The 72,089-nt window shown below is 39.6% G+C and overlaps 1 protein-coding gene and 1 non-coding gene across 2 annotated transcripts; one reads left to right on the forward strand and one right to left on the reverse strand.

Annotated features, from left to right (window-relative positions):
- Window positions 1-14,423: 14,423 nt before the first annotated feature.
- On the reverse strand, window positions 14,424-47,060 carry LOC124718662 (clotting factor C-like). Its single transcript, XM_047244289.1, has 6 exons — window positions 47,009-47,060; window positions 31,022-31,183; window positions 24,793-24,899; window positions 16,527-16,703; window positions 14,946-15,102; window positions 14,424-14,841 (listed from the first exon to the last, which is right to left on the reverse strand). Exons 1-6 carry the CDS (start codon window positions 47,058-47,060, stop codon window positions 14,639-14,641), a joined length of 858 nt encoding a protein of 285 aa, XP_047100245.1. The 3' UTR covers window positions 14,424-14,638.
- Trnat-ugu lies at window positions 45,351-45,425 on the forward strand. Its single transcript has one exon. It is a non-coding gene; the product is annotated as a tRNA-Thr (tRNA).
- Window positions 47,061-72,089: the final 25,029 nt, after the last annotated feature.

Here is a 72,089-nt window from a genome sequence, read left to right on the forward strand (position 1 = left end):
TCATGTAAGAATTTAAAGGTCGAACAGACCTAATTACTGGGCTACTGCACCCAAAATTTTTCTTAATCCAACATTGAGGTCGCAATCTGCTTTGTCGATATGAGCTCTCAAAAACAATTACGCTGTTATCCCTAAGGTAACTTAATCTTATGATCATAAATTATGGATCAAAACAACAAACATAAATAAATGATATAATAATGAAGAGTTTATTTATTCTTCATGTCACCCCAACAGAACATCATCATTACAAAAAACTATATAAAAATAAAATGTTAAGCTCTATAGGGTCTTCTCGTCCTAAAGAAAAATTTAAGCCTTTTGACTCAAAAGTTAAATTCAAAAATTTATTAAGAGACAGTTGATTTCTCGTCAAGTCATTCATTCCAGCCACTAATTAAGAGACTAATGATTATGCTACCTTTGCACGGTCAAAATACCGCGGCTCTTTAAAAATCTGCTCAGTGAGCAGGCCAGACCTCAAAGTATTTTCTAGAGGACATGTTTTTGATAAACAGGCGGAAATCAATTTTGCCTAGTTCCTTATAATAAATTAACAAGGTAAAAATTATATACAAATAAATATACTAATTCTATCATTATTACAAAAATTTCAAAATTAAATTTATAATCTTAATAAAAATCCTAAAATAATTATAAAATCAGAAATAAAAATAATGAACTAAAACGTAATCTTAGAGATAGCTGGTGTAAAGCTTACTATTATATTTTATAAAACAAATTATAGGTTATTAACTTCAAAGCTTATCCCTTAAAGAATAAATAAGTTAATATTTATATCTAAAAAATTAAATAAAAACAATTAACTTCAAAAAATTAAATTTTTTCTTAAGAAACTAGATATCTTGGGAAACGATTAACATCTCATTTCTATAAATAATTTAATAATAATTATGATACATTAACTATAAATTATTTATAAATCAACCCAAATCGAGACAAGTAAAGTAAATACTAAAATTTTGATAAACCCTGATACAAAAGGTACATTAAATAAAATCTACTTTTAAAAATTTAAAATAATATTTCATAAAACAATTACATTACCAATAAACTATAATATAAAAAATTAGTTCTACAAAATATACTAAGACAAAATTCGACAAAATTATTTTTATTAAATAATTAAATAAACAAAAAAATAAATATAATAAAATAAATAATCAAGATATCCTGATTTGCACAGAAAAATTTTCAGTGTAAATGAAACACTTTACTAATAAGTTATATCTTGAAACTCTTCCTAGATACACTTTCCAGTACATCTACTATGTTACGACTTATCTCATCTAAATTGAAGCTAAATTAAAATAATAAAATAGAATAATCAATAATGGGAGCGACGGGCGATGTGTACACACCTCAGAGCCAATATCAGTTAAATTAAATAAATTAAATTACTATCAAATCCACCTTCATTAATAGTATTTCACCATCAAATCCGTTATAAACAAAAATCTATTGTAACCCACCTCCTCTTAATTATAAGCTGCACCTTGACCTGAAATATTTTATAATTATAAATCTTGAGAATTATAACTCTAAAAAGATTCTCTGATAACGGAGATACACAAACAAATAAATTAAGTAGAGTAAATAGTGTATTATCAATCACGGGGTAGGTTCCTCTGAATGGAATGAGATACCGCCAAATTCTTTGGGTATAAAGACCTTAACTAATAGTACCCTGGTAAATATAATTAAAATTTAAAATAATAGGGTATCTAATCCTAGTTTATTATTCAAATTTCACAGATTCATAAAAAGAGCTATAAATAAATTTTAACATTTCACCTTACAAATTTATATTTTAACCCTAAAAATATAAATAACTGTTTTAACCAATAATATTCACTTGTATCAATCGTATAACCACAGCTGATGGCACGAATTATGCCGATACTAAATCAATTGCTAAATCCAAAATCACTTGATAATTAAATCAAATTACTGCAAAATAGAACATTTAGTTTAACAAAACTTACATATAGTACAAAGAAAAAGTGAATAAACAAGCAAGAATAAAACTTTTGGAAACAAAATAAGAAATTTAAAAATTTATAAAAATAAGAAAAAATAAAAGATTCAAATATTTAAAGAAAAAAAAGAAAAGAAACGCAAAAATGACAAAAAAAAAGAAATGCACCCTAGAATGACCACAACAACTTCTCTATTATATATAAATAAATATTAATATGGAACATGTATACCAATAAATGTATTATATTCTTTCTTATTTAATCTTTCTTTTCACTAATAATAAAGAAAGATTAAATAATATAATAAATATATTTAATATAATTATGTAAATTAATATAATATGGTATTAATATAAAATTAACTTTATATTAAGTTAACTTAAATATTAATTAATAAATAATCTAATTATAGATAATATATGTAATTATATTATTACAATTAATATAATTATTTATATTAATATAAAATTTTTATTTAATAATATTAATTATATTTATTATATCCAATTATAATAATATTTAATATTAATTTACATATTATTATATAATTTATAATATAATAAGCTATTTTAAGCTAAAAACATAAGTAGCTATAATCCTAGGTAAATAAATGTATTAAAATAATCATTTAATAATTACAAAATAACATTATAGGTATTTAAATTTAATTAAATGTAATATATTAATATAAATTATTTATTATATATAATATATATTCAGATTATCCTAACCGAGATAAATTAATTAGAAATAACCAAAATAATACATAAACAAATTTCAAAAAAAAATTTTAATTTATATATTAAATAAAAATGAAGTGCCTGATTAAAGGGTTACCTTGATAGGGTAAATCAAGTAAATAAAATTACCTTCATTAAAAATTACATAAGACAGAATTAAACTACCTCCTTTAGTATCAAAAACTAACGTGCATCATACACCTTAATGTAAAAAGGTAAGCTAAACAAGCTAATGGGTTCATACCCCATTTATAGAGGTATCAATCCTCTCCTTTTTAATGACCAACAACTCTACAAAACTTCTCTTCCTATCAACATTAATGATAGGAACGATCCTGTGCATTTCATCAAACTCCTGATTTGGAGTTTGAATAGGACTTGAGACCAACTTACTTTCATTTATTCCGCTCCTAACAAGAAATAAAAATATAATAATAAATGAATCATCAATTAAATATTTTATTGTCCAAGCAATAGCATCGAAAATACTATTATTTTCAATTTTGCTGATTCAAATAAAGTATCCAATAGGATGAGAAACAGAATTTATTCCATCAATAATAATTAGATCTAGATTATTATTAAAGATCGGGGCTGCACCCTTTCATTTCTGATTTCCAGAAGTAATAGGAGCTTCAAGATGAAATAACTGTTTAACACTAATAACATGGCAAAAAATTGCCCCAATAATAGTATTATCTTATTGTATTCAACTAAGAACTTTCATTTGAACAATTATTATTCTAAGAATTATTATTGGAGCAATAGGTGGTTTAAATCAAACATCGCTACGACAACTTCTAGCATATTCCTCAATTAGACATTTAGGGTGAATAATTAGATCCCTAACAGTTAGAGAAAACATTTGGGAACTATACTTTATTATTTATTCACTATTAAGATTAATTATGGTCCTATTATTTAAGCAAATAAATCTATTTTTTATAAACCAGATTTATTCAGCCAGAAATATAAAAGCTGAAATTAAATTCATAATATTTTTATCACTTTTATCCTTAGGTGGTTTACCACCATTTCTTGGATTTCTACCAAAATGAATTGTAATACAATCATTGATGGAAAATAACATAACAACTATTATAACAATTATGGTTGTATTAACTACAATTACACTTTATTATTATATACGTATTAGATTCTCAGCCCTAATTATATCATACACAGAAAATTCGTGATCTATAAAAATAAAGTCTCAAAAATCAAGAATTATTCTTCCTATAACAGTAATAATTTCAACAATAGGATTAATCTCAACATCAACCTTAATCTCATTATACTAAGGACTTAAGTTAAACAAACTAATAACCTTCAAAGTTATAATTAAAAGAATAATCTTTTAGGCCTTAGTAAAATTTTACACCTCTAGAATTGCAGTCTAGAATCATAATTGAATATAAGACCTAAAGCATGGTAAGAGAGAAACATCTCATAAGTAGATTTACAGTCTACCACCTTAAATTCAGCCATCTTACCGCAAAAATGATTATTCTCAACAAACCATAAGGATATTGGTACTTTATACTTCTTATTTGGAGCGTGAGCAGGAATAGTAGGAACATCAATAAGAATACTTATTCGTGCTGAACTTGGTCAACCAGGATCTCTAATTGGAGATGACCAAATTTATAATGTCATTATTACAGCCCACGCATTTGTAATAATTTTTTTTATAGTAATACCTATTATAATTGGTGGATTTGGTAATTGACTAGTACCATTAATAATTGGCGCACCAGATATAGCGTTCCCACGAATAAATAATATAAGTTTTTGATTACTACCGCCTTCACTTACCCTTCTTCTTACATCTTCTATAGTAGATAACGGTGCTGGTACAGGATGAACAGTTTACCCTCCTCTTGCAGGAGCTATCGCACATGGGGGGGCATCTGTAGACCTAGTTATTTTTTCACTTCACTTAGCAGGTGTATCATCTATTCTTGGTGCAGTAAACTTCATTACAACAGCAATTAATATATGATCAGAAAGTATTACTCTAGATCAAACACCTTTATTTGTATGATCTGTAGCTATTACAGCCCTTCTCCTCCTTTTATCGCTTCCAGTATTAGCAGGGGCTATTACTATACTATTAACAGATCGAAATTTAAATACATCATTCTCTGACCTGCGGGAGGAGGTGACCCAATTTTATATCAACACCTATTCTGATTCTTTGGGCACCCAGAAGTTTACATTTTAATTCTACCGGGATTTGGAATTATTTCTCACATTGTATGTCAATAAAGAGGGAAAATTGAATCATTTGGAACATTAGGTATAATTTATGCTATATTATCAATTGGACTAATAGGATTTATTGTATGAGCACATCATATATTCACAGTAGGAATAGATGTTGACACACGAGCATACTTTACATCAGCAACAATAATTATTGCTGTACCTACAGGAATCAAGGTATTCAGATGATTAGCTACACTATATGGAACTAAATTCAAATTCAATCCACCGTTATTATGAGCTTTAGGATTTATTTTTCTATTCACAATTGGTGGATTAACAGGATTAGTATTAGCAAATTCATCACTTGACATCGTATTACATGATACATATTATGTAGTAGCCCTCTTCCATTATGTATTATCCATAGGAGCAGTATTTGCAATCATAGGAGGTGTTATTCAATGATACCCATTATTTACAGGATTAACTATAAATAATACATGATTAAAAATCCAATTTACAATTATATTTATTGGAGTAAACTTAACATTTTTCCCTCAACACTTCCTAGGACTAGCAGGAATACCACGACGATATTCAGACTATCCAGACGCATATACATCATGAAATGTAGTATCAAGAATCGGGTCCACAATTTCTATTGTAGGAATCATTATATTCATTGTAATTATATGAGAAAGAATGGTTACAAACCGGGCAATCATATTTAGAGCTAATATAAGAAGATCAACAGAATGACTACAAAATAACCCACCTGCGGAACACAGTTACTCAGAGCTACCATTAATTTCTAGATTCTAATATGGCAGATTAGTGCAGTAGAATTAAGCTTTACAAATAAAGGTTTGACCTTTTATTAGAAAAATTAATTAATGGCAACATGATCAAATTTATCCCTTCAAGATGGAGCTTCACCATTAATGGAGCAACTATCATTCTTCCATGATCATACTATGGTCGTATTATTATTAATTACAGTAATTGTAGGTTATGCCCTAAGTTACATATTATTCATTGCCTATACAAACCGAAACATACTTCACGGACATTTAATTGAAACAATCTGAACAGCACTACCAGCAATTACACTAATTTTTATTGCACTACCATCATTACGACTACTATATTTACTTGATGATTCAGTAGACACAATAATTACAATTAAAACAATTGGACGACAATGATATTGAAGATATGAATATTCAGACTTTATAGATGTAGAATTTGACACTAATATAACACCAGAACAGGACTTAGAAAACGACGGATTTCGACTTCTAGATGTAGATAACCGAACAATTTTACCAATAAATACAGAAGTACGAGTATTAACAAGAGCATCAGACGTTCTACACTCATGAGCAGTGCCTGCATTAGGGGTTAAAATTGACGCAACGCCAGGTCGACTAAACCAAGGAACATTTACAAAAAACCGGCCTGGATTATTCTTTGGACAATGCTCAGAAATCTGTGGAGCAAACCATAGATTTATACCAATTGTAATTGAAAGAACTTCAGTAAATCTATTTATCAAGTGATTATCTAAGATAATCTAAGGAGTTAGTTAAAATATATAACATTAGAGTGTCAATCTAAAATAACTAAATAATTAGTACACCTTGAAATACATCAGATGACTGAAAGTAAGTAATGGTCTCTTAAACCAAAAAATAGTAAATTAACGACTACTTCCCATGGGGAATTTAATCCAAATCCCTCAAATATCTCCTCTCATATGATTATCCCTATTTATCATATTTTCGGCTACATTAATTTTATTTAATCAAATAAACTTTTTCTCATTTAAACCAAACCTTATTAAAAGAGCAGAAAAAAGAACAATTGATATAAAGAACTTCAATTGAAAATGATAACAAACTTATTTTCAACATTTGATCCACCAACTAATATCTTCAATTTATCATTAAATTGAACTAGAACATTCTTAGGATTATTATTAATCCCATCAATATTTTGACTTACACCATCACGAATTAACATTATTTGAAATAAACTAAACTTAACCTTACACAATGAATTTAAAACATTGCTAGGACCAAAATCATTTAATGGAACAACATTCATCTTCATTTCAATCTTTATTATAATACTATTTAATAATTTCATAGGATTATTTCCTTACATCTTTACTAGAACAAGACATTTAGCATTAACATTTGCAATCGCTCTACCTATATGATTAAGATTTATATTATTTGGATGAATTAATCATACAAATCACATATTTACACACTTTGTTCCCCAAGGAACACCACCTGCATTAATATCATTTATAGTATTAATTGAAACAATTAGAAATGTCATTCGACCAGGTACACTAGCAGTACGACTAGCAGCAAATATAATTGCAGGACACTTACTATTAACGTTACTAGGGAATACAGGACCATCTATAGCAATAAACTTAATTTCACTATTAATTATTGGACAAATACTTCTATTAATTCTAGAATCAGCAGTAGCAATAATTCAGGCCTATGTTTTCTCAGTTTTAAGAACTTTATATTCTAGAGAAGTATACTAAACTTATGTTAACAACTCACTCAAACCACCCATTCCACTTAGTAGATTACAGACCTTGACCATTAACAGGAGCAATTGGAGCAATAGTTCTAGTATCAGAATTAGCAAAATGATTTCACCTATTTAACATTAACTTATTTATAATCGGATTTGGAATTACACTTCTAACTATAATTCAATGATGACGAGATGTAGTTCGAGAAGGAACATACCAAGGACTACATATGGGATTTGTATCAATTGGATTACGATGAGGAATAATTTTATTTATTGCATCAGAAGTACTACTCTTTGTTTCATTTTTCTGAGCATTTTTTAGAAGAAGACTAGCGCCTACTATTGAACTAGGAATATTATGACCCCCAATAGGAATTCAACCTTTCAATCCTATACAAATTCCATTACTTAATACAGCTATTCGTTTAGCGTCAGGAGTAACAGTAACATGAGCACATCATAGTCTAATAGAATCTAATCATACTCAAGCATTACAAGGATTATTCTTCACAGTACTACTAGGACTATACTTCACTATACTTCAAGCATATGAATATTGAGAAGCACCCTTCACCATTGCAGACGCAGTTTATGGATCAACATTCTTTGTTGCAACAGGATTTCATGGTCTACATGTAATTATCGGAACAATTTTCTTATCAATATGCCTACTTCGACATTCAATAAACCAATTATCACCAAGACACCACTTTGGATTTGAAGCAGCAGCATGATACTGACACTTTGTAGACGTAGTATGATTATTCTTATATATTTCTATTTATTGATGAGGTAGATAATTGTTTTTCTAGTATAAATAGTACATTTGACTTCCAATCAAAAAGCTTGATATAAATCAAGAAAAACAATCCTAATTTTATCTACAAGAATTTTTATTAGATTTATTATTCCAATAATTGTTATAATCCTTGCAACAACATTATCAAAAAAATTAATTAATGACCGAGAAAAAAGATCACCATTTGAGTGTGGATTTGACCCAAAAAGATCAGCACGAATACCATTCTCACTTCGATTCTTCTTAATTGCAGTAATTTTCTTAATTTTTGATGTAGAAATCGCATTAATCCTTCCAATTGTAATTATTTTTAAAACTTCAGACATTATACTCTGAACAGTATCAACAATATTTTTTATTATAGTATTATTAGGTGGACTATACCATGAATGAAATCAACGAGCCTTACAATGAGCAGAATAAAGGGTTGTAGTTAACTATAACATTTGGGTTGCATTCAAAAAGTATTGATATAATCAATCAACCTTAAATAGAATAAGAAGCGAAGTATTGCAGTTAGTTTCGACCTGGAAGGTTGGTAAATAAAATTCCCTTATTCTTATTAATTGAAGCCAAAAAGAGGCATTTGCTGTTAATAATATAATTGAACTATAAAGTTCCAATTAAGGAAATGTAAAGCCAATATGAAAGCTGCTAACTTTTTATATTAGCGGTTAAACTCCGTTAACATTTCTAAAATTTATATAGTTTAAATAAAACATTACATTTTCACTGTAAAAATAATATATGTATATTTATAAATACCTAAAAGTAAAAATACTTCCTTAACATCTTCAGTGTCACGCTCTAATTATAAGCTATTTAAGTAAACGAAAAATAATACCACCAAAATAAATATTCAAAAAATAAAAGTTAAAAGATAAATCTTAAAATTAGAATCATATCAACCTTGTATATAACTAATTAAATAAATAAATAGTCTATATAAACCTTGACCACCAAATAATTCACCTCAACCATAATCAAATGACTTTGATGAATAATAACCCAATTTTAAAGGAACATATCTAATAAACTTAGTCGAAATGAAAGGTATAAACCACATAGAACCAGCAAATCTAACAAAAGAAAGCATACTTAAAGAAAATAAATTTTGAGAAAAATCAAAATTAGAAATAAGATAACCCAAATAAGCACCCAAAACAACTACAGTAATAGTTAAAAACTTCAAATAATAAGGCAAGGCAATTACATGAGGAACAGGAAAAATTAACCAAGACAAAAGACTACCACCAAAATCAGCAACAAACAATAAACCATTTATACCAAAAGAAATATAATAACCCTTATCGTCAAAAGAAAATCTAGAATAAAAATTATTATCACCAGATATTGAATAATAAAAAAGACGAAAAGAATAAGAAGCAGTTAAACCAGTAGAAAAGAAATAAAGAAAAAAAATCAAACAATTAATTCATCTTTAACAAAACATCTCAAGAATTAAATCCTTTGAATAAAAACCTGCTAAAAATGGTATACCACACAAAGATAAACTAGAAACATTAAAACAAACTGAAGTTAAAGGCATAAAATTAACAATTGAACCTATAAAACGAATATCCTGAGAATCCTTTAAATTATGAATTATTGAACCTGCACACATAAACAATAAAGCCTTAAATAAAGCATGAGCTAATAAATGAAAAAATGCAAGTTTTGGGTAACCCATAGCCAAAATTCTTATTATTAAACCAAGTTGTCTTAAAGTAGAAAGAGCAATAATTTTCTTCAAATCAAATTCAAAATTCGCTCCCAAACCGGCTATAAACATAGTTATACAACCAATTAAAAGTAAGAATCAACCACAATTATAAGTATCTAATATTGGTGTAAAACGAATTAATAAATAAACACCAGCAGTAACAAGAGTAGAAGAATGAACCAAAGCAGAAACAGGAGTAGGAGCAGCCATAGCAGCAGGAAGTCAAGAAGAAAAGGGAATTTGAGCTCTTTTAGTTATAGCTGCTAAAACAATTAATATAGTAATAAGCTTTATTTCAAAAGAATTAGAAATAAAATCATAATAATAAATATAATTTCAACCACCAAAATTCGATATTCAAGCAATAGAAATTAAAATAGCAACATCACCAATACGATTAGAAAGTGCAGTTAACATACCCGCACTATAAGATTTCACATTTTGATAATAAATAACTAAACAATAAGAAACTAAACCTAAACCATCTCATCCCAATAAAATTCAAATCAAATTACGACTAATAATTAAAAAACCTATAGAAAGAATAAATATTAAAACAATAATAATAAAACGATTTATATTCTTTTCTCCCCATATATAATCCTCTCTATAATAAATAACCAAAGAAGAAATATACATAACAAAAGATATAAAAATAAGAGACATTCAATCAAAAATTAAAGTCATAACAACCATAGAACCATTTAAATTAAAAAGTTCTCATTCAACAAAAACTCTATAATCAATTATTAAATAATAAATACCCAAAATAAAAATTATAGTTCTAGAAAAAAATAAAGAAAAAAAACTCAAAGAACAAATAGAAAACAAATTCACGGCCTAAGATGAAAAAATTCATATCATTGATTCCACAAAACAACATTTTTAATTAAAATACTTAAGCAAACTAAACAAAAAAATACTCCCCCTTTAAACAAAGAATATTTAAAGGCAATCAATGTAAAAGTAAACGATGATATTCACGAAAATAACCAAGAGAACAAGTATAAACACCAGAATAATAATTACCATGCTGAGAATAAGAATATATATATAAAGTATAAACAACTCTAAAAAAAGACAAAAAAATTAAAGCAAAAAATCTAAAAGAAGATCAAGACATAATTCTATTTAATAATCTAAGTTCACCTACCAAATTTAAAGGAGGAGGAGCGGCTATATTAGAAGATCTCAAAAGAAATCATCATAAAGCCATTCTTGGTATCAAATTAATTATACCCTTGTTAATTAATAATCTTCGTCTACCTAAACGCTTATAAATAATATTAGATAAACAAAATAAACCAGAAGAACACAAACCATGACCAACCATTAAAGAAAGAGAACCTATACAACCTCATCAATTCATAGTTATCAATCCTCCAATAAGCATTCTTATTTGAGCAACAGAAGAATAAGCAATTAAAGACTTTAGATCAACCTGACGAAAACAAATAAATCTAACAATAACTCCACCAGATAAACCTAAAGACAATCAAATATAATTAAACTTTAAACCCAAATAAGAAATAACCTTTATAACACGAAAAATACCATAACCACCTAACTTTAATAAAACACCAGCAAGAATCATTCTACCTGAAATAGGGGCCTCAACATGGGCCTTAGGAAGCCACAAATGAACCAAAAATATTGGCATCTTAACTAAAAAAGCAAGAATTATAAAAACATAAAATATAAAATAATAAAAACCAAAATCAACTAATAAAGGAAAGTATAAAGTATTAGAAAAATCATAAACCCTAAATAACACTAATAATAAAGGCAATCTAGCAACCAGAGTATAAAAAATTAAATAAACACCAGCCTGCAACCATTCAGGTTGATAACCTCAACCCAAAATCAAAAGTAAAGTAGGAACCAATCTAGCCTCAAAATTAAATATAAAAAGAAAGAAGACTCAATCTAGCAAATGAACAATAAAGCATAATCATTAAAATTAAGACTATAAAAACAAAAAATTAGAATGATAAGAACTTAAATAAACTGAACCTCTAGCAGTAATTATTAAAGAACAAATTCAAAAACTAAGCAGAATCAAACTAAAAAAAAATAATCAATACCAAAATAATATCTAATCATATTTAAATCTGCATATGAATAAACACAAATCATAAAAACAAAACTAGACAGAAACATTAAAGAATGAACCAACCATCAACAATTATTAACTAAACAAAGAGGGATCAAAAAAATAGTTATAAATAAATACTTTAACATAAAGATCAACCAAAAGAATTAAAAAAATCATTACCATGAGAACGAATTATTGAAACTAAAATAGAAAGACTTAAAGCACCTTCACAAACAGAAAAAACCAAAAAAATAACAGGAAAAAAATAATCATAATCAAACTCAATAAGAAAAACAATAACCAACATAAATAAAGAAAGAACAATATATTCTAATCTCAAAAGAACCATTAATAAATGCTTACGTTTAGAAGAAAAAACATAAACACCAGCAAAATAAATCAATAAAGAAGTAAAGACAGAGAATATAAACATTAGTTTTAATAGTTTAAAAAAAACACCGGTCTTGTAAACCGGAAATAAGTCTGGCCCCCACTTTTAAAACTTCAGAGGTGAAAAGCTTTCCATCATCGGTCCCCAAAACCGATATTTTAAATAAACTAACCCCTGAAATAATCAAAATAATAATTATATCACTATCAAACGTAATAAATATTAGTTTTATTAAATTAAGACACCCAATATCAATAATGCTTTTCATTATCCTACAAACTTTTCTAGTTGGACTAATAACAGGAACAATAATGGAAAGATATTGGTTATCATATATTTTATTTTTAACATTTCTTGGTGGTATATTAGTCCTATTTATTTATATTACGAGAATTGCATCAAACGAAATATTTCAATCTAAATCAATTACAATAATTATTACCTTAACAATATGAATATTTATCATATCAACATTAATTATTTTAGATATAACAATATTTATAGACTTTTTCAAAAATACTGAAACTATAAATATTGATAATTCAATCAATTATCAAGAAATAACAATATCTTTAGAAAAACTATATAATAGACCAACATTCATTATTAGAATAATAATAATAATTTATTTATTTTTAGCACTATTAGCAGTTGTTAAAATCACCAACATTAACCAGGGGCCTATTCGTAAAATAAGATAATTTACTAATGAATAAACCCTTACGATTGAGACATCCTTTAATTAAAATCATTAATAACTCTTTAGTTGATTTACCCGCACCAACAAATATTTCATTTTGATGGAATTTTGGGTCCCTACTAGGGTTATGTTTGGTAATTCAAATTGTAACTGGACTATTTTTAGCTATACATTATACATCAAATATTGAAATAGCATTTAGTAGTGTAGTTCACATCTGCCGAGACGTAAATAATGGCTGAATTATTCGAACCTTACATGCAAATGGAGCTTCTATATTTTTTATTTGTATTTATTTACATGTCAGACGAGAAATTTACTACGGATCTTATATATACATACACACCTGAATATATATACTTTAAATACATTATAGTGTATTTAAAGAAAAACTTACATACAAAAAGACCACTCATCACTCAAAATTACACAATACACAGCTATGATAAAAGACAAAAATTGGATATACGTGTTCAAAGCGCCAACACAAAGTTATTTCAAAATGGCCTTATCCATCCTAGTATAAAACTATACAATGCCTTACCAGATACCATTAAACACATACAAAACGTTGGTCACTTCAAATCGAAACTGAAGTTGTACTTGGTTGATCACTGCTTCTACAACGTAAATGAATACCTACAAAACTAAATTTATCTGTGTTAACCCAATGTAGTCTCATTCAGAAGAACATTTGTACTTTATCTCTCTGTATATAGCGTAACAACATTTATTTAAGTATTCATCATTAATTGATATATTAATGTGTTATTATGTACAAAGGTATACTATATGTAAAACTGTCAATATTAGCATAAAACTCCAAATATCTCTTGCATATTGTGCAGCTGTAGATGAAAATGGATCAATAAATCAAATCAAAAATCACAAGTATGTTCATTCAGACATGTCATGTAAATTGTTACTTCAATTAATATGTTTCACAAAGGTTCAAACACTTGAAATGCATACTGCTTAGAATTATTTTGCAACGTAAATTACGTTTGAGAGCCATTTCGGTTCTACAAAGAAAGAAGAAGCTTCTCTTCCGTACATTACTTCTGCCACCTTTACATACCACCTCCTCGTTTTTCTTTAAATATGGCCGTTTTCAGCTTCAACAGCTTGACCTCTCATAAAATTACTTTCTATTGCATGGCTGCAATTTATTATTTCTATAATAAAAGTCTGTTTTTACATAGACACATTTTTAAGATATCTCTTTTTAATGGCAAATAAAGCCTACAAATTCCTTCTGGAAAAATGTATTGGATTTTTTAGGAAGACACTTTATTATAGCTTAAACCCCCGCCCCTCCTGATCAAACTCTCACAAGCTTATTTACATTAAGTGGAATCCAGAATAATAAAAGTTCTTCCATGTATAATTATAGCACATGTTTCATAATGTCACTGTCTTTTTAATATTTGTCATAGTATGTCTTGAGCCAATTCAGATGACTATTCACTCTCGTGAAAAGAACCGGGTAACCGGAACACGGTTTCCGTCCTCTTGGTGGGCCTAAACTTACTATTCCCTGAATGAACCACTGCTTTGTTGTGGCTGTTACCTTCTGCTCGAACAACAAGCCACCACCGCCATCACCTGCACAAAGTGCAGTACCTGTAAAGACCACCATTTTATTAAGAAAACAACAGAGAGTGGTAATTTCCTTGAACTGCAGATTCATATTCATTTTATTTATGAAACAGTGTTTAAATACTCACCATTTCTAAATCCTGCACAGAATTTGTCAGAGGCAAATAAAGGTCTTACAGACTGGGGAAGTAGCTCGTAACACTGGCTGAACTCGATAAATGGCAATTTGGTCATTAGCAGTACATCACTTGGTTCTGGGCTTTCATTGTATTCCCAGTGGGCAATCTTAAAATGACAGATGACAGAGATTTTATTATATTTGCATCATCCTTTCAAGAATGACTTATTTCTTGAATAACTAACAATAGATAAGAAAGCTTTCACATAAATTACGTGCAGTATCAGACAAGTCACCCAAACTTAAGACAAAAACTTAAAAATATGCATCAACAATTCAGACAATTAGTTTACCCAAACAAAACTGAAGTGAACACCTACAAAAATATTAGACTTGAATGCTCAGTGGAGTTCCAGTTTTACATGTCTCAACAGCAATGGCTTTGACTGTGGGGATGTTGTCCAGTCATTCTGTTAAGCAAGATACTGCACATCTAAGATTAAGAAGAAGAGAAGAAATATTAATGTTCCACATCCGATCAATTATGACATCTTTGGAAACTGAGCCAGATCTCGGATTGACATATGATGAGACAGAAAAGGGGTTCTGCGACTTTCATAGGAACCATCAGGGCATTTTTCATCAAAGTAGACCACAGAAAACCTAAATCGAAAAGGTGTGTGTGCGTGTGTGTGTGTGTGTGTGTGTGTGTGTGTGTGTGTGTGTGTGTGTGTGTGTGTGTGTGTGATGCGATGCATGTGTTTGTTTCTCTAGAACACTCAGAAGCAAGTTTATTGGTGCACGTGCTAAAATAGACAGACAAATGTGGTTAAGGCATTAAAAGCAAAAATGCCTCAAATAAAATGTCATTTTAAGATTAGAACCATTTTCTTCCATTTACATTCACCACCCAGTCACATCTAGTCATGAAGAATGTAAAATCTGTAACTTTTTCAGTGCTAAACACATTAAAACCTTCTCCATAATAGGTTAGGGACGCAAGTCCTACATCTTACAAAAAGATAATTCCCTATTTTCAGCTGAAACAGAGTTCAGATCAACTAGTAAACTGACCTCTGCGAACTGTGACCTGTCTCAAGTACCTCATTATGTCTCAGTGACCAGGATGTCATTTTCATTCTTATTTTATCTTTTTGTGTGTCATTCCAGTCCCTAGTGTTATTTCTTCAGCAATTTCAAATGGCACACTTCCCTTCTATGTTAAATGCTTAATGTACGAGCACCATTTTAAAGAAATTAAACAAGGAAAGTCAGGTATTGATGCAGTGATCAGTATACGAACATGAAGATGAAACATCACAGACGACAAAAATAATAATGTTCCAAAAGATGACTACATTATCAACAAAGATGAACAAATGTTCGAATTTCTAGAAAGAAGTGTGTTGCATATACATACTCATACACTGGTGAGTTTGGGTGCATGCCTGATGACACTTTTAGCTTAAAGTTTAGTAATTGTGCAGTTTTAAGTGTAGTACCATCAAAGAAACATTTCTATGCAAACTAATGGAAAGGAAATAAAGCATGTTGAAAACAAAGACTGAAATCAATAGAAACATATACTCACAGAGCCAAAACTCCCAGAAGACAGTTGTTCTCTCTCATATTTACTTTCAAGATCTAGACTAGCTGGTCTCACAAAATCTGAGATTCTTATTTCATTTTTCAGAACTATTATAGCTATATCATCTGCATAATTTCGTGAAGGTCCTCTATACATATCATGAATCACAATTGACTCCACCTGCAAATTGAACACATATTACAGAATAGTATCGAAGAAGAATGCAATTGAGGAAGCTAACAAATCATGAGACAGGTTTGATGTCAAGTACTTACTTTTAAGCAGTTAAAATGTATAGTACCACCGACAGACAAATATAAAAGTGATAGGGGCACACTTCCCAGCTTTCAGAACTAGCAGTTTCTCCCTTGAAGAGAAGCATAGGTTGTGCACAGTTAAAAAGGAGGGGAAAATCATTCACATGTATCGAGGACGAGGGCCAACAAAAGTGAAAGGGGAGGTGTCAGAGAGAGCAGGGCAGACATGCTACGTTGCTAAGCACTCTGTCAGTTTCAGTCCACATGTGATAAGGACAGATTGACAAGTAATGATAGATTTGGAGAAAGAGAGAGAATAGTGTGACTGAGAATTAAGTCAGAAAAAAATTCATCTTCCTCTTCCTCTTAATCTATCTTTACTTCTCACTCTTTCCTTATCAATCTGCTGACAGAGTGATTACATGTCTACTGTATTGAACCTACTCCCTCCAGCACCTCCCCCCTTCACCTTTATAGACTCTTGTCATCACCACACACGGCTCCTACTTATTGGGAGGCATGCCCTTCATTTTTCATACTGCGAAACAATCCACCTCTCGTAACTGATAAGGAACTATTAGTTCTAATGTTAAGTAGTGTGTCGCTTTTACTTTTACATCAGCGCTGTTCTGAATGAAAGTCTCATCATTATTTCTACATGAATACTTTGTACTAAAAACTTACACCATGGCATCGTGAACTATACATCTTGCACTATTTTTCAACATAGTTGTCACTGACATTGAGACATTTGTCTTATCTTGCAATCAGTTTGAAGAAACCGCTTTGGTAAAACTCGGTGCCCAGCGATGCAAGTAATTGTCGCAATGCTCCAACTCAGCATTGGTTTGGAAGGATATCCTGAAAGTGCGGCTTTCAATACAGGAAACAACTGAAAGTCCAATTGGGCAATATCAGGACTGCAGGCCGGCAACAAATCTGATTCTGTATGAGCCTTGCTGTGTGTGGTTTTGCATTGTCATTCAAGAGACCCAACACCTTCACTAAAGGGCTCATCTCTTTCGTTGAATGGTGGACCTGAGTTTGGTGAGGACTGGAGTAGCACCTTTTGTGCCCTAGAACACTGGAGCCATAACTTTTCCTGGGTAGGTTTTTTCCTCACTGGTGAACTGGAATGCTTCCACATCGTTGAAGCATCCTTGGATTCAGGGGTAAAGTGGTGCACCCATGTGTCTCCATGTCTGTGATGATTCTGAATATGAACTTATTTCCCTCTCACGTGTACTGTGCACCAGGTGATGGAGGCTGGCTCTGATTCTTGCACTCTTGGTGATCTAGGATCAGCTTTCTCAGTACACATCTTTCAGACACTTTTTGGTAACCCGACACATCGTGGAGCATATGGTGGGCTTGAGCACAGCCAACAGGCAGCGTGGATGCTTCGCCTGACACTGTAATGTGCATGTCCACTGAAACCATGTCCTTCTACATCTACATCTACATCTACATGATTATTCTGTAATTCACATTTAAGTGCTTGGAAGAGGGTTCATCGAACCACAATCATACTATCTCTCTACCATTCCACTCCCGAACAGCAGGCGGGAAAAACGAACACCTAAACCTTTCTGTTCGAGCTCTGATTTCTCTTATTTTATTTTGATGATCATTCCTACCTATGTAGGTTGAGCTCAACAAAATATTTTCCCATTCGGAAGAGAAAGTTGTTGACTGAAATTTCGTAAATAGATCTCGCCGTGACGAAAAATGTCTTTGCTTTAATGGCTTCCATCCAATCTCGCGTATCATATCTGCCACACTCTCTCCCCTGTTACGTGATAATACAAAACGAGCTGCCCTTTTTTGCACCCTTTTGATGTCCTCCGTCAATCCCACCTGGTAGGAATCCCACACCACGCAGCAATATTCTAACAGCGGACGAACGAGTGTAGTGTAAGCTGTCTCTTTAGTGGACTAGTTGCATCTTCTAAGTGTCCTGCCAATGAAACGCAACCTTTGGCTCGCCTTCCCCACAATATTATCAATGTGGTCTTTCGAACTGAAGTTTTTCGTAATTTTTACGCCCAGGTACTTAGTTGAATTAACAACCTTGAGAATTGTACTATTTATCGAGTAATCGAATTTCAACGGATTTCTTTTGGAACTCATGTGGATCACCTCACACTTTTCGTTATTTAGCGTCAACTGCCATCTGCCACACCATACAGCAATTTTTTCTAAATCGCTTTGCAACTGATACAGGTCTTCGGATGACCTTACTAGACGGTAAATTACAGCATCATCTGCGAACAACCTAAGAGAACTGCTCAGATTGTCACCCAGGTCATTTATATAGATCAGAAACAGCAGAGGTCCCAGGACGCTTCCCTGGGAAACACCTGATATCACTTCAGTTTTACTCGATGATTTGCCGTCTATTACTATGAACTGCGACCTTCCTGACAGGAAATCACGAATCCAGTCACACAACTGAGACGATACCCCATAGGCCCGCAGCTTGATTAGAAGTCGCTTGTGAGGAACGGTGTCAAAAGCTTTCTGGAAATCTAATAATACAGAATCAACTTGAGATCCCCTGTCGATAGCAGAGCTAGCTGCGTTGCACAAGAACGATGTTTTCTGAAACCATGCTGATTAGGTATCAATAGATCGTTCCCTTCGAGGTGATTCATAATGTTTGAATACAGTATATGCTCCAAAATCCTACGGCAAACCGACGTCAATGACGTAGGTCTGTAATTCGATGGATTACTCCTACTACCCTTCTTAAACACTGGTGTGAGCTGCGCAATTTTCCAATCTGTAGGTACAGATCTGTCGGTGAGCGAGCGGTTGTATATGATTGCTAAGTAGGGAGCTATTTTATCAGCGTAATCTTTTCATTTGTGGATGTGAAGGGATGTCCACTGCAACTTTCAACCTCCATGCTCTGCCTTCCGTCTCTGAACGTGCAACACCAGCAACCAGCACCAGCAACCAACTACTTCACCATATACAGACTATAGACATTCACAGATGATGGATACACTAGTCCGCCATTACGATTCATACCAGATAACATTCACACTTACATTGGCGATCAAATTGTCAGTACACTTGTGTCTGCCATCCTGATGGGGCATGCCAGTCTGCTACTACTCTCTCTTCTCCCATTTTCTGAGCATGCATCATTACTCCTCCTCCTCTGACCCCCCCCCCCCTTCTGTCTTTGAACCAGAAACAGCTGTGGGTTCACTATATGGCATGTATTTGTGTCACTTGATGTACCATCTCTTTAAAATATATTGATGAAACTTACTTTCAGGACATGTCTCATATTTGTCTTTCAACAGTGCTATACATTACAATGGTTTGAAAGTAAGCATTAGTGATCAATTCTTCCTTGTATTTTTTCACATATTGCTTACTTATAACATAATTAAAAATTGATTATTGTAAGATAACACATTGAATTAGCATTTACATACACTTTCCACTGTAACTGATAGAACATATGGACATAAGTTCCAAAATTAGAGATTTATGTGCTGTGCAGCATATTTTCTGGTGTTTCACAAAACTTGATTTTGATGTAACATTATTCCAAATTGACCTAATAATTTCCAAACATTTTATATCACATAATATTTGTTAAACAATATAAATGGAACACTAGCAAATACCTCATGTGTGTTGCAGTGATTCAAAGAAATAAACTGTGCATGTTTAAATTCTGTAGATTGAACTACTTTTGAAAATATAATATTTTTTTGTTTGATTATTGTAAATTTGAGTCTCATGGCCAAAGGTAACATCAGTTAACATGTTTAGCTTAGACATTTTGAGTATGAATAGAATGCAAAAGCCATTTAACCTAGCTATTCTTATGATCTTCCTTGATATCTCCTGGGAGTCTAAATACACTTGGACTAGATGAGGAAGAGTTCTAGTGATCCAGAAGTGTCAAACTAAGCAGTGTATCGTTAGCTCTGAAGTCCCAGGTATCTGACTACCATCCTCGAAGGGAACTGGTATGGGCCTAATGCAATGAACACTGACAGATTTGCTTTGTCCCTTTAAAACTTTTTCTTTTTCTTCTTCTTCTTCTTCTTCTTCTTCTTCTTCTGCACTTCAAGGCTTAGGTTCTTGTGTCTGTTCTGTCTTTACTTTTCACTGATATCTCATTCTGGGTCTTCCTGCATCCTTTCTTTCTTCCTTTTGAATGGTGCAAGGTGGCTAGATGTGGGATTCTCTCTGCATTCATTCCTTGTAGGTGATGTTCCCATAACATTTTATTTTCTTCATCTCTTTATTAATATTGATATTATAAATATCTAGTTCATTCCTACTATCTTCATTTCGTATACATTTTTCCCTGGTCACACCTCTCACTTTCCTAACACTGGTGCATTGGCACGTAAAAATTAAATTTTGTGGTCTTCATGCCAATGCATCACACTTCTAGTCTGTGAGGTACTTGCCAGTTCATTCTACTATTTTTAAGAAATATGCAATAAATTGTCTGTCGAGATATGAAGTTGGTAACATTAGTTACCAAAACTGGTTATAGAGAATAAAGGTTATTATTATCTATCTTGACAAAGAAGTTTATTTTCTCTAATATATTGTCATCGATCACCCCTTGCAGCTCAAAACGAGTAAACCAAAAAAGTGAAACCGGAGAGGTAACAAAACAGATCCTTGTGGCTACCCCATATAAATAGTTCAAGGTCCTATCATATGTCCTCCATATACATGTAGTAGCAACTGATCAGAAACAGAATGCCGGCCGAAGTGGCCGTGCGGTTAAAGGCGCTGCAGTCTGGAACCGCAAGACCGCTACGGTCGCAGGTTCGAATCCTGCCTCGGGCATGGATGTTTGTGATGTCCTTAGGTTAGTTAGGTTTAACTAGTTCTAAGTTCTAGGGGACTAATGACCTCAGCAGTTGAGTCCCATAGTGCTCAGAGCCATTTGAACCATTTTTTTTTTGAAACAGAACATAACATGTTCTCTAAATATGTGGAGTATGTCAACATAAAAGTTTTCTGTGTTTGGTATTGCATCATAATGCAAAAACTACTGCTGCTATAGAAAAGCCAACGTTTCGGCCATGATTGCAGCGGCCTTCTTCTGGGTTGAAACGTTAGCTTTTCTATAGCAGCAGTAGTTTTTACATTATGACGCAGTACCAAACCCAGAAAACTTTCATGTTGACTGACTCTGGCCGCGGAAGCCTACGCAATTATATGTGGAGTATGCATTATTCCTTCAGTTTTGTGGATAGCAGTGTTGCCGTTGTTGTCATTGTCATCTTCAATTGGAAGACTGATTTGATGCACCTCTCCATGCTAGTCTATTTTGCCTCTTCACCTCTGAATCATTACTGCAGCCGGCATCTATTTGAACCTCTAGTCTAGATAACAGGTTCTATTAGGTAAGAAGGAGAGTGCACAAATTTCTACATGTATGCCATAATCAGTTATAGCCATTCAATTGGATATTGTAGAGTTGACTAGTGGTGGTTAAGCTGATTGCTACATTTCATCCACTTTCCCAAGTAGTCCCAGACATCTTTTGTGGAATTGAAACCAGCCGATTTAGTGGTGTGTGTGTTTCCACAGCTTAGTGGTCAGCACAGCAGAATGATGTCACATGACAGGCCAGAGTTCAGTTTCCAGCAGGGCAAACTTGTCAGGAGATTGTCAAATAGGTGAATATATCACAGTAAACTGGAACTGCTAATATTTACAGAATTAATACAATGCCAGTAGGAAACATTGTTGTGCACTTTTAATAAATTTATCATACACAAAACATCTAATCATGACTGTTGTGAACAAGTGCTGTCAGAACTGAAATCTAACAGACATTTTTACAATCTAACAGACATTTTTACTTAAGCTGGTCTGACAGTCTCTGTCTATAGAGTCAAAGAGTTGCTTATCAAGCAATCTTCCAAACTCTGTTTAAACCGTGCTTTATCTGAAACCAAGTTTCTAATGGTCATTGGCAATTTATTGAAAATGTGTGTTCCTGAATATTGGACCCCATTTTGGACCAAGTTAAGTGATTTTATGTCTTTAAGTAGATTGTTCTTATTCCTAGTACTGATATTATGTATTGATCTATTGGTTGGAAATAGAGATATGTTACTTTCAACAAATTTCACTAAGGAATAAATATACTGAGAAGCAGTGGTTAGAGGTTAGTTCCTTGAGCAGGTTTCTACACGATGATCTCGAATTTATACCCCAAATAAATCTTACTACACACTTTTGCATGCTAAAACTTTTGCTCAATTTGACGAGTTACCCCAGAATATAATCCTGTATGACATAATACAATGAAAGTAATCAAACTATGCAAGTTTTTTTATATTTATATCTCCTGTATCTCACATAATTCTCACTGCAGATACAGACTTTTTTGGCGCTTCAGCAGTTCTGTGGTATGCGCTTCACAACTAAAGTAATTATCGGGTTGTAATCCCAGAAATTTAACACTGCTAACTTCATTCTGCATATCTTTGTGTGTTATAGGCATGCTGGAAGGAAATCTCGCACAGGTTCTGACCTGCATATAGTGGGTCTTTTGAAAGGTTAATGACAGTGAACTAGCTTCAAACCATTTATTAATTCGAGCAGGAACATGTGTGAGAGGCATTGTTAACAAGGCTGCTATCATCTTCGCCTCCGAGAATGTTAAAAAATGCAAAGACCGTACAAATCTGAGTAGGACTTCCGCTCTGAGTGTTCCATACAAATTTAATTATGTACATCCTGTAGATAGTTTTATCCATCCTGGGAATTGCGAAACATTGATACTAGCAAAATAACGGTCCCAGGAATCCTAAGACATTCAACAATGTTTAATTTAAAGCCTGGATTTTTTAATTTCACATTTTCTGTCGCTATTTTTCATTTATTTTATTTTGAAGTTATGTTAAGATGCTACACCAATTGGCAATTGCAGATTCTCTGACTTCATCTACTCTCATCCCTGTCCAGTTACCGGTAAGATTTGACAGAAGTCTCCAGAGAAGAAAATGGTACAGCCAGGTATGGGCCTATTATTGTTACGCAGATATCAAACTGCTGTGTGGAATGCTTCAGTGGATATTTTATGGGATGTTGGAAACTCGTTCCAAACAAAGGAATTGCAATCCTGCATCAGTTACCTGTATTACTTCACTTTGAAACATTACAGATGCTGTACGTGTCGTAGGCATAGACTGTCAGAGACAGTTTGCATCTACAATGAGCGCTGGTGTGGCATGGTAGTCAGACAGCCTTACACCTATCACCACTAGATGGCAAAGTCATAATTTTCACTGTGGCAGGGGACTTCACTCCATCATAGGCAGCCAATTAGCACGAAATATTTGTATATGTTATATATAAAAATGTTTCTCACGAATCACTGTACCCTTCAGTGAAAACCATATAAAAATCCTTACAGTAGTTCCTGACACTTTAGACAGATTATGAATGCAACGTAAGTTTGTAATGGCAAAAAAATATTTTTTTATGTTGTATAATTGCAGATAAAAAATTTTGGATTTTTTCCTGTACTTTTCCTGTGAAACCTTGCTTCTTGCCGAATTTCATGATTCTAGACTAACGGAAGTACCCCATAGGTTTTCATGAGAACGTTTGCGACTATCAAAATATCTGACATTAATTCCCATATCTTTTGATTGCATTGGCTTAGAAGCTCAATTTTGACACCACCAAGGGACTGTAGACCTTAATACACGATAAATTTCAACAGTATTTGTCTAGACATCCCTGAGAGAAATGGTTTTTAACAGTCAGGCAGACAGATAGACAGACAGACAGTGATCCTATAAGGGTTCTGTTATTACCGATTGAGGTATAGAACCTGAAAAACAACATCTCATTGTGTTCACAAAATTTTTTATATACATTCATCTCAGAAATTGCATCATCCAACATTTTTTAATTAAGCAGTATGTGACGCCTGTGATAACATTCCGCTTCAAAATATACTTTCTATACTCAAGACAAATGTATACTGAACTTCTACTCACTTCAAGTTGTTGTTCTTTTGGATCCTTTATATCCCAGCCTCTGTGGTGTTTGCCTGCTACAATCATGTAATCCTTAGGATTATTTGATTTTCCAAGACAGTGAGCAGCTGTAAAAACAATATTCTTTAGTTGCACGACTTTTGTGAGATAACCTAACATTGAAAACCTATAAGCTGCTACTATTTTATTATTATTATTATTATCAAAATTACTATCAGTGTTACAAGAAACTAGTGCTGATGCCGTTGTAATTGTGACAGACAGCAACGAACTTGGAAGAGAAGTTTAAAGAATGGACATTGTGTTGAAAAGAGATTATTAGAGGACATCAACAAAAACAAAACATGGGTAATGGAATGTAGTCAAATTAAATCTGGTAGTGCTCAGGGAATTACATTAGGAAATGAGATGCTGAAAGTTGAAGATGAGTTTTGCTATTTGGCAGAAAAAATTACTGATAATGGCAAAAACAGATAGAATATGCATTGTAGACTGTCAGCAGAAGGAAAAGCATTTCTGAAGAAGAGAAATTTGTTAAGATCAATCATAAGTTTAAATGTTAGAAGTTCTTTTCTAATACCCAGAGTGGAGCTAGCCTTGTATGGAATTGAAACATGGGTGATGGTCAGTTCAGAAAAGGAAAGAATAGAAGATTTTGAAAGTCAGTGCTAAAGAAAATAGATGAAAATTATGAGATATGTCTATAAAATAAGGCCTCCAACTTTTTTCACATAGAAACCAAGTTTATTGGCAATGAATGTCATGTTGATGATAAGACTGAGCTTTCAGATATTTTTTGATGTAGTTACTGTTGTGGTCATTGCAAGTTTGCATGTGGTGTGGTCCTTTGCATACACCCCTGTCACAGAACTCCCTTGCCATATTGTGCAGGTAACACTCAACTTCGTTTTCCAAATCATCATCTGTCTGCAAATGCATTCCACCGAGATGTAACTTCACCTCAGGAAACATAGGTACTAGGTACTATGTCTGGGCTGTAGGGGTGAGGATGCCCAATCAGAACTGGGCCAAGAGATTGGCTGTTGCATAGGCAATATGGCAATGAGAGTTGTTGTAATGAAAACACACTCCCTTTGTCAGCATTCCCCTCCTCCAATTAGGAATGACATGGGTTGTTTCAAAGTCTCACAGTAATGGGCAGCATTTATTGTTCTGCTGGTAGTTATAAACTGTCACAACAATACGCCTTATTCTTCCCAGAACATTATCGCCACCACTTTGCCAGCAGACAATATTTGTTTGAACTTTCACAGTTTTGGCAAATTCTAATGCCACCGCTGACAAGGCTTTTCATTAATTTCAGGTGCCGTGTAGTGTAGTATACCCAGGTTTCAGCACCCATGACAACTGAACCGAAAAACTCCTTGCCCTCTTCTGCATAGCACTCCAGGAATCTGCGGGCCACTTCATCACGTTGCCATTTATGGCGTTTGGTCACCATTTTGTGGATCGACCTCACACACATGTTGTGATAATGCAAATGTTTAACCAATATCTTGTCAATCGTAGTCTGATGGACTTCAAGCATCCTTTCACATAGTTCATGAATCGTTTTACACCAATAGTCATACATTTCTGTCTCCACTTTTGGATTTGTTTCAGCCAAAACCGAAACCCAACCAGAATTCTGTCCACTGTGGATGTCTGTATGTTTGTTCTTGAACTCTCTCACTTCCACATGTTTTCAATGTCCATTCACTTTGGCCCATAGACTTTGCATAACTGGCAACGCATGTTAATGGGGGTAGTGCCCTCGGCACTCAAAAAACTAGATCACTGCAAGTAAATGGCACCTACAAGAGAAACTAGGGGAGAGCCATCGCAAACAGCTGCCCAGTCAAGACTGTGTGTTGCAGCAGTCTAAGATTGGTGGGGATTTGAAGGGGGGGGGGGGGGAGCCAAAACCGTTTTTCATGGTTCCAGTTTCTTGGTGACCTTACTTTATGGACGCACCTCGCAGGTAGGTAGATTGCATAACTAATGAGGAGGTACTGAACAGAACTGGGGAGAAAAATTTACGGCATACCTGGACTAAGAGAAGGGATTCGTTATAGGATAGATTCTAAGACATCAACTAGTCATTGGTTTAGTATTGGAGGGAAGTTTTGGAAGTAAAAATTGTGGAGGGACACTATGAGATGAATACAGTAAGAGCAGATTCAGACCGATGTAGTTTGAAGTAGTCATTTGGTGACAAGGAGGTTTCTACATCACGGAGCAGCATGGAAAGAGCTGCTTAAAACCAGTCTTTGGACCAAGTACACAATAACTTCATGTAAGAGAAAGTAGTATGTTGTCAGACATGACTGTTCTTGAAATGTAAATTATATAAATTTCAACAATAAGTGTCGGCCGTTGTGGCCATGCGGTTCTAGGCGCTTCAGTCTGGAACCGCGTGACCGCTATGGTCACAGGTTCGAATCCTGCCTCGGGCGTTGATGTGTGTGATGTCTTTAGGTTAGTTAGGTTTAAGTAGTTCTAATTTCTAGGGGACTGAGGACCACAGATGTTAAGTCCCATAGTGCTCAGAGCCATTTTCAACAATACGTTTCTCTGTTGCAGCACAATGACACACTTGTGTGCTATTCACGCTGCCTGTCCTTCATCTTTGGGGCTCCAGTTACAATAATGTGTTCACTATCCAGGGGAACATCATGAATGTTTGTTGGTGGTGACGATTCCCAAACGTGGTGGATGAGAGTGCTCACCGCCCCAGTGAGCGTAAAGTGTGCTTCATCACTCCAGAAAATGTTCCAAGGCCAAATGTCCTTAACATAAGAGCAAAGTCTACTCAAATGTTTGCATCAAATGAAAAAAGTTGGTTAGTTCAAAATGGTTCAAATGGCTCTGAGCACTATGGGACTTAACATCTATGGTCATCAGTCCCCTAGAACTTAGAACTACTTAAACCTAACTAACCTAAGGACATCACACACGTCCATGCCCGAGGCAGGATTCGAACCTGCGACCGTAGCAGTCGCGCGGCTCCGGACTGAGCGCCTAGAACCGCTAGACCACCGCGGCCGGCAGATGGTTAGTAAAGAGATTAGATTAGATTAGATTAGAATAATACTAGTTCCATGGATCATGAATACGATATTTCGTAATGATGAGGAACGAGTCAAATTTTCCAATACATAACATAATTAAGTTAATTTAACAACATACTTAAGCTAATATAACAACTTTTTTATTTTCTTTGTGTGTTTTTTCTATTTTTTTAAATATTTTTTTCTTAATTTATATCTAAAAATTTCTCTATGGAGTAGAAGGAGTTGTCATTCAGAAATTCTTTTAATTTCTTCTTAAATACTTGTTGGTTATCTGTCAGACTTTTGATACTATTTGGTAAGTGACCAAAGGCTTTAGTGGCAGTATAATTCACCCCTTTCTGTGCCAAAGTTAGATTTAATCTTGAATAGTGAAGATCATCCTTTCTCCTAGTATTGTAGTTATGCACACTGCTATTACTTTTGAATTGGGTTTGGTTGTTAATAACAAATTTCATAAGAGAGTATATATACTGAGAAGCTACTGTGAATATCCCTAGATCCTTAAATAAATGTCTGCAGGATGATCTTGGGTGGACTCCAGCTATTATTCTGATTACACACTTTTGTGCAATAAATACTTTATTAGTCAGTGATGAATTACCCCAAAATATGATGCCATGTATGGATTCCTTTTCATGATTGCAACACTTTTTGAACGGTGGACCATTGGTAGTTCAGCTCATGCACTGCCAGGAGATGGCATTTTTTAGCTATGGCAACAATAACTTCTTCAACCATTTGTGGCACGATTCACTGTCGGCTTCTCGCCAGTTAATTCAAACTTCTGAATCATGTTCTCCAACTTGATGTGGGTAGAGGGCCTTTCGTTATTCCTTTCACACATTGATGCTCACAAAGAACATCAGTCCTGCTGCTGTTTTGATAAAAAAAAATCTTTATGGGTAAAGCTCCATGCTGAAAGTCTGCAATTGTTTCAACTCAGCGTTGCCATACCAGCACCAGCTTCTAGGTCAAGACATGACCCTGACACTACTAACAATGCAAATGCTCCAACACAAAGTCTGGACAGTATTCCTATAAAGTTGGCTACCTGTACAGTAAATAGCTTTCCATGTACATTGGCGGAAGTAGCGAAAGTTTAATTGTAATGAACACATACAGGGTGTCCAGAAAAGGACTACCTGATTTCAACATTAAATATCTCGAAAACAAAGATCGATAGAGGAATGCAGTAAACGGTATGTTTATTGTGAAAGCTGTAAGAAGTTAGCAGTTTGAAATAATAGTTACAAAAGCTGCTAACAGATGGCGCTGTAATCGCCTTACGTAATACCTAGTATAAATAGTGATCCGAAGCCCAGAGCGATGAGTTCCACTATTGAAACGTGAAAGGAGGTTAGCGTACCGAAGGAAGAGATTAAAACCTTGTACTCCACTGAACAACGCGTTTTTCTGGTGCTAGAGTTCCACAGGTTAGAAGAGAGTCCTACGGCAACAAGGCGAGGTTTTCAAGCACGATTTAATGTTCCAAAAGGACCCGATGCGAAAACCATTCGTACGCTCTTCGCAAAATTTCAATGAACAGGCAGCGTAACTGATGATCTAGTGAGGCATGTTGGCCGCAAGCAAACCGCAGTTACGCCTGAAAATATCGCCACAGTTTCTGGAATTATTCAGCAAAATCCAATGTCATCCGTTCGTAGAATTGCATCTGAGACTGGTTTGAAGCGTTCTAGCTCGCAGAAAATACTGAGAAAGAGCCTACACATGTATCCATTCAAAATTCAAACGCACCAGGCCATACCAGTACGAGCTGTGCAACAAAGGGTTGCCTTTGCTAATCAGATGCTCACAATGATTGATAGTGAAGGATTTGATGTTGGCTGCATCTGGTTTACAGATGAAGTACACTTCCACCTGAATGGATAAGTGAATAAGCAGAACTGGCGATTTTGGGGTTCCGAAAAGCCATATTGGTGTGAAGCGAAATCCCTGTATTCTCCTTAAGTTACTGTGTGGGCTGCAGTATGCAGCAGAGGCATTATTGACCCTTTTTTCATTCGAGAAACGGTCACTGGTGCACGTTACGTTGCGATTTTGGAACAATTTGTCGCCAGACAGCAAGCGTCAGAGGATCGACCAGGTACTGAATGGTTTATGCAAGATGGCGCCCATCCACATCGGACCGAACAAGTGTTTCGCTTTCTTGAGGAATACTTCTGGAATCGAGTCATTGCTTTGGAATATCCCAAATTTACTGGTGCTGGCATGGATTGGCCTCCATATTCGCCGGATTTGACTCCCTGTGACTTTTTTTGTGAGGCACAGTGAAAGACATGGTCTACCCGAAGCATCCCGCCACGCTGGACGAGCTTGAATCGGCGATCTCTGTGGCAGGTGAATCCATTTCGGTTGAGACACTACGAAATGTGATGACGAATTTCATTCTTCGTTTGCACCACCTCTGTGGTGCCAATGGTGAACATTTTGAAAACATTGTGATGTGATTGTTTGCAAAGATTGTTTTCATACGATTAATTCACTTATGTATGCTGATATGAGCTGTACAGCGTACAGCGCCATCTGTTAGCAGCTTTTCTAACTATTATTTCAAACTGCTGTATAAACTTCTTACAGCTTTCACAATAAACATACCGTTTACTGCATTCCTCTATCGATCTTTGTTTTCGAGATATTTAATTTTGAAATCAGGGAGCCCTTTTCTGGACACCCTGTATAACAGAGTGTCATGGATCACATAATCAGTATTTGGTATTTGTAGCTCAGCTGCAAGAAAGCTAAGCAATATGTTTTAGAGCTTGTGTATGTGCCTGTCTCCTGCTCCGCTCTTCTACTACATTGTGGGTGATTGTCTGTGCTCTTTATTGTTGCTTATACTCTTTGTAGATTTGTGCAGACTGGGAGTTTACGAAGGTATGTCAAGACAATCAGGTAAGTTTCTTGGAACAAGAGAGGGATACTACAACAAAATGAGAGGCAAATACACAACAAGATGCAATAAACAGTAAGATTTACAAATCTCAGGTATTCAGAGGGGTAAAGAGGGAGTGAACAAATTATAGACTTACTGCCTTTAGAGAAGCAGCTTGGGTGATACTATGTAATGCAATCCATAATACGTTACCCTGAAGTAACACACACTGTAGCAAATATTTAACTTGTAAATAACTCACCAGTTAGAACCAACTTTCTTTTTATAAGGGTTCCACTACATAGTTGTAAATATCCATCATTTTCATGTAAATATATTCCAACATGCCATGGAAATTCTGCAGCCAGTGAAGGCTTTCCATCAAGGAGATACGATTCGTCTGTTGGAATTGGTTTTACACACTCTGCAACATTTTTATAATCACACATTTGATTTTACTTTCTGCATTATTTTAGTATTTGCATGTATGATGATAAAGATCAAGCTGACAAATTTATATTGGTGGCATAAAGTTTACAATTGTTATTTGCCAGACAAGTTCAAGCAATGTAGGCAAAATAAAGTGAATCTTCAGGAAGCATAATTTTACATCTACCTCCACATTAATACTATGGAAATTACTTTGAAGTGCAGGGAAGAGGATATTTTACAGTATGCTAATGATTCAGTAAAACAGTAGGGTACATGAGCAGAGAACAAATAATTCACAAGTTGGTTAGTATGAGCGTTTACTTAATATTATTACAGGCTGGGTAACAGTTTTTTACTTTCATACATTAAAAGTTATACATATGTTTCATAAATATAAATCTTGTCTTCCTCAGGTTTAGTAAACAATACTATTACAGAACACTCTATCATTTATCTGTACTGATCTTCCGTAAAATGGGGATCTAATACTAATTGTTTTTGAACTCACTTTAAATTGGAGAAGAGATAATAGTGTTGGCTATTAATTGAGCCCCTTGCCACAAGTAAGATAACATCTGCTGATTTCCAGAAACAATGTCTTGGTTTCTAGCAACATTATCTGTCATCGTTCATTTCACCATGAGGACCATGAAGTCTATGACTTGTATTACTATCTTTCATTGACTATCCCATTATGTTGTTGTTGTTGCATGTTTCCATGTTTATGCATTCTCTTTTTATTGGCTCCTTTCGTTATCCACTGAAGTGATAAAAGTCATGGGATAGTGATATGTATATATACATAGTGGTGACAGTGGTATCTCGTACACAAGTTATAAAAGGACAGTGTGTTGGCAGAGTTGTCATTTTTTATTCTCAGGTCGCTATGTCAAAGAGGTTTCTGACGTGATTATGCCCACGCAGCGGGAATCAAGAGACTTTAACGCGGAATGGTAGTTGGGGCAATCTCTTTTGGAAATTGTTAGGAAATTAAATATTCTGAGACCCATAGTGTCAAGAATGTGCCGATAGTACCAAATTTCAGGCACTACCTCTCACCATGGACAACACAGTGGCTGACAGCCTTCACTTAACGACCATGAGCAGTGGCGTATGGGTAGAGCTGTCAGTGCTAACAGACAAGCAATGCTGCATGAAACAAACGCTGTAATCAATGTGGGACATATGAGGAACATATCCATTAGGGTGGTGCATCAAAATTTGGCGTTAATTAGCTGTGGCAGCAGATGACTGATGTGAGTGCCTTTGCTAACAGCACGACATCACCTGCAGCTCCTCTCCTGCGTTCGTGGCCATGTCTGTTGGATCCTGGATGACTGGAAAACTGTGGCCACAGCAGATGAGCCTCGATTTCAGTTGATAAGAGCTGATGGTAGGGTTCGAGTGTGGCACAGACCTCACAAAGCCGCGGACCCATCTCGTGAACAAGGCACTGTGCAAGCTGGTGATGGCTCCATAATGGTTACATGCAATTGACTGGTTCCTCTGGATATTTCTTTACTTGGAAACCATTTGCAGCCATTCATCAATTTTATGTATCCAAACAACAATGGAATTTTTAGGGATGAAGTTGATGCATCATGTCACCACGCCACAATTGTTCATGACTGGTTTGAAGAAGACAGCGGACAATTTGAGCAAATGATTTGGCCTCCCAGATCACCAGTCATGAATCCCATCGAATATTTATGGGCCACAATAAAGACGTCCTGCACCAGCAACACTTCTGCAATTATGGATGGCTATAGAGGCATCACCTCGCAGTGTTTCTGCAGTAGGCTTCCAGCAAATTGTGGGGTCCATGCAGCCTCGAGTTGCTGCACTATGTCAGGCGAAACGGGCTCTGACATGACATTAGGAGGTATCACATGACTTATGTCAGCTCAGTGTATATTGAACTATCTTATTTATTCATTGGCATGTCCATTTTGATGCTGCTGTTCACCTTCCATGTTTTCAAAGCAAGGAAGCAGGAGTTTATGTTTCACATTTTGTACAAAAAAGAAAATACACTCAAGATGAATTTAAAATTGCTGGCTCTTACTTACCTTCAGGATACTAAGCTGTAGTGTGTTGCTACTATTCCATCTGTTATACTTTCTGCTCCCAAGAATAATTAATTTTTGTTTGCTATTTCATTCTATATGTAATGCAGCTGCACACTTAATAGATAATGTGTACAGTAATATAAAATTGTTCTTTATGAAAAATTCCATTTAAAGTCACAGTTTATTTGTTCATATTTATGTTGTATTGTATGTACTGTATTGTATGTTAACCAGTGGCCTAGAAACTATGGAGAGGCTCCGTCGCTGCCACAGCCGCAGTGGTCCACAACCCCACGACAACTACCGCAGTCCACTTCACCCCTCCAACACCCCACACCGAACCATTCTTTCAGGATTATTCACATTTACTTTCCTTGTTAATGACGCAATTGACTTTACTAGAAGCCTATATAATTAAATGACTAACTGAGGTTATGACATTTAATCAGGAAACATTTTGCAGGAGAGGGAGCATAGGAGGTATTGCTACCACTCATTCAAAAGCAGACTTCCCAACTTTTTGAGAACATATTTTGAATTATCTGAAACTAATCAACTCATGAAATGATTAACATTAATAAGAGTTCAGAACCTCACAATTCCAACTGCCTATTTTGCTTTAACACCTACAAGATTCTGAAGTATGACAATGTATTTTTGTTGCTATATTTTTTTTCTGAATGAAACAACACCTCTCACTAATTAATTCAATCACAGACAGAGATTTTGTATAATTTGGGGTCATAACAAATTTATTCCAAGATGGATTTCATACATGTAAACAGGGGGTTTCTGACTCTCTCTCTTTCCAAGCATTAATCTCGACTGGTGGGGTCTGCTGGTCAATCGGATGTGGCATGTTAATTTGAAGGGGTGGCCAGATGCTCTTCGTGTCACCACCCCGTACCCCGCGGGAAGGGATTAGTGTACCCCAACTGTCTGCACCTAGTGTAATCCATGGAATAGTGTGCAGATGTCTGCAATCTGTGTAACTGAGGCAGAACGTGGGGACCAGTCCAGAAGTCACCTAGTGGGATGTGGAAAACCGCCTAAAAACCACAACCACGCTGGCCAGCACACGAGCCCTCGTCAGTAATCCGCCGGCACAACTACACGAGTCCAGCAAGCAGTGCGTTAGCGGTTTCAGCTACACTGGTGGGTAGGGGATTTCGGACTAAGGATGAATAATAGTGTTCCATATATTTTATGTTTTACTACCATGAAACCTTTTTTTATACACCAGATAATAGTAAAACTGTAGAGTACATGCAGTATAGTAAAGTCTACCCTAGCCAATTTTCAAAACATTATGTAGTTTCAGAAGTCACATAATCTTATGCCTGTCTTTAAATAGTCAACGTCCCACAAAGTCACCTGGCACTAAGCAATGAGCAACCAGGTAAGATCTCTATGTAGGGCCATTACAGTCCTATCGAGTAAGTATGTAAGAACTATGTAGTTTAAAGTGAAACTTCGGAGCTGCCGCCAGCTTGTCTCTGTCCTACAGAACGGAAGTCAAGTAGCTGTTCCACTGGAGGACGACGGATTCGCACACTCCCGTCTGCTTGATGAAGAAAGTGTTGGGATTCATCAGATGAAGAAAAGCTCTGCCACTGCGCCAACGTCCAGTGCCGATGGTCACGTGTTATCATTGGCATTTTTTTTTTCTCCTTTATTGAGTTGCGATTCCCCCCGAAGAGGGCGGGCTGGCAGCAGCTTAGTATGCCGCTCTTCAGCCTACAGAATTTGTTTTAAAAAAAATGAAAATAATAAATAATAAAAGCTGGCGATAAAATCGGTGACACAAATGGTCAAATGGCGGAAAATTGTGGAACTTAAAAAATAAAACAAAGGGTTGATGATGCTAATAAAATAAACAGGAAGCAGAAAAATAATAGACAGACAACTAAAAAACACGGCGACAGTCTGGTTTCTGTTTGCAAAGGATATGAAATTCACACCCAGCGACAGCATGATTTCTGTTTGCAAAACTTTGGATAGATGCACAACACTGAACACTCACTTGAACACTGCACTAAAAAGTTGGCACAAATATGACACACCACAGCTGAGGGAGGGCAGACGGGGGGAACTGGGACAGACAATGGGAAGGAAAAGGGGGGAAGGAGAGGAAAAAACGATGTGGAGGGCAGGGGGGAAGGAGTTGATGGGGGACGAGGACCCATAACAGGGGGGGGGGGCAGACGTGACAGGGACTGGGGAATGCAAAAGGACTAGGGGGGGAAGGGAGGCAGAGAGAGGTTTGGTGGAGGAAAACAGGACGAAGAGGGGGGGAAGAGGGAACCCAGGGAAAGGACAGAGGAGAGGAGGGGGAGATGAGGATCAGAGTTGATAGGTTGGATATATGAAGGGAGAGAGGGCATGAGCCAGGAGGAGTAGTTGATGGAAGCCACCTTGGGAAAGGAGATGAAGGGTGTAGAGGTGGAGGGTAGGGGGGACACAACAGTGAAGGTGGGGCAGAGGGCGGGGGTTGAGAGGAGCAACCAGGGGGTGAGGGGGATCAAGGCGGTGGGAGGTGTAGAGTATGCGGATATATTCGAGGAATAGGAGCAGATGGGGGAAAGGAATGAGGTCATAGAGGATCCGCATGGGGGACGGGATGATTGCGTCGCCAGCTGCGGAATCCCATGATTAGGAGTGGTTTCACCTTGGTTTCGCCACGTGTAGAGGACACTCAACACAGCAGTGCTCGAACACCCGATGAGTCATGCGGTTTACGAATTGCTCGAGCCGAGCCTAACGGGCCATCACGATCTGAACTCGGCCAAACTCAGATGTAACGCGTACCTTGCCCTTTCTACACCTGGACAGTACGCCCATTGATACCACATGCACCGTGCGTGTGACTGTCTGACTAGCAGTCGTTGCTCACCAGGTGATGCTGCTATCGCCTGGACGGTTTTATATCGATAGTAGATCGGTTGTCATAATGCTCTGGCTGATCAGGGTACTTGCATTTATGTTCAACACATGGCACTCAATTAGGCAGTCTATGTAAAAACACATGCGTATTCGAATTCAACGTTCTGTCCAAATTTCGAAGCAATAGCCGAAGAACTTTTGTAGATTTCAGATTTTGAATAACGAGTCTTTATAATTTTCTTTGTATAGGTGAAAGTGAACATTGGAGAGTTCAGCACATTAGAAACTATCAACAAAGTATGAAACTTCCTGGCAGATTAAAACTGTGTGCCCGACCGAGATTCGAACTCGGGACCGTAGAGCACTTGCCCGCGAAAGGCAAAGGTCCCGAGTTCGAGTCTCGGTCGGGCACACAGTTTTAATCTGCCAGGAAGTTTCATATCAGCGCACACTCCGCTGCAGAGTGAAAATCTCATTCTATCAACAAAGTAATTGCGCAACTGTTGTGTAAAATTCTTATGGGTGACTGTGAGCATCACAACTACTGTACATCTATAGTCTGCAAACTACCGTGAAGTGCATGGCAGAGGGTATGTCCCATTGTACCACTTATTAGGGTTTCTTCCTGTTCCATTCATGTACGGAGTGCGAGAAGAATGATTGTGTGAACGCTTCTGTGCGTGCAGTAATTATTCTAATCTTATCCTCAGGACCCCTATGTGAGCGACATGTAGGAGGTTGTAGTATATTCCTTGAGTAATCATTTAAATCCGGCTCTTGAAACTTTGTTACTAGACAGTCTCGGGTTACAGAATGAAATTTTCAGTCTGCAGCGGAGTGTGCGCTGATATGAAACTTCGTGGCAAATTAAAACTGTGTGCCCGACCGAGACTCGAAATCGGGACATTTGTCTTTTGCGGGCATGTGCTCTACAAACTGAGCTACCCAAGCACGACTCACGACCCGTCATCACAGTTTCAATTTCGCCATAAGTTGGTAGAGTACTTGCTGGCGAAAGGCACATAGTTTTAATCTGCCAGGAAGTTTCACTATTGGGTTAGTTTACTTCTGTCTCCAAGACTCTGCCAGTTCAGTTACTTCACTATTTCTGTGACACTCTCCCACGGATTAATCAAACCTGTGACCATTCGTGCTGCCCTTCTCTGTATACATTTAATATCCCCTGTTAGTCCTATACGTTATGGGTCCCACACACATGAGCAGTATTTCAGAACTGGTCGTACCGATGATTTGTAAGCAATTACATTTTGTAGACTGATTGCACTTCCCTGGTATTCAACCAATAAACGGAAGTCTACCACCTGCTTTACACACAACTGAGTCTATGTGACCACTCCATTCCATATCCCTACAGTGTGTTCCTCTCAGGTATTTGTATGAATTAGCCGATTCCAATAGTGACTTATTTTCCGCCCCTGGTAGCTGAGTGGTCGCCAGCATGGTAGCTCAGCGTGTTCGGTCAGAGGGTCAGCTGCCGTCTGTAATAAAAAATACTGAGTTAATCGATCAACAACGAACTTAAATGAATGTCTTACGACGTCCGCCCCGAGCAGATGCAAGGAACAAAAGCGAACAAAATGAGATTTAAAAAAAAAAAAAAAAGAAGCGGTCAGCGCGACAGGATGTCATACCTAATGTCCCGGGTTCGATTCCCGGGTGGGTCGGAGATTTTCTCCGCTCAGAGACTGGGTGTTGTGTTGTCCTTATTTTTATCATTTTGTCCTCATCGACACGCAAATCGCCGAAGTGGCGTCAACTCGAAAGACTTGCACCCGGCGAACTGTCTACCCTACGGAAGGCCCTAGTCACACGGCATTTTTGCAGTGACTTTTTGACTGTTTCGTTTTGTGAAACGCAAAATTTTACATTCCGAACATTTAGAACAAGTTGGAATCTCTTCACCATGTTGAAGTCTTATCAGGATCTGACTGAATATTTAAGCAGATTACCTCAGATAGTACTTCATCATAGATAACTGCATAATCTGCAAAAAGCCTGATTTTACTCTTAATATTGTAGTTTTCAGAGAACGCATTTAGTAAAGTTTGACAGGATGTCTTATCACGCCCTCTACTAACAAAACTGTAATTTTCCCAATCAATTGCTGGATGATTTAAGTCTCCACTGATAACTAAAGTATGATTGGTGAACTTAGATACAAGTGAACTGAGGTTTTCTCTAAAGTTTTGGGTTAAATCAGGAGACGAGCCTGATGGGCGATAAAAGGATTCAATTATTTTATGTCCACCGCTAGTCTTGCCCAAACATCTGACTCGCACTGATGAATGTCACATGCAATGGCAATCATTATACCACGGCGCTGTCACATACGAGGGCTGTTCAAAAAGTACGGTATCTTTTCAAATTGTGCGGGCAGCATACAATCCATTAATGATCTCTTTTTGTTATGTTGGTACACATGTCCCGAACATATGTTCACAGTTTCAAGTTACAGCATACTTCGTTTGTTTTTGACAGATAGAAAGTTTAGACGTGTTTTAGTGCACTCGGCGATTTTCTAATGTTATAAAAAATGGAGCAAAGAAATTGCATCAAATTTTGTGTGAAATATGGAATCAAGTGCTCTAACACACTTGAAATGTTGACAGTGGCATACGGTGAGTCTGCTCTAAGTAAAAAAAAAAAAAAAAAAAAGGTTGCAAGTGGTACAACTTCTTCGAAGATGGCCGAGAAGATGCCAATGACGAACCTCGCTCTGGACGCCCCAGCTCATCAGCAACAGCTGATCACGTCGAAGCTGTGAAGAAAATTGTTTTGGAAACTCGTCGAATTACCGCAAGGGAACATGCTGAGGATGTTGGCATATCTGTCGGCTCGTGTCATGCAATGTTTTTCGGATGTTTTGGACATGAGACGTGTCTCAGCGAAGTTTGTTCCAAAACTTCTCAATTTTGATCAGAAGAACCGTCGCATGAGCATCGCTCAGGAGCTCTCGAATGACATCAGTGATGATCCTGATTTGCTCAAAAGGGTCATACTGGTGACGAAACATTCGTTTACGATTATGACGTCGAAACCAACGCCCAGTCGTCCCAATGGAAGCATCCCTGAGAGCCAAGACCGAAAAAAGCACGCCAAGTTCGATCAAATGTCAAAGTTTTGTTCGCTGTTTTTTTCAATTACCGTGGTGTAGTGCACCTTGAATTTTTGCCAAAAAAGTCGTACAGTCAATAAGGAATATTATCTCGACGTTAAGCGTCGTTTGCGGAAGCAATACGCAAAAAATGTCCGGAATTGTGGGACAACAATTCGTGGTTTTCGCATTACAACAATGCACCAACTCATTCGTCGTCGCTTGTGAGAGATTTTTTGGCAAAAACAACACGACAGTCATGCCCCAGCCACCATATTCATCGGATATGGCCCCTGCGACTTTTTCCTGTTCCCAAAACTGAAGAGACCTACCAAAGGACTAAGATTTTCAACGATTGATAAAATAAAAACTGCATCGCTGCAAGAACTGAAGACTGTATCAGAATGTGCTTATGAGAAGTGCTTCGAGGATTGGAAGAAGCGTTGGCACAAGTGTATTGTATCGGAGGGCGATTGCTTTGAAGGGACAACTTGAATAAATGATAATTAATTGAAACCCTCAGCTGCCGACAGGTGTTATTGACATACCTTGATGGGGACAGCTGAAAATGTGTGTCCCGACCAGGAAACGAACCCAGGATCTCCTGCTTACATCACAGACGCTCTATCCATCGATAAATGATAATTAATTGAAACCCTCAGCTGCCGACAGGTGTTGTTGACATACCTTGATGGAGACAGCTGAAAATGTGTGCCCCGAACGGGACTCGAACCCAGGATCTCCTGCTTACATGGCAAACGCTCTATCCATCGATAAATGATAATTAATTGAAACCCTCAGCTGCCGACAGGTGTTGTTGACATATTTTGATGGAGACAGCTGAAAATGTGCGCCCCGACCGGGACTCGAACCCAGAGTCTCCTGCTTACATGGCAAACGCTCTATCCATCCATAAATGATAATTAATTGAAACCCTCAGCTACCGACAGGTGTTATTGACATACCTTGATGGGGACAGCTGAAAATGTGTGCCCCGACCAGGAAATGAACCCAGGATCTCCTGATTGCATGGCAGACGCTCTATCCATCCATAAATGATAATTAATTGAAACCCTCAACTGCCGACAGGTGTTGTTGACATACCTTGATGCGGACAAAAAAATGGTTCAAATGGCTCTGAGCACTATGGGACATAACTTCTGAAGTCATCAGTCCCCTAGAACTTAGAACTACTTAAACCTAACTACCCTAAGGACATCACACACATCCATGCCCGAGGCAGGATTCGAACCTGCGACCGTAGCGGTTCCGGACTGTAGCGCCTAGAGCCGCTCGGCCACCCCGGCCGGCCTTGATGCGGACAGTTGAAAATGTGTGCCCCGATCGGGAAACGAACCCAGGATCTCCAGCTTACATGGCAGACGCTCCATCCATCTGACGCACCGAGGACACAGTTGAATAACGCGACTGCAGGGACTTATCCCTTGCACACTTCCCGACAGACCCACACTCCCAACTTAATGTCCACAATCTACCGGGTGATCAAAAAGTCAGTGTTGTTGTTGTTGTTGTTGTTGTTGTGGTCTTCAGTCCTGAGACTGGTTTGATGCAGCTCTCCATGCTACTCTATCCTGTGCAAGCTTTTTCATCTCCCAGTACTTACTGCAACCTACATCCTTCTGAATCTGCTTAGTGTATTCATCTCTTGGTCTCCCCCTACGATTTTTACCCTCCACGCTGCCCTCCAATACTAAATTGGTGATCCCTTGATGCCTCAGAACATGTCCTACCAACCGATCCCTTCTTCTGGTCAAGTTGTGCCACAAACTTCTCTTCTCCCCAATCCTATTCAATACTTCCTCATTAGTTATGTGATCTACCCATCTAATCTTCAGCATTCTTCTGTAGCACCACATTTCGAAAGCTTCTATTCTCTTCTTGTCCAAACTATTTATCGTCCATGTTTCACTTCCATACATGGCTACACTCCATACGAATACTTTCAGAAATGACTTCCTGACACTTAAATCAATACTGGATGTTAACAAATTTCTCTTCTTCAGAAACGCTTTCCTCGCCGTTGCCAGCCTGCATTTTATATCCTCTCTACTTCGACCATCATCAGTTATTTTGCTCCCCAAATAGCAAAACTCCTTTACTACTTTAAGTGCCTCATTTCCTAATCTAATTCCCTCAGCATCACCCGACTTAATTAGACCACATTCCATTACCCTTGTTTTGCTTTTGTTGATGTTCATCTTATATCCTCCTTTCAAGACACTGTCCATTCCATTCAACTGCTCTGCCAAGTCCTTTGCTGTCTCTGACAGAATTACAATGTCATCGGCGAACCTCAAAGTTTTTATTTCTTCTCCATGAATTTTAATACCCACTCCGAATTTTTCTTTTGTTTCCTTTACTGCTTGCTCAATATACGGATTGAACAACATCGGGGACAGGCTACAACCCTGTCTTACTCCCTTCCCAACCACTGCTTCCCTTTCATGTCCCTCGACTCTTATAACTGCCATCTGGTTTCTGTACAAATTGTAAATAGCCTTTCGCTCCCTGTATTTTACCCCTGCCACCTTTAGAATTTGAAAGAGAGTATTCCAGTCAACATTGTCAAAAGCTTTCTCTAAGTCTACAAATGCTAGAAACGTAGGTTTGCCTTTCCTTAATCTTTCTTCTAAGATAAGTCGTAAGGTCAGTATTGCCTCACGTGTTCCAGTGTTTCTACGGAATCCAAACTGATCTTCCCCGAGGTTGGCTTCTACTAGTTTTTCCATTCGTCTGTAAAGACTTCGTGTTAGTATTTTGCAGCTGTGACTTATTAAGCTGATAGTTCGGTAATTTTCACATCTGTCAACACCTGCTTTCTTTGGGATTGGAATTATTATATTCTTCTTGAAGTCTGAGGGTATTTCGCCTGTTTCATACATCTTGCTCACCAGATGGTAGAGTTTTGTCAGGACTGGCTCTCCCACGGCCGTCAGTAGTTCCAATGGAATGTTGTCTACTCCGGGGGGCCTTGTTTCGACTCAGGTCTTTCAGTGCTCCGTCAAACTCTTCACGCAGTATCGCATCTCCCATTTCATCTTCATCTACATCCTCTTCCATTTCCATAATATTGTCCTCAAGTACATCGCCCTTGTATAGACCCTCTATATACTCCTTCCACCTTTCTGCTTTCCCTTCTTTGCTTAGAACTGGGTTTCCAGCTGAGCTCTTGATATTCATACAAGTCGTTCTCTTATCTCCAAAGGTCTCTTTAATTTTCCTGTAGGCGGTATCTATCTTACCCCTAGTGAGATAGGCCTCTACATCCTTACATTTGTCCTCTAGCCATCCCTGCTTAGCCATTTTGCACTTCCTGTCGATCTCATTTTTGAGACGTTTGTATTCCTTTTTGCCTGTTTCACTTACTGCATTTTTATATTTTCTCCTTTCATCAATTAAATTCAATATTTCTTCTGTTACCCAAGGATTTCTACTAGCCCTCGTCTTTTTACCTACTTGATCCTCTGCTGCCTTCACTACTTCATCCCTCAAAGCTACCCATTCTTCTTCTACTTTATTTATTTCCCCCATTCCTGTCAATTGCTCCCTTATGCTCTCCCTGAATCTCTGTACAACCTCTGGTTCTTTTAGTTTATCCAGGTCCCATCCCCTTAAATTCCCACCTTTTTGCAGTTTCTTCAGTTTTAATCTACAGGTCATAACCAATAGATTGTGGTCAGAGTCCACATCTGCCCCTGGAAATGTCTTACAATTTAAAACCTGGTTCCTAAATCTCCGTCTTACCATTATATAATCTATCTGATACCTTTTAGTATCTCCAGGGTTCTTCCATGTATACAACCTTCTTTCATGATTCTTAAACCAAGTGTTAGTTATGATTATGTTGTGCTCTGTGCAAAATTCTACCAGGCGGCTTCCTCTTTCATTTCTGTCCCCCAATCCATATTCACCTACTATGTTTCCTTCTCTCCCTTTTCCTACACTCGAATTCCAGTCACCCATGACTATTAAATTTTCGTCTCCCTTCACAATCTGAATAATTTCTTTTATTTCATCATACATCTCTTCAATTTCTTCGTCATCTGCAGAGCTAGTTGGCATATAAACTTGTACTACTGTAGTAGGTGTGGGCTTCGTATCTATCTTGGCCACAATAATGCGTTCACTATGCTGTTTGTAGTAGCTTACCCGCATTCCTATTTTCCTATTCATTATTAAACCTACTCCTGCATTCCCCCTATTTGATTTTGTGTTTATAACCCTGTAGTCACCTGACCAGAAGTCTTGTTCCTCCTGCCACCGAACTTCACTAATTCCCACTATATCTAACTTCAACCTATCCATTTCCCTTTTTAAATTTTCTAACCTACCTGCCCGATTAAGGGATCTGACATTCCACGCTCCGATCCGTAGAACGCCAGTTTTCTTTCTCCTGATAACGACATCCTCTTGAGTAGTCCCCGCCCGGAGATCCGAATGGGGGACTATTTTACCTCCGGAATATTTTACCCAAGAGGACGCCATCATCATGTAATCATACAGTAAAGCTGCATGCCCTCGGGAAAAATTACGGCTGTAGTTTCCCCTTGCTTTCAGCCGTTCGCAGTACCAGCACAGCAAGGCCGTTTTGGTTATTGTTACAAGGCCAGATCAGTCAATCATCCAGACTGTTGCCCTTGCAACTACTGAAAAGGCTGCTGCCCCTCTTCAGGAACCACACGTTTGTCTGGCCTCTCAACAGATACCCCTCCGTTGTGGTTGCACCTACGGTACGGCTATCTGTATCGCTGAGGCACGCAAGCCTCCCCACCAACGGCAAGGTCCATGGTTCATGGGGGGGAATAAATTTGAAAACTGAATAAATCACGGAATAATGTAGATAGAGAGGTAAAAATTGACACACATGCTGGGAATGACATGGGGTTTTATTAGAACCAAAAAAATACAAAAGTTCAAAAAATTACCGACAGATGGCGCTTCATCTGATCAGAATAGCAATAATTAGCATAACAAAGTAAGACAAAGCAAAGCTGATGTTCTTTACAGGAAATGCTCAATACGTCCACCATCATTCCTCAACAATAGCTGTAGTCGAGGAATAATGAACAGCACTGTAAAGCATGTCCGGAGTCATGGTGAGGCATTGGCGTCGGATGTTGTCTTTCAGCATCCCTAGAGACGTCGGTCGATCACGATACGCTTGCGACTTCAAGTAACCCCAAAGCCAATAATCTGGGGAGCTGGGAGGCCAAGCATGACGAAAGTGGCGGCTGAGCACACGATCATTACCAAAAGACGCGCGCAAGAGATCTTTCACGCGTCTAGCAATATGGGGTGGTTCTAATAAAACCCCATGTCATTCCAAGCATGTGTGTCAATTTTTACCTCTCTATCTACATTACTCTGTGGTTTATTAAGTTTTCAATTTTATACTGACTTTTTGATAACCCGGTACATACGTAATGTTCCTAATAGATACTTATCCCATGCGAGTGCTCACAGGTTGCCCGAACTCTTACGGGAACCGTCAACTTAAGTGGGAGCGAGTAATGAGTGGATGGGCAAAGTATCTATTAGGAACATTATGTATGTATATTGTGGACAGTTGGGAATGTGGGTCTCACGGGGAGCGTGCAAGGGATAAGTCCCTGCAGTCCCACTATCCACTGTGCCGTCGGTGGCTCAGATGGATAGAGCGTCTGCCATGTAAGCAGGAGATCCCGGATTCGAGTCCCGGTCGGGGCACACATTTTCAGCTGTCCCCAATGAAGTGTATAAACGCCTGCTTGCAGCTAGGGTGTCTATTTAATTATCATTTCATTTCTAGCAAAGCTGCATGGTCATCCACGGTAACTGTTCTTTCGGGAACAGATACTACCGTCATATATAGTTAAAAATATGGGTTCCCGGCCTTTGACCTTCTTGTGCGAACGCACACGCTATGCCCGAACTCGTACGGGACTTGGTAGATTAATCTGCCACGAGTAATGAGTATGATGGGCAAACATCTATTAGGCGCACTACGAATGTAGTGTTGTGGACATGTTGGGAATGTGGATCTCACGGGGAGCGTGCAAGGGATAAGTCCCTGCAGACGCACTATCCTCTGCGCCCGCGGTGGCTCAGATGGATAGAGCGTCTGCCATGTAAGCAGGAGATCCCGGGTTCGAGTTCCGGTCGGGGCACTCATTTTCAGCTGTCCCCATCGAGGTATGTCAACAACACCTGTCGGCAGCTGAGGGTTTCAACTAATTATCATTTATTCTAGAGAAGGTGCACGGTCATCAATGGTATCTGTTCTTTCGAGTTATACTATCTTCATAGACAACGTGAATATAATGAATAAATAAATTTTTTTTTTCATAAAAATATAAAGTCACCTTAGTTTTTGAGCACACCTCGTACGCAACAGATCGTTAACGTAACGCGGCAACTGTGGCGTACAGGTCGCCTCGTAAATAGCAGTTCGCAGCCACAAAACTAAATACGTGTATCTGAGCAATGCAGACTCGTGGTCACGTAACACGAGCCGCATCACGCCAATGCTTCACACAACCAAAACGCGATGAAACAATAATTTTACAAAGTACTTTCAATAACGTCAGAAATCTGTGGTAATCAAAATAAAGAAAATTGTAGAACATTAGATTATGTGAACCTATCCTCTGGGTTGTGGTTTCAATAGATACTATAGATGAATACTCCGTTTCACAATGCCAGCACGGTTATTATGTGATTTAGGTAAAAATTTATATCTCCAAAAGTATTGGAGTTATTGATTTGAAACTTTAACGGTGTGGTTGTGTTATCCATAGAATTTGGTATACAAAGTATGAAAAAGATCGATTAATATTTAATAGTTGTAATGACTTGGCAAGACAGCCAAGCCACTCGGAGGTAGCCGAAAGGCACGCGTTTAAGCCCACGCAGACTGGCGTGAGGTCTGGAACAGGACAATGTCTTGAGAATTGCAAATAAAGTACGAAGATCTTGGAATACTTAACTTTAATCCATAATTGGAGAACATCGCTCTTGATGATACATAATTTATAACCTCAATATAAACTGGTAATGGCGCCTTGCTAGGTCGTAGCAAATGACGTAGCTGAAGGCTATGCTAACTGTCGTCTCGGCAAATGAGAGCGTATTTGTCAGTGTAGCATCGCTAGCAAAGTCTGCTGTACAACTGGGGCGAGTGCTAGGGAGTCTCTCTAGACCTGCCGTGTGGCGGCGCTCGGTCTGCAATCACTGACAGTGGCGACACGCGGGTCCGACGTATACTAATGGACCGCGGCCGATTTAAAGGCTACCACCTAGCAAGTGTGGTGTCTGGCGGTGACACCACAATAGTACTTCTTCATATTCACAGAGAGTACGTGTAACGTACTGCATGCAACGTTAATCAAGTACACTGCTCGCTCGGCCCAGTAGCAAAGCGTGAGAACCAAACACCTGCTCTCTCACTGGCTCCACGGCAAGCTAAGCGTTCAGTGCAAGGTGAAAACTCTTAATGATTTGCTACTTTACATACCGACTCATAAAAGTGAAGTGGGCGACAGAAGTGCCTCAGCGGATAATAAATGCTAATCGCATCATCTTTAGTCTGCGGGCCCGTCTACAGTGGGAACAAAGAACGAAAGAATACCTGTACCAGGGGTTTGGGCACTGGCCGAATATAACGGCAGACAGACTGCAGTGGGTTGGCCACATTTGTCAGGCTGATGGATTCGTCCCCTACCGACTCCCCAACTTATTGGCTGGTACTTACGAGCGGTGAACAGCAGCAAGAGCGCGCACAACTGCCCTCGGCGGAGGTCCATCGCGCACTGCGGGGCTTCACCAGCACCGTGCACACGTAAGCGAGGCCGTTGGCCTCTATTGGTCGCTGGGGATACCGGGAAGTACCGCAACATTGAGGAAGGCCAGCAAGCTGAATGGCGCCGCGGTTCAGCGAACGAAGTAGGAACTCACCAAGGACGACAACAAGCTGTTAGCCAATACAGCGTAGAGCTCATCATCTGCGTCCGCAAGGTGTGGGCAGAGAGGGCGGGGGTGGGGGCAAGACGGGGCACTCGCCCCCTGCTGGAGTCTTTCAGACTTTTGATTCATCACAAAATTCTCTGAAACTCGTAGCAATCACTATCTGCGACACCATTGAACTCCAGATTTCACACTGCCGACCGCAATGGGAAGTACTGCAGATGTGTAGCGGATAGGCAAAATAATGTGTACTTACTTGGGAATGGTTTATTAATGAGGAATTGGACCCCCATTTGCCCGTAATACAGCTGCGATTCTTCTTGGAATACTGGCATATAACGATTGTATAGTCTCCTGTGGAATGTTATGTGTAATATTAGTATCTGTTTCGATAGCTTAAATAAACTTGCATGCGATAATCTAATCATGCAGGTTCATAAAACCCATCTGTGTAAAAATTTCTTAGATCGTCGCTGAGCAGCGACCACCTGATATTTCAAAGAATACCTTACGCGCGACGGCGCGGAATACGAATTGTTCATAAATTGTATCGATAGAGATATTTTGTGTTTCTTACTTTTTTGACAGCTGAAGAATTGTAATCCTCTTCTGTTAACACAGTCGTGATATTTTTTAAAGACAGCGGACGCGTATATGGCGTGGGCCGCAATCACTAATTAGTTATTGTAAAATATTATTATTGTTCAGTGCTATGTAAGAATTTATGTGTGCATCTAAGATGAAATATCGAAAATGTTAAAGGACTTTATTTAAAGAAACAGCCAGAAAGATAGAAAATTGAAATCGTACGGAACCTATAGTTAGCAATAAAATAAGTTATTGTGCTCTCAAATGCAGTAGTGCCTGCTTATTACTTAAAGTATTTCTATGCTGTCCATGTCCTATTAATAGCAACAGAAATAACGGCGTTTTTATAGCTAGCAGGGACGGACTGCATGTCGGCAAACGTCGTAGTTAAGGCAGTAGGTGTATTGCTATTTACCTTGTTTGTGATTTAAATCTAACTTCTTTTAATGTGTGGTGTAGTATAGCAAAGAAAATTTCCAGCTCTGTCTGGTCCCTTAGGTTTCTCTCTTCGTAGTTGCTACGTCTCATATCCGGTCGTGATCGAACATGATCACGACACAAATAAATTAAGTGGCAATGCGAACTCTGTTCTTGATCTTGAGAACGCTACGCCTTCTGCAAACGATTTCAGGTGACATATAAAATATCACATACAGTACTTAAGTTTTTTGAAAAGTCTTTGCTCTTCCTGCCAAGAAGTGGTGCAAAACTCACAACAGATTTCTGAATCTTCACAAGAGAATAATAATTTGATCAAAATATAAATATCTTTTTTTAAAAAAGAAATACACCACATATCCCACTCTTCGATCAGAACCTCTTTTAACTCCTGTAGTGACGAGGGAGGTGGAAATATGCTCCGAACACTGCGCTCCAATGCCGCCCACAAGGGCAATGGTCCGATAATGTTCAAGTCTGGGGACTGTGTTGGCCAGGTAAGACGCTGCAGTTCAGTTGCATGCACCTCATACCACGACTGTACTGTCCTGGCTGTGTGAATGAGTGCATTATCGTCCTGAAATATCGCATCATCGTTGGGCAACAACATTTGAATCATGGGGTTCACCTGATCATTTAAAATGTTCACATAATCGTTGGCTGTAACGCGGCCTTTGATAGTAATTATGGGACCAGCAGAATTCGATGATATGGCTGTCTACACCATCACACTTCCACCTCCATGCTTAACAGCTGGAATCAAGCAATCAGGATTGTAGTCTTCTTCTGGCGTTCTCTAGATGTTTGAAATTAAGGAAACATTGACTCGTCAGACCATATGACGTGTTTCTATTGATCAGCCGTCCAGGATTTATGCTCCTGACACTATGTTTTACGCTTCTTTGCGTTGGTTGTCGCCACTAATGGTTTCAGTATAGCAGCTCGTCCACGAATATTCGCTGCATGGAGTTCTCGGCGGACAGCGTCGATAGATACGGGGTCTCGAAGATGGCTGTTGAGCTCTGCAGTCACTTTAGCCGGCGTAGTATTCTGTTGTTTTGACACAATTCGTGTTAGCTTACGCCGATCTCTGTCATTTAGTTTTGATTTGCGTCAATTATTACGTTTACACGAAGACGTCTTTCCATGTTTTGTGTAGGCTGTCATGGCTGTTGAAACAGTTGCTCTAGAAACATCCAACAAGTTGGCTGCCTTGCTTGCTGATGCTCCAGCTAATCAGGCCCCCACAATCTGCCCTCTTTGGAACTCTGTTAGGTCTTGCATTGCACGTCCGCCTCGGCCTCTGAATGCAAATATGAAGTGTGCACTACTCGTAAACAACCTTCACTGATGCCTAGTCCGTACTGAAAATGCACAGTCCAGTGCGACATGTGCCTTACCTTCTCTGTTGACCATCAAACAGAACTATCTCATTACTACCACTGTCCACATTATTTTGCCCATCCCCTGTAGTAATCACTACTGTAACATTTTTGTCACTAAATATAACTGGGTTTTCTCTTTTGATGCTAGTCAATTGTCAGGACGAGCATTCTAAAGCATTATGTCAGGGTGAAAATACTAAATTAATTAATTTTTCTCTCTTAACAACATGTGGGCAGGGTGGGTTCTTCCTTGGCTCGGGTATGAGGTCGAATGAAACATCATTTTTACATAAGATAACTTTTATTGAAGATTTGTACAACTGTTTCTTACTCGATGTTCTGGCTCGGAGAGCGGCAGCTGTGTCGTTTGCGAAGTCTTCTGCTGCGGCAGCGGCGGCGGCGGCGTCTGATTACGCGTGGCAGTGTGTATCTCGTGTCGCCGTCTCGCCCAGCTGACTGGAGACGCGCAGCGCGAGGTGGCCCGTTTAATTATTGAGAGCGAAGTCGTGCATCGGATGATACCTTGGGTGTGGCGTCCCAGTGTTTCTCTTCTCTAAGCGGCCGCGTGTGTTGTGTGTCGGCCAGCGGAGCGGCGCGGCGGGGGAAGGCCAGTGTCCCGGACTCGAACAACGGACTCCAGCTTGCCAGTCTTCGGCTGTCAGATCTTCATCACCAGCTCACAGGTGACTGCTGATGTGAGGCCGTCACCTTCCCGTCCTCACGAGTCACCCGGGTACGTAAAAATCAGACGTCAAATACCTTTTAACTTCTGTCTTCTGCCGCCGCGGCTGCTGCTTGCTATTCCATTACAGCGGCGGACTTGGTGCGTCTGTGCATGATGCAGTCTCTTCTTGCATGACGGTCTTCAGCACCGACACTGACTGAAAACTACTGCCACGCTTCTTCACTTCTTTGTCTTCTTCGTCTCTCGTCTCCGTCTCAGGCTCACTGCGTCTCTCGTATTTATTCACTTCAGTTTACTGGAGGTGAACGACTTCACGGTCATTGCCTCTTCTGTCACGTTGAACAGCTTCTCGAAAAATCTTCTTAATGTCGGTCATTGGCTCTTGGAATGTAGGCGAGGGCCTTTGCTCACATGTGACGACTGAGAAACACGAGAGCCGGTCGGGCAATGCCCTGACGGCTGAATCGACAGCGCCCACTTATGTGGTACTTGCTGACTTCACAGTCATTGTCTCTTCTGCTCTTCTGTTCTGCCCGCTGTTTGCCAGTATGTAGCTCTCTAAACTAAACCAAGTTTTTAATTTATATTCTAATTTCCAGTTCAATTTGATTTCACTAATTTATTTACTTAAGTACCACTCAACACTACATTACTAGACTTGTCTTAGCTGTAACTCTGTTCATCTATACCTACATGCATACTCCTCACCCCACCGTACAGCGAATGGCGAAGGATACCATATACCACTCCTAGTCATTTCCTTTCCTCTTCCACTCGCAAACACGGGGAAGGGCAAGCGACTGTGTAAAAACATCCGTACCACCTCTACAAGCTGTTTCCGTAAGAGTGTGCATAAATGTAACAGGGCATAGAGAATGCAGGATGGATGTGAAACATTAAGGAACAACGCCGAAATAACGCCTTCAATCTTTTTCTGTAGTTTCCTCGGTCAGCTCTTACCCTGCTCAGAAAGGAGCCAGATCACGACCCACGTGCACGAATTCCGGCGCCAGTTCGCAACACCGCCATGTAAGTGACGGTCGTCGATACCCGATTCCCGTAAACACGCCCTTGCTGTGCAGTGGAGTCACGACTGTCTACATCTAAATCTGCATCTACATGTGCAGACCACTTTGAAATGCATTGTCCTAGTTATTAGGGTTTTCAGTTGAAACTTCTGGGCTGTGAGGCCGTGGTCGATATATAAAATTTCCACCTAACGTTTCGTCTCCATCTGCGGGAGACATCTTTTGAGGTCGCTCGACTACTACCACTGAGTCTCCAGGAACTCTCGCATTTATAGAGCGCATAGAGGGCACCACCATTCGTCACATGATGCCGACGGTATGCCTATCTTTGGAAGGCGTCATCATTCTCCATTAAGAGTAATCGATTGTCATTCTGCTGGCGCAATGTTGACATCCATCTTTTGTCCAACTTTTAAACTTCCTCTTTTCTGTTAAAATTATTATGGTTTTTGTGAGATGGGAACCATGCAATTAAATTTAATGAGACAAGAGTTCTAGCACGAACATCCCATTATCATGAGCGCATGTTTAAAGAAGCAATAGAGTTTCACAAACTCCATAATAATTTTAACAGAAAAGAGGAAGTTTTAAAGTTGTACAAAATATGGATGTCGACGTAGCGCCAGCAGAATGACAATCGATTTCTCTTAATCGAGAATGATGACGCCTTCCAAAGGTAGGCATACCGTCGGCATCACGTGCCGAATGGTGGTGCCCTCTATGCGCTCCATAAATTCGAGTTTCTGGAGACTCAGTGGTAGTAGTCGAACGACCTCAGAAGATGTCTCGCGCAGATGTAGACGAAACGTTACGTTGAAATTTTATACATCGACCACGGCCTCTCAGCCCGGAAGTTTCAACTGAAGACAACACTGGCAGTGAAAGCCTACATTGTATGATTATTAGGATTTCTTCCCGTTTCATTTACGTACCGGACTGGGATTCGAACCCAGGATCTCCTGGTTACTAGGCATGTGCGGTAACCACAGCGCCATCTGGGACACAACGTCGTCGCAACTACACAGACTACCTCGGTATGCCTCACAGCCGATTCACAGTCCCATCGAGCGCCACCTATCTGCAGCCACTCTGAGATTCCCACAGGAAGTCGGACGTATTTGTGTACCTGCGCTGAAGAAGGTAGATCCATTGCCCAGCTAGGCGAATCAGTTATACACTATGTGATCAAAAGTATCCGGACACCTGGCTGAAAATGACTTACAAGTTCGTTGTGCCCTCCATCAGTAATGGTGGAATTCAACCCTGTGTTGGCCCACCCTTAGCCTTGATGACAGCTTCCACTCTCGCAGCCATACGTTCAATCAGGTGCCGGAAGGTTTCTTGGGGAATGGCCGCCCATTCTTCGCGGAGTGCTGTTCTGAGGAGAGGTATCGATGTCGGTCGGTGAGGCCTGACACGAAGTCGGCGTTCCAAAACATCCCAAAGGTGTTCTATAGGATTCAGGTCAAGACTCTGTGGAGGCCAGTCCGTTACAGGGATGTTATTGTCGTGTAACCACTCCGCCACAGGCCGTATATTATGAACAGGTGCTCGATCGTGTTGGAAGATGCAATCGCCATTTACGAATAGCTCTTCAACAGTTGGAAGCAAGAAAATGTTTAAAACATTAATGTAGGCCTGTGCTGTGATAGTGCCACACAAAACAACGAGGGGTGCAAGCCCCCTCCGTGAAAAACACGACCACACCATAACACCACCGCCTCCGAATTTTACTGTTGGCACTACACACGCTGGCAGATGGCGTTCACAGGGCATACGCCGTACCCACACCCTGCCATCGGATTGCGATATTCTGTACCGTGATTCTCTCTCCACACACCGTTTTCCCATTGTTCAATCGTCCAGTGTTTACGCTCCTTACATAAAGCGAGGCGTCGTTTGGCGTTTACTGGCGTGATGTGTGGTTTATGAGCAGCCGCTCGACCGTGAAATCCAAGTTTTCTCACCTCCCGCCTAACTGTCATAGTATTTGCAGTGGATCCTGGTGCAGTTTGGAATTCCTGTGTGATGGTCTGGATGTATGTCTGCCTGTTACACATTACGACCCTCTTCAGCTGTCGGCAGTCTCTATCAGTCAACACATGAGGTCGGCCTGTACACTTTTGTGCTGTACGTGTCCCTTCACGGTTCCACTTCACTATCACATCGGAAACAGTTGACCTAGGGATGTTTAGAAGTGTGGAAATCTCGCGTGCAGACGTATGATACAAGTGACACGCAACCACCTGACATCACATTCGAAGTCCGTGAAATCCGCGGAGCGCCCCATTCTGGACTCTCACGATGTCTAATGACTACTGACGTCGCTGATATGGAGTGCCTGGCAGTAGGTGGCAGCACAATGCACCTAATACGAAAATCGTATGTTTTTGGGAATGTCTGGATACTTTTGGTCACATAGTGTGTAGGAAAGTGATGAATTTCACCTACTGAATTTTATTCACATCTGTATGCAGTGGCCCGTAAACAGAGTATGCTACGTCAGACAAGTGGGATGGCCGTCGGTATTTAATGTTACCCATGCGAAGGCGGAACGGGTCGGTAATTTGTGCCAAAAATGCACTTTGATGGAATATTACAATTTTGGCAGTTTGCAACCAAGATAAACAGCAAACAAGGTAAGCACATTCTCACCATTCTTGCACTTCTAAGAAGAGAAGTACCGAGTGATGTGGCGCAGTGGTTAGCACACTGGACTCGCATTCGGAAGGACGTCGTTTCAAACCGGCGTCCGGCCATCCACATTTATGTTTTCCGGGATTTCTCTAAATCGCTTCAGACAAGTACCGGGATGGTTCCTTTGAACGCTCACGGCCGACTTCCTTTCCCATCCTTTCCTAATCCGATGGGACCGATGACATTGCTGTTTAGCCCCTTCCCCAAATGAACCAACTGGGAAGAAGTAATCGCAAACCAAACAGCTTTTATCAGTCTCTACTGCCTCCTGGTCATTGTCTAAGATCGGGTTTGTTATGTGACGATTGAAGCACATTTTGTCGTGTTTTTCATCATTTATTAACATCAGATCGTCAGCTCCCGGTAGCTGAATGGTCAGCGTGACGGATTGTCATATCCTCTGGGCCTGGGTTCGATTCCCGGATAGGTCGGGGAATTTTCTTCGCCCAGGGACTGAATGTTGTGCTGTCCTCATCATCAGCCTGCCGTCCTCTTCAGCCGCAGGTCGCCGAAGTGGCGTCAGATTGAGAGACCGGCACCCGGCGAACGGCCTGCCCGACGGGGTGCCCTAGCCGTACGATTAAATAAATAAAAACATCAGATCAGTTGTTCACCACGCAACTACAAGAGAAAAGTGAGACAAATGAGAAATATTATCATACAAGTGGCATAGTATCTTTCAAACAATAAGTTAATCACAGACTAACTGACATGTACCTTTTAGGCCAAATGCTAAGCACAGACCCAAACTTCGGACGTTGTTGTTGTGGTCTTCAGTGCAGAGACTAATTTGATGCAGCTCTCCAAGCTACTCTATCCTGTGCAAGGTTCTTCATCTCCCAGTACCTACTGCAAGTGTCGGAAGTTCCATGCGGCTTTTCGCGGATGATGTTGTAGTATACAGAGAAGTTGCAGCATTAGAAAATTGTAGCGAAATGCAGGAAGATCTGCAGCGGATAGGCACTTGGTGCAGGGAGTGGCAACTGACCCTTAACATAGACAAATGTAATGTATTGCGAATGCATAGAAAGAAGGATCCTTCATTGTATGATTATATGATAGCGGAACAAACACTGGTAGCAGTTACTTCTGTAAAATATCTGGGAGTATGCGTGCGGAACGATTTGAAGTGGAATGATCATATAAAATTAATTGTTGGTAAGGCGGGTACCAGGTTGTGATTCATTGGGAGAGTGCTTAGAAAATGTAGTCCATCAACAAAGGAGGTGGCTTACAAAACACTCGTTCGACCTATACTTGAGTATTGCTCATCAGTGTGGGATCCGTACCAGATCGGTTTGACGGAGGAGATAGAGAAGATCCAAAGAAGAGCGGCGCGTTTCGTCACAGGGTTATTTGGTAACCGTGATAGCGTTGCGGAGATGTTTAATAAACTCAAGTGGCAGACTCTGCAAGAGAGGCGCTCTGCATCGCGGTGTAGCTTGCTCGCCAGGTTTCGAGAGGGTGCGTTTCTGGATGAGGTATCGAATATATTGCTTCCCCCTACTTATACCTCCCGAGGAGATCACGAATGTAAAATTAGAGAGATTAGAGCGCGCACGGAGGCTTTCAGACAGTCGTTCTTCCCGTGAACCATACGCGACTGGAACAGGAAAGGGAGGTAATGACAGTGGCACGTAAAGTGCCCTCCGCCACACACCATTGGGTGGCTTGCGGAGTATAAATGTAGATGTAGAACCTATATCCTTCTGAATCTGAGTAGTGTATTCATCTCTTGGCCTCCCTCTACGATTATTACCCTCCACGTTGCCCTCCAATACTAAATTGGTGATCCCTTTATGCCTCAGAATATGCCCTACCAACCGATCCCTTCTTCTAGTCAGGTTGTGCCACGAACTCCTCTTCTCCCCAATTCTATTCAATACCACCTCATTAGTTATGTGATCTACCCATCTAATCTTTAGCTTTCGTCTGTAGCACCACATTTCGAAAGCTTCTATTCTCTTCTTGTCTAAACTATTTATCGTCCACGTTTCACTTCCATACATGGTTACACTCCATACAAATACTTTCAGAAACGACTTCCTGACACTTAAATCTATACTCGATGTTAACAAATTTCTCTTCTTCAGAAACGCTTTCCTTGCCATTGACAGTCTACATTTTATATCCACTCTACTTCGACCATAATCAGTTATTTTGCTCCCCAAATAGCAAAACTCGTTTATTACTTTAAGCGTCTCATTTCCTAATCTAATTCCCTCAGCATCACCCGATTTAATTCGACTACATTCCATTATCCTCGTTTTATTTTTGTTGATGTTCATCTTATATCCTCCTTTCAAGACACTGCCCATTCCGTTCAGCTGCTCTTCCAGGTCCTTTGCTGTCTCTGACAGAATTACAATGTCATCGACGAACCTCAAAGTTTGTATTTCTTCTCCATGGTTTTTAATTCCAACTCCGAATTTTTCTTTTGTTTCCTTTACTGCTTGCTCAATATACAGATTGAACAACATCAGGGAGAGGCTACAACCCTGTCTTACTCTCTTCCCAACCGCTGCTTCCCTTTCATGTCCCTCGACTCTTATAACTGCCATCTGGTTTCTGTACAAATTGTAAATAGCGTTTCGCTCGCTGTATTTTACCCCTGCCACCTTTAGAATTTGAAAGAGAGTATTCCAGTCAACATTCTCAAAAGCTCTCTCTAAGTCTACAAATGCTAGAAACGTAAGTTTGCCTTTCCTTAATCTATTGTCTAAGATAAGTCGTAGGGTCAGTATTGCCTCACGTGTTCCAACATTTCTACGGAATCCAAACTGATGTTCCCAGAGGTCGGCCTCTACCAGTTTTTCCATTCGTCTGTAAAGAACTCGTGTCAGAATTTTGCAGCCGTGGCTTATTAAACTGATAGTTCGATAATTTTCACATCTGTCAACAGACAATTCGGACGTAACTACCCATAATTACAATTTCACATTTCCCGCGTTAATTTAGGCGAAAGTGAAACTTTTTAATTACGATAATTTTATAATGAGCAAAATTTTCATAAAAAAAATAACTTGTAGTAAGCTTCATGACGTTCAGTCGAGGTGTTCCATTTTCTGCTCAGTATTTCGGTTACAGATCCAGGCGTCTTTTCAGGTTCAAATGGCTCTAAGCACTATGGGACTTAACATCTGAGGTCACCAGTCCCCTACAACTTAGAACTACTTAAACCTAACTAACATAAGGACATCACACACGCCGCCCGGTGTGGCCGAGCGGTTCTAGGCGCTTCAGTCTGGAACCGCGCTACCGCTACGGTCGCAGGTTCGAATCCTGCCTCGGGAATGGATGTGAGTGATGTCCTTAGGTTAGTTAGGTTTAACTAGATCTAAGTTCTAGGGGACTGATGACCTCAGCAGTTAAGTCCCATAGTGCTCAGAGCCATTTGAACATCACACACATCCATGCCCGAGGCAGGATTCGAACCTGCGACCGTAGCAGCCCCGTGTTTCCCGGCTGAAGCGCCTAGAAACGCTCGTCCACAGCGGCCGGCTCTTTTCAGGTGCTGCGAGTTTCGCTATCGCTTTGTTAACATGCGACACATCTTCCAAAAGACGAAGACCGAATTTCGGAAACCGTTTATCGCTGTCGTGCTTACATATTAAGGTGTCAAGCGGATTCGCTAGCCCAGTTAAATACGGCGCCTGGAAAACAGGTGTTATAGTTTCTGATTTAGTCAGCACAATCGCTATTTATCTTCAAGTAGACGAGGTGCAAACAGCTTCAGTCTAATATTTCTGCTTATCCTTCTCTGTACACAAAGCTATTCCGTCCATGTTAGCCGAAAATTTTTAAAAACAAGCCGAAACCTAGCAGCCAAACCGGTTGTGTTTACAGGGAAGTGAAAATCGATTGCGGAACTGGAAAACTGGCAACCGGGAGCGGATTTCCGGAACTGATTTTGAAGTGTTTACATGATCATCCAGAAGTGATATTGGGAAAACGCTTTACGAAATTCGGTTTTGGGAGCCCGATGTAGACGGGATGTATTATGAGTATTCGCTGCCTGAACTCCAACCAGATTGCAAGCTATATCACATTTTTTTTTTTTTTTAGCTCTTTGACACTCTTTTGTTTTACAAAATCAAATGTGTGTGAAATCTTATGAGACTTAACTGCTTAGGTCATCAGCCCCTAAGCTTACACACTACTTAACCCAAATTATCCTAAGGACGAACACACACACCCATGCCCGAGGGAGGACTCGAACCTCCGCCGGGACTAGCCGCACAGTCCATGACTGCAGCGCCTCAGACCACTCGGCTAATCCCGCGCGGCCTTTTGTTTTACAGAGGACGCGCTGATACTCCATGAAACGCACATTCCCTTCGATTTGGTTACAACAATATAGCATTGGTTATTAAAACGTTATTCAATTTTACAAAAAATATATTTTTACAATGCGAAAGTTTTTACGGCTATGGCTCTGAGCACTATGGGACTTAACTTCTGAGGTCATCAGTCCCCTAGAACTTAGAACTACGTAAACCTAACTAACCTAAGGACATCACACACACCCATGCCCGAGGCAGGATTCGAGCCTGCGAACGTAGTGGTTGAGCGGTTCCAGACTGTAGCGCCTAGAACCGCTCGGCCACTCCGGCAGGCAAAAGCATAACTTTTCATCAAATTATTTTCGGAAAGGTGGAACAAAAGGTGTCAGTTGACATATGTCAAAGCTATTACAAATAACTTCCACCTACCTGTACGTATAAATTTTAGCAATACATATTCTGCAGGTGTCGTAATTTTATGTTTTTAGAATATATTGATTACACAACACATACTGTATTTAATAGACAGTTGAAAAAAAAATTTTTTACTTTTTTTTAACTGTGATGACGAACTTCTATGTGTTAAACACACGTGTTGTGTTTGACTATAGCTGGAAAAAATATTTTTATTAGCTGCTTTTGTGATCACATGTATCGCATAATTAAGAGGTAATAAGTTAGTATCGCGAGTTTTTATAAATATTGGTAACACCCACAGTAATGTAAATGTTACCGTCGCACAGTCTCTACCCCCCCCCCCCCCCCGTCCCAAATTTAATTTCAGTACTACATTGCGGAAGTGGAAAACTGGCAACCGGGAGCGGGTATCCAGAACTGATTTTGTAGTGTTTACATGATCATCCAGAAGCGATATTGGGAAAACGGTTTACCAAATCAGGTTTTGGGAGCCCCATGTGTAATATGAGTACTCGCTGCCTGAACTCCAACCAGATGGCGTTGATGACGTTTAATTTCTTGAGTTGCAGGGGATTTTGTGGTTTATCTTTCATTAACGAAAACCAGTGGATAATATCTGTATTAATAAAAACGGATTTCCGTTCTGTCTGTACACATGCGTTCCACTTGTTCTGCGTTCCAAATACAAGTTACCCTTTAGCGCCTTCGTTCCTTCATGTTTACGTTGGTGGCAGAAACTCTGTAAACGCGTGAGTTCTGGTTCGTCTGCCATCCTCCGCATCGGCAGGATGCGGTGGCAGAGACAGGATAAGGAAGCGGTTATCGCTCCTGCAGTGACACGGGGCGTTGCAGCTTCAGGATATCGCAATAGCGGGAGATCGTTCCCGTCCTGTTTTGTACCTCAGCGGTTCCGCTTCTGCTGCAAAAACACTCGCAGTGTAGCTGAACTGGTTATGCTAAACTCGACGGAACACGTAACAGATCGTTCCAAATACACGAAAAGGAGTGTGTAATGCAGTGACTTTGTCAAGTTCATGGCGAGACCACAGCATCTGTCCAGACCAGTCCTCACCACAAAGGAAGACACAGATACAAAATTATTGCATTAATTCTGGAAATACTATGGGACGACGAGACATACTTGAAGTTCTCTAACGCTATACATACAGCAATAAGGAATAGCTCAGTAGGCAGCGCAGTTGTAGAGGAATCGACATCTCTAAAAAGGACAATCACAGAAGTTGGAAAGCAAAGCATAGGTACAAAGAATGTAACTGCGAAGAAACTATGGGTAACTCAAGAGAAATACCTCGATTGATTGATGAAAGAAGGAAGTATAAAAAAATGTTCAGGGAAATTCAGGAATACAGAAATACAAGTCACTGAAGAATGAAATAAATAGGACGTTCAGGGAAGCTAAGACGAAATGGCTACATGAAAAATGTAAAGAAATCGAAAAAGACATTATTGTCGGAAGGACTGAATCAGCATATAGCAAAGTCAAAACAGTCTTCGGTTAAGGGGAGGTTTACTATCTTTGGCCCGAAAAAAGCGTGTTCTTTGAGAATTTTTTTCTCGGGATGTGTTATACATGTCAATGTTAAATTTGGTCCATTGATATTTCCTCTACAAACTGGAATTTTTCCGACCGGAAATGCCGAAGAGAAGAGGCGGAAGTGCCGTCGGAACGAAACAAAATTTCGATATAGACCTCAACGCGCGGTATGTCATAGGTCAGCCGGCTCGTCTGAAATCAAAATTGATTTGATGTTAGCGAAGTATATAAGATTCTTTAGGAGTTAAACATCGCTTAAGTTATCTTGGGCCACAGAAAACAAAATGGCGGCGATTTGAAAAAATAGGGTTTTTTTTCATCGATTTTTCGACTTCGTCGGGGTAGTAAAAATATTTATATTTGATGGATCGGAATAAAAATGGTACAACTCCTAGACAATTTAGTTAGCTTCGTCGGAAACAAAGAATCATGCCAATCGGTTCAGTAGATTTGAAGTTACCACACCGCGCGATAAAAAAAAAAATCATTTCGAGAAAAACGCGTTTGAAGTTTCGGTATTATGCAACCAACGCTCAATCTGCTATTCCGGGTCCATAAACTAGTCCTCCCTCTTCCTCACAGAGGGCGTTCTGCTCGATCTGGGCCATCCTGCGCTGCTCCAGAACCGCTCGTACGGCCGGTGACAAGCGGTTTTCCGCCGCTTGAATCCGGTGGTCGTCCGAATGCTTGGCGAACTGCGTCGAATAGAGTCCCAGGGTGACGTCCATCGTTGTCATGGTATTCAGAATTGTTGAATACCCGTCGTTGAAGCTGCTCACTCCCAGGAAAGTCGCAATCGCCACAGTCTTCGCACCAGAATGCAATTGTTTGGGGGCTAACTTCCAAACACACGCATTCAAACTTTCATTTGAATTTTGTGTGTTCCCTCCCAAGCACTGGTGCAATAACTCGTCCTCCGAAACAAAAAACCTGGTGCGCGAAAAATTCCGGTTTTGGGCAGGTGCATTTTTTTGTTCAACCGCGAATAACAAACATTTCCGTTCAGTATTCGGAAAAACCGTTTCAGGGATGGATTCTAAAAACTTTTATGGATCCAAAAATGAAATTTTAAAAAATCGATTTTTTGAAGCAAAATATAGTAAACCTCCCCTTAAGTTACAAACAAGGATGGTAACGTTAACAGTGCAACGGGGATTCTGCTGTTAAATACAGAGGAGAGAGCAGATAGTTGGAAAGAGTGAATTGAAGGTTTCTATGAGTAAAAGATCTGTCTGGTGTGATAGAAGAAGAAATAGGGGTCGATTTAGAAGAGATATGGGATCCAGTATTAGAATCAGAATTTAAAAGAGCTTTGGAGGACCTTAGATCAAATAAGGCAGAAGGGACAGATAGCATTCCATCAGAATTTCTAAAATCATTGGGAGAAGTGGCAACAAAACGACTATTCACGTTGGTGTGTGGACTGTATGAGTCTGGCGACATAGCGTCTGGCTTTCGGAATAATATCATCCACACAATTCCGAAGACTGCAAGAGCTGACAAGGGCGAGAATTATCGCACAATTTGCTTAACAGCTCATGCATCCAAGTTGTTGACAAGAATAATATACAGAGGAATGAGAAAAAAAATTTGGAAAGTATTGGTGACGATCAGTTTAGCTTTAGAAAAGGTAAAGTCACCAGAGAGGCAATTCTGATTTTGTGGCTGATATTGGAAGCAAGACTAAAGAAAAATCAAGACACGTTCATAGGATTTGTCGACTTGGAAAAAACGTTAGAAATGTGAAATGGTGTAAGATGTTCGAAATTGTGGGAAAAATAACGAGAGACGGGTGATATACAATATGCACAACAGCCAAGAGGGAATAGTAAGAGTAAAATATGGCGTTTCAGTCTTTGATCGCTATACTTTATTTTCAATTACCAGTTTCGGGCTAGCTGCCCATCTTCAGATCATATATTGTAGTTACAGAGTAACTTGTCCGTACAGAACACTCGGTTCGCTGTTCTGTACGGACAAGTTACTCTGTAACTACAATATATGATATGAAGATGGGCAGCTAGCCCGAAACTGGTAATTGAAAATAAAGTATAGCGATTGAAGACTGAAACGCCATATTTTATTAATGAACGATCGCGGAATTCCCATTCAGACAATTATGTCTAGTTTTGATAAATAGTAAGAGTGGAAGACAACGAAAGAAGCGCTTGGATTAAAAAGGGTGTAAGACCGAGACTTTGTCTTTCCCACGTACTGTTCAATCTGTACATCGAAGAAGAAATGACGGAAATAAAAGAAAGGTTCAGGAGAGGATTTAAAATTCAAGGTGAAAGGATACAAGTGGTACGATTCGCTGATGACATAGCTGTCGTGAGTGAAAGTGAAGAAGAATTACAGAATCTAATGAATGGAATGAACAGTCTAACGCGTACAGAAAATGGACTGAGAGTAAATCGAAGGAAGACGAAAGTAATGGGAAGTAGCAGAAGCCGTTTGGGGCAGCCGCGTGGTCAGGGCCACCTTGCCACGGTTCGCACGGCGTCCCCCCGTCGGAGGTTCGAAACCTCCCTCGGGAATGGGTGTGTGTAAGTTAGTTTAAGTTAGATTAGGTAGTGTGTCAACCTAGGGACCGATGACCTAAGCAGTTTGGTCCCATAGGAACTTTTACAAAAAGTAGGAGAAATGAGAACGTCAAGGAACTTAACACTAGGATTGATGGACACGAAGTAGACGAAGTTAAGGAATTCTGCTATCTAGGCAGCAATATAAGCAATGACAGATGGAGCAAGGAGGACATCAAAAGCAGACTAGTAGGCCCTGTTGTCAAAAAGGGCATTCCTGACTAAGAGATGTCTACTAGTATCAAAAATAGGCCTTAATTTGAGGAAGAAATTTCTGAGAATTTACGTCTGGAGCACAGCATTGTATGGTTGTGAAACATAGACTGTGCGAAAACCGGAACAGAAGAGAATGGAAACATTTGAGATGTGGTGCCACAGGCGAATGTTGAAAATTGGGTGCACTGACAACTTAAGGAATGAGGAGGTTCTATGCAGAATCGGAGAGGAAAGGAATATGTGGAAAACACTGATAAGGAGAAGGGACAGGATGATAGGACATCTGCTAAAACATGAGGGAATGATTTTCGTGCTACTACATGGAGCGGTAGAGGGAAAAAAACTGTAGAGGAAGACAGAGATTGGAATACATACACTAAATAATTGAGGTTGGAGGTTGCAAGTGCTACTCTGAGATGAAAAGGAATTCGTATCTGGTCGCATCAAACCAGTCAGAAGACTAATGACTCCCGCCTTAAAAAAAAAAAAAAAAAAAGAAAAAAACTGATCACAGATTCGAGCTCTATATCAAATTCCGAGTGAACTGATACCTAACTCCAACCAGTCGAATAATTAACAATTCATCAAACTTGATCATTGAATTAATACCACTAAATTAAATTTTTCAAAATCCACAGACACTAGCGAGGTATTGTCTACATAGAGAACCATCGGTTAGAGAGGGCAGTATGATTTTAGCATTGTCCGTTTAATTAGTATAGAAAACGCCCAGAATGGCAAAATCTAGTTTACTATTCTGGCCATTATTTCAAGTCGTCGTTGCAGCCACGCTGTGGCGGGGGCGCACACGGTTCTGCCGCCTTCTGAGAATTCTCGTCAGTTCAGGGCATCCAACGCTAGGGACGGAAATTTACCACTCCAGGCGGCCAGAACAGCAGGAACAGTTCCACCTCTACGAGGACCTTTTCACGTACCTCGGAGGTGCACTGCAGCTCATCGACTGAGCCCTTAAATAACGTGGAGAGCAGCTCTCCGGCGCTATTCCGCTGCAGTTTCTAGAGGAGTGAACATCGCGAAGTTCGGTGTAGAGCAGTTACCGCCATTGATTGCCAAATTGAAACCACAGTGAACATCAGAAATGTTTTACTTGTAACAATTAGCTACACCTTTCAGCTACTTCTCTAGGGACGGAAATGTACCACTCCAGGCGGCCAGAACAGCAGGAACAGTTCCACCTCTACGAGGGCCTTTTCACGTACCTCGGAGGTGCGCTGCAGCTCATCGACTGAGCCCTTAAATAACGTGGAGAGCAGCTCTCCAGCGCTATTCCGCTGCAGTTTCTAGAGGAGTGAACATCGCGAAGTTCGGTGTAGAGCAGTTACCGCCATTTAATGGCCAGTGCTTCCCATTGCCATGAAACCCGCGTAGGTTTAGTCATCCGGGAACCATTCGTGATGTTTCTGAAGCACTCCGCAATTACGAGATTGCAACTGCGTCAGAGCTACGAGGCCTGTTCAGAAAGTAAGCTCCGATTGATTGCCAAATTGAAACCACAGTGAACATCAGAAATGTTTTACTTGTAACAATTAGCTACACCTTTCAGCTACTTCTCTACGTAGTCGCCATTCTGACTTAGACTTTTGTCATAGCGTTGTACCAACTTTTCAATATCCTCATCATAGAAGGCAGCCGCCAGTGCTTTCCGCCAATTCTCCACGCTGGCCTACACCTCGTTGTCTGTGTCAAAATGTTGTCTTCAAAGACAGCGGTTCATGTGACCAGAGATGAAACTCAGGGGGAGACAATTGCGGACTGTATTGTGGGTAATCTAACATTTCCATTTGAAAACGATGCAGGAGCATCTTCATTGCCCCTGCAGAATGCGGCTGAGAATTGTCGTGAAGACGAAACAGCACGACAGTTATGTAATGTTAGCTGCATAGCTTCAGGCGAAATTTCTCACCAGGCCCTCGTACTTGGCGGCAGACACTATTTTCTAGACATCTTTACGCACTCACTGCGAGCTCAGAAATGAGAAGAGCGACGTGATGCTAACTGGGGTTATACTAGAGACACTACCCAACACATCTGTGCAAAGCTTTATCGGATTTTCATAGTCGTTTCCATTTCGCGACCAATCGGAGCTTACTTTCTGAACGCCCCTCGTATATTGTGAAAAGCAATGGTCCCACAACACTCCCCTGTGGCACGCCAGAGGTTACTTTAACGTCTGTAGACGTCTCTACATTGATAACAACATGCTGTGTTCTGTTTGCTAAGAACTCTTCAATCCAGCCACACAGCTGGTCTGATATTCCGTAGGCTCTTACTTTGTTTATCAGGCGACAGTGCGGAACTGTATCGAACGCCTTCCGGAAGTCAAGAAAAATAGCATCTACCTGGGAGCCTGTATCTAATATTTTCTGGGTCTCATGAACAAATAAAGCGAGTTGGGTCTCACACGATCGCTGTTTCCGGAATCCGTGTTGATTCCTACATAGTAGATTCTGGGTTTCCAAAAACGACATGATACTCGAGCAAAAAACATGTTCTAAAATTCTACAACAGATCGACGTCAGAGATATAGGTCTATAGTTTTGCGCATCTGCTCGACGACCCTTCTTGAAGACTGGGACTATCTGTACTCTTTTCCAATCATTTGGAACCGTCCGTTCCTCTAGAGACTTGCGGTACACGGCTGTTAGAAGGGGGGCAAGTTCTTTCGCGTACTCTGTGTAGAATCGAACTGGTACCCCGTCAGGTCCAGTGGACTTTCCTCTATTGAGTGATTCCAGTTGCTTTTCTATTCCTTGGTCACTTATTTCGATGTCAGCCATTTTTTCGTTTGTGCGAGGATTTAGAGAAGGAACTGCAGTGCGGTCTTCCTCTGTGAAACAGCTTTGGAAAAAGGTGTTTAATATTTCAGCTTTACGCGTGTCATCCTCTGTTTCAATGCCATCATCATCCCGTAGTGTCTGGATATGCTGTTTCGAGCCACTTACTGATTTAACGTAAGACCAGAACTTCCTACGATTTTCTGTCAAGTCGGTACACAGAATTTTACTTTCAAATTCACTGAACGCTTCACGCATAGCCCTCCTTACGCTAACTTTGACATCGTTTAGCTTTTGTTTGTCTGAGAGGTTTTGGCTGCGTTTAAACTTGGTGTGGAGCTCTCTTTGCTTTCGCAGAAGTTTCCTAACTTTGGTGTTGTACCACGGTGGGTTTTTCCCGTCCCTCACAGTTTTACTCGGCACGTACCTGTCTAAAACGCATTTTACGATTGCCTTGAACTTTTTCCATAAACACTCAACATTGTCAGTGTCGGAACAGAAATTTTCGTTTTGATCTGTTAGGTAGTCTGAAATCTGCCTTCTATTACTCTTGCTAAACAGATAAACCTTCCTCCCTTTTTTTATATTCCTATTAACTTCCATATTCAGGGATGCTGGAACGGCCTTATGATCACTGATTCCCTGTTCTGTACGTACAGAGTCGAAAAGTTCGGGTCTGTTTGTTATCAGTAGGTCCAAGATGTTATCTCCACGAGTCGGTTCTCTGTTTAATTGCTCGAGCTAATTTTCGGATAGAAAAAGAAATGAGCTAGGGGCTGTAAAATAACTGCTGAAGGGATCGTAATGCCTATGGAGGATAGCATGGTTCGTACAGAGCACCGAGGTTTCAAACTCGCTGCTGGAGGGATAGGATAGCACATCAACATGACGACAAGAGGATGCACTCGCGCTTGTCGAACTTCGACTGCAGTTAGTTGCGTTAAGGAGGCTTGAAACCAAGAGCAAAGAGCTGTATAGTGCGTTTCCGTGCAGATGAAGGAGTAGGGGAAAGCTAGCCATGAAATGGCACTAGTGAACAGAGAACACTGCATGTCTGTTACAATTCCAATTTGAATCCACTTACTTCCTCGTAACTCTCTATAGTTTATGCATAACACATCACGAGATGCGAGCTTGAAATTCATATGGGTGACTGCAAAATGACTCCACTACTGCCAACGTACATTTCGTGAAGGCCACATAGAAAGTATGTTTAGGATGAACGCGTATAGACAGTGCTACTAGTATGTCCCTCGCTCCATTTGTGAGAGGATAGAAAAGGGAATGATTAGAGGTAAACATTACCATACATTATGGGGAAATATGCTTTGACTACACAATATGTGACTGCCAAATTCACGACAGAACACGAAGTAGACAGAATGAGAAATTTTTTTAAAATTGACAGTTTATAACAAAAACGGCAGATGTGCATTTCAAATATGTACTAAATCAACAAGTAGTGATATGAATATCAATGCCCATTCCAGTCATGCTCTACATCAGAAACATGAGAAACATGCATACATTTACTCTGTGACACACAGAGTAATATGGCGTCCACTACGCCAAGGGGAATTCCAATCCCGCGTCCTGCCATCATGATTTAGGTTTTCCGTGATTTCCCTAAATCGCTCCAGTCAAATGCCGGGATGGTTCCTTTGAAAGGGCATGGCCGACTTCCGTCCCCGTCCTTCCCTAATCCGATGAGACCGATGACCTTTCTGTTTGGCCTCTTCCCTCAAACAATCCAGTCCAAGCAGAACTGAAGAAAGAATTAGTCCTTTTAAGACAGGTCGCCCTTTCAAATGAATATGACCCAGTAATAGAGAACACCATAGAAATGATGAAATTGTGTAATTTTTATCTTTACTGTGTAATTTATTTGAAATTAATGCAGTATGTACATTGTTATATGGGAACATAATTGCGTACATTAAAAGTCCCTTAAATTTCCATGTAGGCACCTCTCGCTTCCACCAATCTCCTCAAATGACCTGAAACAGAACCCACAGCTTTCTGGAGGAAGTTGTGTGGGATGTTGGTAAGAACTTTCCAGATCTGTGCTTCCCATTCGTCCAGTGTGTGAGGGTTTCGCCTGGTACACCTCCTCTTTTGCCCAACCCCATAAAAGGAAGTCACACAGAGTCAGGTCTGCACTTCTCTCAGGCTCCAGAATGAGATTTTCACTCTGCAGCGGAGTGCGCGCTGATACGAAACTTCCCGGAAGATTAAAACTGTGTGCCGGGCCGAGACTCGAACTCAGGACCTTTGCCTTCGCGGGCAAACGCTCTACCAACTGCACTACCCAAGCCCGACCAACGCCCCCTCCTGGCAGAAGTAAACCAGTGAGGACGGGGGCGTTAGTCGTGCTTGGGTAGGTCAGTTGGTAGAGCACTTGCCCGCGAAACGCAAAGGTCCCCAGTTCGAGTCTCGGTCCGGCACATAGTTTTAATCTGCAAGGAAGTTTCTTTCAGGTTGTTTGTGATGTCCATGTCTCCCCAGTCAACGCCCTGGAAAATCCTCATCCAACCAGTTCCGCACGATATTTGCAAAGTCAGGTGGTGTGCCATCTTGCATGAAGATGATGTCATCAGTATTTTCCCATCCAGATACCGTGGACCAAATGTAATCCTGCAGCATTTGTAGGTGCGCTCCCTGTTCACTGTATCACATTCGTAGCCGTTACTCCACACCACATGTTCCTTTTTGGACGAGAATGCATCTTTTCCACCACAACTCCAGGACCCTGTGCCATCCAGTAATACCAACTGTGCCGATTGGTAAAACCCCTCATGCAGAATACGGCCTCATCACTCCAAAGGTTGAGGTCAATCTTCATGCCAATCCAACATCATCTCCCCATATTCCATTGTGTGCTCGGAATCTTAGTTCTTTATGCAACACCTAAAGCTCAGCGTGCCATGAGAGTCCGCTCTCACGAGCTGCCTGCTGTGTCGATCTTCCCGGGCTACTACTGAATGTGTTCTGTACAATCGCCACATTCTCAAGACACCGAGACGCGGATGGACGATCTGTTTTCGCTGTATCCTTTACCGACCCTGTGGTCATTAGCTTCCTGAGCAAATCTTTATTTCCTCCAGACGAATTGTGTTATTTTATCCCCGTCTTTACACAACAACGATCGAATTCCATACCTCATAGCGTGAATCAATCTGTGCTCGTTCTCGAACTGTAAGGCGATCGGCCATCTTTGTTGTTGTTGAGTCTAACGCCTCTCGTGGCCACCGTCGGTACTACGCCGCATGAAAAATCACTATCCTTTTTAATGTTGTGTACGTTTGCGATATTTCCAATACTATTCAAAAAACTGGTTCAAATGGCTCTGAGCACTTAGAACTACTTAAACCTAACTAACAAATATTAAAAACTTAACATCCGGTTAATGATATCTAGTTACATCCCGCCCACTGTGTATATTGCGCATATCTTTCCCTTAATAAAACAACTGGTGGGCGTAAAAATTGGGAGTTATCGTTGGTGAGCTTTACTGGGAATTTCTATAAGTTGGCGACGATGACTGCCATTCGGGTCACTGTCACAGTTCAAACACCCTGTTCACCACTGAAAAATGTCTCATAGTGATGTACTGTGACAATAACTTCCTCAGTATTCCAGACGGTTTCGTGTCGTTTCTGTCAAGCCCTGTGTTATTTGGGAATCAGATTTCAACGCTCTTCCACTTGTAGCGTTTGGGTTTTTGGTGGAAGTAACTGTAGCAGATTAGCAATGGAGCTCCGACTGACAATGTTCCCTAGCAGACCACTCACCTGAGGATATTCTGCATGTGTTTCGTAGCCTAGTAAGAAATTGGCTTTCAATAGGGGCAGCAGAAAAGCCACAGACAGTGAAAGTCTGGATAATCTGGCGAAACATATATTCAGAAACAAGTATTCATATGTTGTTACACGTAGGCAGGGGCGATTCTAGAAGTCGGTCAAAGGGGGGGGGGGGGGGGGCTAATGGCGGGGGGGAGGAGGAGGGGGCTTGGGAGAATAGAATATCGCTTAACAAAAGGAGAGCTGGGGTCCTCCACCGACAAACTGGTAAAATTTGGTGTTGCTTAAAGTAGTTTTTTGGTAGCTCTTTTTTAGTTCAGGGTAAAAACGTGTCTACAGAATGTGTGTGCCCGGGAAAACAATACGATTTGACCCAGATGTCCGACGATTTCGAAGTTTTTGTCTGGGGTCAGCAATTTAAGTGTTGGTGGGCATGCCCGGCATATTTAGCTTTCTTGAATATACGAGGGCCGTTCAGAAAGTAACCTCTGGTTGATTTCAAAAAATACACCAAGTTAAATAAAAATATTTTAATATATACATCTTACAACTACATCTTTGCACTATTTTTCTACATAGTCTCCATAGCGATTGAGGCACTTACCGTATCTCTTCATAAGCTTTGAAATTCCTTCTGCATAAAAATCACCCGCTTGTGCCTTTAGCCAGCCTGTGACCGCATCTTTGAGCTCTTCGTCGTCATCAAACCGCTGTGACCCGAGCCATTTCTTCAAATGCATGAAGAGGTGATAATCACTTGGCGCCAGGTCTGGGCTGTAAGGTGGATGGTTGATAACGTCCCACTTGAAGGACTCAAGAAGGGCCGTTGTTCTGCGAGCAGAGTGAGGACGGGCGTTATCGTGCAAAAAAACGATACCGGAAGTCAGCATACCATGGCTTTTGTTCTGTATAGCCCGTCGTAACTTTTTTATTGTTTCACAGTACATGTCTTGATTAATGGTCGTACCACGTTCCATGAATTCAACCAACAACACCCCTTTGGCATCCCAAAACACCGTTGCCATCAGTTTTCTGGCAGAAAAATCTTGCGAGGCTTTTCTTGGTTTGGTAGGCGAATTTGAATGTACCCACATCTTTGATTGTTCTTTTGTCTCAGGGTTCACGTACTTAATCCAGGTTTCGTCACCGGTCACGATTCTGTTTAACAATGGTTCTCCTTCGTCCTCATAACATGACAGAAAGTCTAATGCAGAGGCCATTCTTTGAGTTTTGTGGTGGTCGGTAAGAATTTTGGGCACCCATCGTGCACAGAACTTACGGTAACCCAATCTTGCTGTCACTATCTCGTACAAGAGAGTCTTAGAAATCTGTGGAAAACCAGTAGACAACTCCGACATTGAGAAACGTCGATTTTCACGAACTTTTGCATCAACTGTCTGAACGAGTTCGTCAGTCACCAATGATGGTCTACCACTCCTCTCTTCACCATGAATGTTTTCTCGTCCACTTTTAAATAAACGTACCCATTCACGGACAACTCCTTCACTCATAACTCTTGGTCCGTACACGGCACAAAGCTCACGATGAATAGCTGCTGCCGAATATCCTTTGGCTGTAAGAAACCTTATGACAGCACGCACTTCACATTTGGCGGGGTTTTCTATTGCAGCGCACATTTCAAACTGCCACAAAAACTAAACTAGCGCAGGTACGACGTTCACTCGACCACGGCTTGATGCCGACTGACCTGTTGAGTGCGTGAACGCACAGATGGCGTCGCTACTTCCCCCACAACCTGCACTGTGACCAATCGGAGGTTACTTTCTGAACCGCCCTCGTATATAAATGACCTAGTAGATAGTGTCGGAAGTTCCATGCGGCTTTTCGCGGATGATGCTGTAGTATACAGAGACGTTGCAGCATTAGAAAATTGTAGCGAAATGCAGGAAGATCTGCAGCGGATAGGCACTTGGTGCAGGGAGTGGCAACTGACCCTTAACATAGACAAATGTAATGTATTGCGAATACATAGAAAGAAGGATCCTTTATTGTATGATTATATGATAGCGGAACAAAACACTGGTAGCAGTTACTTCTGTAAAATATCTGGGAGTATGCATGCGGAACCATTTGAAGTGGAATGATCATATAAAATTAATTGTTGGTAAGGCGGGTACCAGGTTGAGATTCATTGGGAGAGTGCTTAGAAAATGTAGTCCATCAACAAAGGAGGTGGCTTACAAAACACTCGTTCGACCTATACTTGAGTATTGCTCATCAGTGTGGGATCCGTACCAGATCGGTCTGACGGAGGAGATAGAGAAGATCCAAAGAAGAGCGGCGCGTTTCGTCACAGGGTTATTTGGTAACCGTGATAGCGTTACGGAGATATTTAATAAACTCAAGTGGCAGACTCTGCAAGAGAGGCGCTCTGCATCG

The sequence above is a fragment of the Schistocerca piceifrons genome, chromosome 10 (genome assembly GCF_021461385.2).
Source record: "Schistocerca piceifrons isolate TAMUIC-IGC-003096 chromosome 10, iqSchPice1.1, whole genome shotgun sequence".
NCBI classification, from domain to species: Eukaryota; Metazoa; Arthropoda; class Insecta; order Orthoptera; family Acrididae; genus Schistocerca; species Schistocerca piceifrons.

Excerpts from the sequence above, each read along its gene's own strand:
- LOC124718662 (XM_047244289.1), bottom strand. The coding sequence starts at position 47,060 with ATGGACCTCCGCCGAGGGCAGTTGTGCGCGCTCTTGCTGCTGTTCACC. Across the intron at positions 24,900-31,021 it reads AAGAAAGTTGGTTCTAACTG|CTGCTCACTGTCTTGGAAAA; the intron begins GTGAGTTATTTA and ends TTGTTTTTACAG. Across the intron at positions 16,704-24,792 it reads CAAAAGAACAACAACTTGAA|GTGGAGTCAATTGTGATTCA; the intron begins GTGAGTAGAAGT and ends TTCAATTTGCAG.